The sequence below is a fragment of the Manis pentadactyla genome, chromosome 1, assembly GCF_030020395.1.
Source record: "Manis pentadactyla isolate mManPen7 chromosome 1, mManPen7.hap1, whole genome shotgun sequence".
In the NCBI taxonomy this organism is placed as follows: domain Eukaryota; kingdom Metazoa; phylum Chordata; class Mammalia; order Pholidota; family Manidae; genus Manis; species Manis pentadactyla.
The window spans coordinates 116,013,389-116,085,477 of NC_080019.1; the positions used below are offsets into that span (position 1 = coordinate 116,013,389).

The following is a 72,089-nucleotide window of genomic DNA, read 5'->3' on the forward strand; positions in this document are numbered from 1 at the left end:
CAACTTTAAGTTAATAATGTTAAAACAAAATCTTTGTAAACTGAGTTGTACCAGCCTTTTACTCTTTTCATTTGCTTTTATTTAAACAGTTCTCAAAACATTTTGAGTGAAATTGGGCCTCCTTTGGTAAGCAAAGGACTTGAAAATAGTATTTAAAAAATGAACAGGCAGTCTTCAGTTTGCACAGGTGTAGTGTTCCCTTCTTTTCCCCAACTCTGAAGCACCCAGTTTTTCATATACTCTAAAAGCTAGAAAAACAAGAGTACATTTGTGGTGGAATGTATTGTCACTTGCTGATAAGTACTTGAAATACTACCATCCCCTTTTAACAGCTGTAAGAAATTAGCCTTTTAAGGCATACATTGTGTAACTCTTTTTCTTATTCCCTGCTATATACGATACAGATTACATAAAGGCTGACAAATCCACATTTATATAAGCATTAAGCATTTGCTGTATTGAAAGATTTTGTTCTAAATACTAGCAGTACAGAGTTACAGAGCATAATTTTTAACATTTATTTGCAGGTATATTAAGTATGTATGTTTCATGGATGGAGAAAACGGACCTTTGTCTTGAAATTTACTACTGACAACCTAATCTTAACAGTTCTGCTAAGCACTGATATGTTAGAAAGAAAAGTAAAAACCAAACTTTATTGTTGCTTTTTACCATTTGGTAATATTTTTTTTACACACAGGCTTCGATCTTCAGAATACCCTGGATTCAGTAGAAAAACCTTTTAAATGAAGTTTTGTACAATAGAAACTTCTCAGCAGTCAAAATTTAGACTGTAAAAAAATACATGCAAAACATACTTTTCTGAAAACACTTAACTTTGAACAAAGCACCGAACTACACAAATGCAGAATGAAAACAGCATTTCAACTCCACCAAAAGTAGTCATCATAAAAGGTGTAAAAGTCACCTAACTTCACTAGGCACTGTTCACTTTTTAAACAGGAGACAATAAAAAATATTGTCCACAAACAATATCCCAACTCTAGGGCAGGTTTCAGAAAGTCTTCATCTTCATGCTTTAATAGCGACCTGGGGGAAAAGAAAGAAATAATATGTTTCAATACTGAGAGAACTGATTGTCCAGTATACTTTGATTTTGAGAATTTTAGACAACTCTTCCATAAAGAAATTTATGTTCCAGATTCTCTCCTGTGAAAATAGAGGAACACCTTCACACAAGGGTTACATAAGCAATGAGAGAACTAATGTTAAAGCAATAGAAATAACTGGAAGTATAATTTAATCTAAGACCCAAGGTTGTAAGTCACTCAGATGTTTCCAAACTATACAAAAATTCCAAGAACTCCTAAAAAGAAAAGCTACAAACAGTGAAAGGATATACTATACACTTACTGTTTTAACTAGCAAGAAAAACAAAGGGTTTTCATATACTTTCTTGACCCCAACACACAAAAATTGGGGGAGGGGGAAGGTAGGGCAATAAATATGGATGAACTACTTGAATGAACCCATCTGCAATGGTTTGGCAAGTTAGAGCAAGTTATACACTATTACGACATATAAACAAAACTGTATCACAATAAGAACTTACGAGGTGAGTATGAACGAGATCTGGAACGTGATCTGTATCCTCCACGACTATAGTAAGGAGAAGGTGACCGCCTTCTGTAAACAAATGGCAAGTCTAAGACTCTGTAGATCACAATGAGACTAAATGACACATAAAGATTATACACACAATCCCTTTTATCAGTTTCCAAAACTAACAGACCCTCACTGACCTTTAACAAATTTTACATAAGCCATGGGGTTTCAAGGTTTATCTCAGTCCTGAGAATGAAGCACATTATCTGCCTGGGTACCAAATAATCACTCAAACTATAAGAAGTCAAATACTCCTTGCTATGTATGATCCACTGGTAATCTGCTAACCCATTTTAAATGTGTTAAAGTATGTTAGGGGAAAAAGAAGTTATCACTAGTCAACACCCTCATGAACATACAGTATCACTAGTGCTTCACATATTCAGTTGCTCATTCTAAGATACTTATATAATACGAGAAGATAGCTGTCAGGAATAAATAGGCTAAAATTATGGGTTCATCTCAATGACCTTAATTTATACCATCATCTCATTAAGGTACAAAATTATACCACTGTGTAATTTACCTAGTATAAGCCTAATTAACTTCTATAAACACACAAAAACATGTACACATTGGTAAATCTGGTTTGTTAAAAATATTTTTTACAAATGTCATGCAACAATTTTGTGTGACACTTAGAATTTAACTACTCAAATACTAGTAATCAAGTGTCTTTATGTGAGCCATTCTATTGTACATATTTTAAATCCTCTGCTGGCATACCTGTAAATTTGATCCCTGTCTTGAGCAGCTCTCCATCCTCCTCCTCCTCCACCTCCTCCTCTGTGAAGACAGAAAAGCAGTATGTAACTTTTTAAAGCTGCAAGAATATACAGTTCAGGTAGTAAATAAAAATCCCACAAAGCTGAAGTGAAAGTTAGTTTCTTGTTAAATGATAAAGAGCTACTTTCATAATCTTTCTTACAAACCGGCATAGAGCTCTCTCTGGTGGCTAAAATGAGTATCATTAGAACAAAGAACATTTCTAACTGAACTTAGCTCAAGTGTTATTACAAAAACCCAAACCTAAAACATTACTTTTCTCAGCCTCCACAAATCAATCCAAAAATGCTTTAAAAAAAGAAAGTTGTTTCTTTTTTGTTGGGGATAAAGTTCTGGACAGGAAGTAATGTCAGGTGCACCCCTTAAGGACTCACTTCTATAGGCAATGATCCACCAACAATTGTCAACTTTTTAAAACAAAGTCAATAATGTGAGAGAGAAAAAAAGGGACATCCATATACCTTGACACCACACCAAAATAAGACGTATGTTGCTAACTATCGAAAAAGGAAGGTCTAAATTTGCTGCTTCTATTGAAAGAGAATTTTACTGAAATTTTTACCTTTTATAGTATGTTGGCCATTTTTCTGCCAACCCTCTAAAAATGTATCTTAACCATTATTGTCCCTAAATAATTCATTCTTTGGGCTCCTCCAAAAATCAGTTTTATCTCTTCCAGTGCCTGGTACATTAGATACACCAAAGAATTGCTTTGTAAAGCAATGACTTTCAAAATACAGCTTATGAAACTTGCTTTAAAAGTGAAACAAATACAAACAAGGGAAAAAAACTGAAGTACGGTCTCTAATTTTAGTTTCCACTGTCATGCTTGAATCCAGGGATCTTGGTTGCTATACAACTTGACGTTTAAGAATTAAACCAGAAAGACACATAACCTCAAAATCTGGTTTAAACTCTAGCTCTGGATTGTATAAAAGGCAGTGATTTTATTAAAAGCTAACTTAGGTATAGCAGTGCTGCTTTAAATTATGTTGCAACTGATTCAAAAGAGATGACGCTTCCTTCAATTGTTTTGGCAATTTAAACCTCATTACACAGTTAACTTACCTGTATGATCTGCTGTAATAGTCCCGATCATCATAGCCTCGATCATATCCTCTGTCATAGTAATCTCGACGGCGTGAGCTGCCACTATGAATAATAATGTATCTTTTAAAATAAAATATCAAGTGGTCTTACCTTCCTAAACATGGCTTTTGGGGTTAAAAACTTCACAGATTATTTATTAGTAGCAGCACACCTTGCAGTATGGCTCATTTGAGTCTTGGGGGCACCACCACCCACACAGCTACTGAGCAACTGATTCAAGTACAACCTCTATTCTTGTCCTGGGCAAAACCAGAAAGGTCTACTAACAACTTTAGTTCCGAGGCAGGCCTTTTCTGATAGATGTATTAACTAGAAAAAATGAGTATTATTCTCATACAAATTCTGAGTGACACTGGATAAGCACTGCCCTTTCTCTTTCCTATTTTAACAATGTACATTAAGACTATTTAAAAAACCTTTTGGTTAAGGGGCCACAAAGATTCTGCTAACTTGTTTTCAACTAAAATCAGTTTTCTGACTTATTCACAAATTTTATCAAGGAAAAAAACCCCGTATTTGTAAAATGCTGTTTCTGGAGTGAGAAAATGTTCAGCTTATTACAGAGAACAAGGTAATCATGGTACAATTCTCTACCTGATGTTAAGTGCATTATATTTATATTTAAAAAATCTATAGTTTTCTGCCATTAATACACACACTGGTGAGAATAATGACAAAGGGAAGAAGTATCCTGTCAGAGTACACTACAAAAACTGGTCTGTGTTCCACTCTGCTCAAGGAAACAAAAACTAAAAAATGTACTTGAGGAGTTGGATGAACTTTACTTTACCTAGAATGGTTAAGTTTCCAATGTGGGGAATATGGTCTGATCAGGAACAATTACTTAGTAAAGCCAAATACATGACATTTCTTTATGATAAGTGGGATCCATTCTATTTAATGGCATCAATCAGAATTTGTGCACAAATAGAGTGACTGAATATGTTCTATTGAATATAGTTCAGCCTGTTAAAAAACGACTTTTCCCCAGCACATGTAATTCTTGAAGGAAGTGGACAAACTGAACCATCTATCAAATTTTTACCTTGAAAATGAACTTACTAGGTAGGTCTCCCCATGTAAATCCCTGGTGTTGGGGTATGTGGTCTTTTTGTAATAGAGAAATCAACTCTAATCCTTCGTCCATCAAGCTCCATTCCATTGGCACGCTCTTTTGCCTTAGAAGACATGTAAGTCATATATACATCCTGGAGAAAGCCACAAACTATCCACCTGCTATTTAGGTCGGACTGGATGTTTCAGGCACACAAAATTCTTTTAAATGTTAGCTAGAACATTATGGCCTACAACTTAATAGGTTCTTCCCCCCTTAAAATACTCATTGTAAATAAGCTAGCCATAAAAACTCAAGTTTATCCAAAAAGCCACAATGACCAATCTAACCCTATGAAATACTTGGATAATTAATGTACCTAACTACAAATTTGATAATGCTTATATAGCTTTAGAGCAGTGCACAGTTGCCAAACTATGGCCACTGAATGAAGAATTTAAATGGCTGGGGGAGATGAAGGGAAATCAAAATAGTATTTCATAATACATGAAAATCACACAAAATTCTAATTTCAGTAGCCATAAATGTTTTATTCAAACACAGCCCAACCCGTTAATCTATATACTGCATACGACTTTTGAATCACGGCAGAGTCGCTAAGTTGTGACTGGGATGCAAAGCTTGCAAAGCCCTGAACAGTCACTATCTAATCTTTCAGAGCCGTTTGCTGATCCTGTTATGGAAGCAAAAGGCTGGGATGAGAAATGCTTATTAATTACATGTAGTTCCTTCATCTAGAATATACACTAACTAACAGTATATATATGAAGCAAAAAACCCAGTCCACTCCAAAAACTAAGCAGTTTGTTCAAAAATTACAGAAACATTCCTCTGTCTCAATAGAATTTAAGCTTCTGATTCCAATATGCTATTTTCTAACTTGAAAGTTTAAACCTCAGAAGACAGCTTCAGGCACTATGTAAATTATGCTATTTTTCAGAAAGCTAACTGTGATCCTATAGCAAAGCAAAACAAAGCAAAATTAGGGGAACTAGGAGGCCTATACTGTTAGTAACCTTGAGCAAATCTTGTTTTATACCTTTTGCCATCAATTACTACTACTAAAATGAACATGACTGACATCTTAAAGCATCCCTTTCAAATCTCTTCAATTCCATTAGGTCATCTATTACAATTACTTGCAATCAGTGTATAATTCTTCCTTTAGTAATCTGGTTACTCTGCTTCAAATTTATTGTTTTTAAAAATTAGTATAATCTTCACAAAGCATATGTTTTAATCTAGAGCACAATTACTAATCTCAACATTGACCTCAATGTTTCCCAAGCTTTTCCTCTTCCTTCCTCTGTCCCTATACTGGGGATGCTTTAGCTGACTTTCTTAAAGGTAGCCCAGATTCAAAGTTTTAGTCTACATATTAAAATTTCCTGCTTCCTATCCTATATTCAGCCTCAAGTCAAATTAACATCTAAATGTGAAAATCACTTTTGGTCAACATACACTCAAAACCAGTTCCATTCTCAGAGTCATCACTTTGTAATGTTCTTCTCCATTCTAGAAAATAGCTCAATGTGAACACTGATTAAAAATATTCTAAATGACAGCATTAACATTCTTAGGTTTTATGTATCTGTATCTAGGTATAAGATCTAGAACAGACAAGAAGTAATAGATGGCGATTTAGTTCTGTTCTCAAAAGAATGCAATTCTTTAACTTAAGCTACAGTCATACAACCTATTTACAATAAAGCAAAAACTGTCCTTATCCAAATACTTGGTCCTTAGTACTTAACAATAAACTAATATTTTCCAAAGGTACAGGTAGACTTTTACTTACTTCCTTGGCATCATCTACGTTTTCAAAATATACAAAGGCAAATCCTCTTGAACGTCTAGACTGCTGGTCATATACAATAGACACATCAGCAATAGGGCCATATTTAGAGAATACCTCTCTCAGATCTCTTTCTGTAGTGTATAAACTCAATCCAAACACCCCAAGACAACAGTTGGGATCAGGATTTGCCTAAAAATAGAAAAATGGATTTTATACTTTAAGAGTTGTCATAAATTGAGTTTAAAGAAACTATATACAAACTAGCCAGAAGTATCACCAACAGTTAAAGTAGGGAACAAGCAATTATACTGAGCACTATTTTTAAGTTACTTATGTTATAGCAAACACTGCAAGCATGTTTAAGAACAGGCAGAAAAGACTGCAGAGGGAATAACTTCAACTTGAATTAAATGGGGGAAAATAGGGCCTTATACCAATTAAAAGCAAATTGGCATTTTTCTGGGGAGAACAAAGGACAATTTGCCTGAGAAATTCACCTTCTAGGAATTTATGCTAAGAAATAGCTGCACATTCACAATATGCATACGTAAGGATAATCCAAGTAGCATTTGTTTTATAAACTGGAGAAAAAAAGGCAAATGATTTAAATATTAAGATACTACACATATGATGGGATACTCTGAATTACCACAAAGGTATACAGAAAGAAGGGCATGTCCCACTGTTTTTATAGAAACAAAATGTATGGTGTTTATATACACAGATAATTGAAGCTAAAGATGTTATAAAAGTTTGCAATCATAAAAGAGCACAGAAAAATAATGAACCACATGCTATTGACATTCCAGTTGCCATAATGAATTTACCTGAAGGTTTCATTTGTTTCACACATACACTACAAATTCCATTCTACTCTCAAAAACAAAGGCATACACACTCTACAAAACCACCTTGGGTAACACAATGAAATCACACTATATCCACACTGAAATGGCATTTGGAACCTCTCAGAGGACATAATAAAAGCCTTAATACCTGAAAAAAATCTGCTTAAAATTAAATGGGAAAGCCAGGAGTACATTCTCTACAAAGAGTTATTAAAACAAACCCAGAAAACTCGAGTTAACATTAGCAAGGACATGTAGACCCATTACATGATCTAATGAGCTAGTATTTTAACAGTAGCTTACAGATGGAGATTTTTTTTTTACTTTGATGGACTCAGCTATACTAATGTGACAGTATTTTACTTAAATGTGATGGCCCAAAGGTACACCATTACATGGGAGATACCTTAAAAAGACTCCGAAACACCAAAAGGCCTCTAGTTAACTCATGTAATTCACTGCTAATGCCCCACCGACAAAATCAGTTCTAACTAAAAACAAAACAAAAAACGAGAAAGGGGGACTGTATTATAAAGTGGCTTTCAACAGTTCATTCTCAAAGAGTTTTGTTCCCCATCTTACCCGATTCCCGACATGACGCCTGCGAGTAGACATGGGAGAATGACTGTGGCTATGCCGTCTTCGATAATCTCGACTGTAAGACCTGCTACGGGATCGTCTATGGGAGCGGGACCGAGATCTTGATCTTGTGTAATGCCTCCGGGAACTTCTTCTGGATCTAGACCTGAAAGAGAAAGGATTCAAGGTTATGACTAAGTAGCTGACAATAAGATATGGCTTTCAATTCTTTTAACACACTATTCTAGAGTTAAACCCCAAAAGATGGAACACAATCCAGACATATACTAACACGGTACCAGTTTTCTTTTGTATCAGTAGTTTTTCAAGTCTGCTAGAGGAGTTCCAAAACTACTACTAGCTCTCTTCCCAACATTTCTTAAAATAATTAAGAAAAATAGATCAACACATTCAATATACTTTGAAAATCATAAAACATGCATTTCATACTAGCTTGATTTATGCCCACCTTTCCCCCTCAAAATACCACCTTCTCTTTTTCTGTTTCTCCCATTATGGCCATCATTCACTTAAGATACAATCATCATCACAGTTTTCTCCAGCAGTGTTTAAAAAAAATAAAAAAATAAAAAAAAAATCAACCAGCTACTCTTGACTAGAGTAGATCATATGAATTGTCATCTAAACCAGGCAGGACACATAAGAGAGAAAAGGGGCGCATGCAGGTGATGTTAATTATGCCTTATAATAGGCATAAACTGGGGCTGTTCTGGGAAAACCAGGACATATAGCCTACTCTTGACCAACATAAAAAAAGTGCACTGTGTTTAGGTATTTTTTAATACACAGATACGTAATTCTTGACTACACCTATTTAATAAGAATTGTATTTACTGAAAGCCAATGTTCTGCAGTCTGTTTGCCATACTAATAAGCAGTTTACTTAAACTCATAGCGAATTCCTCACAACAATTCTGAAGAACTGCTACTATTAATAACTCGCCTTTTATAGGTAAGAAAGCTGAAGTTGAAAAAGGTTAAGTAATCTGCCCAAGTCAGAAAAAATAGAGGTAAGATTTGAACCCTAAACGAAAGCCCAGGCTCTTAACCACATAGTCTTCTGTCTCCCAGAACTTAGGACTTAAGTTCATTTCTAGTACCAATATTAAATAAGCCAACAAATGATCTAACCCTCTCTGTCTTCCTAGTTTACAAAAGCACACACCAATTTCAAAGCTAAGAGTAACAGAAGAAAATCCCAAGATAGTCTTTCTTACCTAGATTCAGATCTGGACCTGGACTTTGATCTGGAACGCCTGGAATCTTCCTTGGAGCGAGACCTTGCAGGGGTATGCCTTGCAGATTTCCCAGATCCATGAGCACTTCCACTTCTGGAAGCAGAACGGGATTCCTACACGTAGATGTCAAAAGTTTAATTTGTATACTTTCTGGGCAACTTTAAAAACAAATAAGCTGCTGTGAGATAAATGGTGAGGGAAAGCAATCCCCTTCCAAGATAAGAAAACATAGGTAAGGGCAGGAACTGAAAATACCTGGTATAATAGTTACACTGCTCCAATTGACATAAGTCAATTCTTCCACCTTTTTTTGGAGCAGGGACAATAGGAGTTAACTGACCCCACTCTCTTCAGGAAGGAGTGCCAAAGCCAAGCAGGAGAGGGAACTGTTCAAGGATTGTGTTTTGGGAATGTTACTCCATAATGACTAGGGTAAAAAAGAACCTCATTAACTATGACACCTACATCTTTTACCTATTTCAATCAAGCTGCCATCAATAAAACAAAACCCTACAAAATTCATAAAACTTTTGAAAAGCTTTTTTTGTAAGACCTCAACTTTTCAAGTTATATTTATTGTTGAGTGGGAAAATAGAGACAATCTGTTGTTGTAAGTCCTAGACGAAGGTAGAAAGCTAATGGAAAGCAAAGACCAGCCTGAAGGACACTACACCCTGGTTCCATGTAACCCAAAGAATCCCAAACAAAGCAACCAGATGGAGCTACAGCAGCAAGGCAGTGACTGTGCAGAGTTTAAGAATAGAAAGGGTATCAGAGATCTACAGTTTCCTCACATAAATGGAGAGAAGCCAGGGCAAACTGATGGGGAACTGGGAATAAGTAGCTAGGAAAGTTACACAGAAGATATATTAAAATCTGAATATTTTAAATTAAGGGTTCCTAATCTAGGCTGAGGAAGGGAGTGAGCTTAAGAACTGTACGTAAAAACCAAACTCTAGGTATATACTGCACAGAGCTTTCCCAATTAAAAGTAGCTGGTAGATAAAAGTGGCACCTAAAAAGGGAGGATCTCTAAAGAAACTAGCAAAGGCATGAATAAAGATTCCCTAGGTCATCAATGAACCAAAGGTGCAGATAGGGAGGGCCAAGTAACCAGCAGAAAGGCATACATATATATTAAGTACTGGAACCAGGAAATGTTCTGCCAAAGCACAACAGAAACAGTGGATGAGGCAAGAACCCACTCAGTTTGACAGCTAGCTAAGATATCACCAAGCACAGTTAACTCCTATTTCAGGTTATCTAGACAAATTAAAAAGCAAAGTATAGTGTAGTGAGTCTTTCCACCAAAGGCAGAGCAGAAAAAGCCAGACTCAAAAGGAACCAACATTTTTAAGTCACTGTATGGGTAAGAACACTAAAGCTACTGGATAAAGTTATCAAGAGACCACCCTGTGAGGTAACCTCCAGAATATTCTGACCATTCTTGAAAGGATAGAAGATACAGGATTATTTTAAGTTACAGCCCTCATCATTTTAGACTATGTTCTAAAATGGAGAAAATTTGGAAAATCCTCAGGGAAAAAATTTATATGCAACACAAGAGACAAATTAAAGCCTGAAGTTTAGAACACTGAAGAAAGAGTAACTTAGCTGGTAAAATTAGTTCTGGTCTCTAGGCCCAAAACAACTCTACAAACTTTTCAATAGGATTTCAAAGTCATATTAAATATAGTGTAAAGTGATATGAAATTTGACAGCCTCTTCTCCTTCACTCCACGAGTTATTGTAAAGAGTCAAAGAAAAAAATGGTACTCTTATTAGTGAAAACAGCTACCTTTATACACCAACGGCAAAAAAAATTACTGCAGCTTTGGGGACTCCAATTAAGTCCCTTGGCTTTCTCTTGCAAACATTCTGAACACTGAGACATTAAAAAAAACACAATTGGCCTCCCTTTTCTCCTTGGACAAAGAAAAGTTTTTTTTTAAATACAGGGGGTGTAGTTTTCTGCCATCTTTGCCATGCCACAGGCAAAAGCTAATCTAGACAAGGAGATGGAAGAAGGGACACAAAAGTTACTAAATTCTTTTGTTTATTCCAAAGCTAGAAAGATTTTTATGGAAATGATACTAACTTCTAATAGAAACCGAAGGAAAACATTTGCCATGGAAGGCAAAGCAATAACATGGCTGCCTCACACAAAGGAATCGAAAAAGTACCAATAAAGTTACAGTTAACAAAAATCAGCTGGGGTCTGAGTATATAGGCAGAGAGAGTGGAAAGTCAAGATCTCCCTTTAAGCATCTTGCTTCATTAAACAGAAAAGCTGTATTTCAAGCTGAGATGCTTTACCAGTCTGTCCAGTAAGAGGGAAGAGATGGCATTTCTACCCTAGGACATAGGCCTTAATGAGGTTTCCTCATGAAATTCTACTAGGTCAAGGATCAAAGATACAATATCTGCCAAATTATCTTAAGACTTTTCACGCATCCTCTAACTGGCCACATGCAGATATATATCATGAGCAATCATTTAAATCAGAAAATAGGGGAAACACCAGAATGTGTTATTCTTCCTTCTATCCTGACACTTGGATAGGCTAACACCTAAACAATGCCTCCGCATACCTTCCTTATCAAGGATATTCTTAAAGAAGCTAAATACCACTACAGTTCCGTTGGCCATTAGCTGGTTTGGAAATACAAGCAAGGAAGCTTTGCCTGTCTGTAAACATGAGACATTTTTAAATGGTGAGCTAAATCTAAAAGCAAAGTTAACTTTAAACCTTGATCCAGACAAATCTGCAAAACCAGCTGGGAAAGCCCCTGCACACAAGAGAAACTCAAAGTCTACTCTTAAGGCTGACAAAACTTTAAGAGTCAACACTTTAAAAACCTACCAAGAAGTACTCTCTAGACATCAGTATCTCAAGGAAAAAGACCAGGAACTTAAAGTTTGTATGAATAAGATAATGAAATGCCAAAACCCCCTGAAAAATTCCCAGGGAGTCAAGTTCTTACAGACTGGGTCTTAGTCATACTAATACACCAACTTATAAAGCACACATATCAGAAAAAAACAAATTCAGTCTTCCAATAAAATGCCTTAATCTGAATCTCCCTGAGAATGACAGGATCTTAGAAAAACTGAAAGAGATGATATAAGTAGGAATAGCCATTCAACTGCTAGTTTCTCTTGTATTGTTTTAAAAACTGGATGCAGATTTGATTATGAACAATGGCTCTTAAACAGAAATATGCAGAAAACCTATGTAACATTTAAAAATACAGGTCCCTAAACTGTTCATTTTAGTAGGTCTGGAGTTGGGTTTCTATGTTTCTTAAAAGCACAGCACATGTTTATTTATGGTACTAGTTAAGTCTCGCGAATTTACTCAATTACATAAATTTTATGATTCCTATCTGATTTTTCTTGGCAAAGGACACCTTCCTGGAATCTTGTTTCTGTTGGCATCTCTGCTCCAACTGCCCCTGGTAGTAATCAGCCCTCCTGAGACATGTTTCTTACTGCCTTCCCCAGGGCAAGAAGCCCCTTACCTCCCCAATGGCCAGGGTAGAGTGACTCAGAGATACTCTGGCCAAAGGAAAACATGGATGTGAGGGTCCACTAGAACCAATGTGTTTTTTTTTTTGCCTTACATCTATCCAGCTTGGGTCATATAATCAAATTTCAAACTGCTTTCTTAACCTCAGAGAATTAATAGGCCTTTTCTCTTTTGGACCCCAAGGACTTCTCAGGACTCCTGGTAACAGAACCCATGAGCTTTGAACAGAAATAGAATATCCACTCACATCACTTTTACCTCAACGCTCTATCTAAATTTGTAAGTAATTCAGAATACAAACCCAACATTACTTAGTAGTAGTAATTTGTACGTGGCAAGAAATTTTGCAAAGCAGCAATTGGGGCAACACAAATGATGGGAACCATTGTCTATAAATGGTAGTATTTTTCTGCTTGCAAGATATGGAAGTATCATAAAAAGCACAAATCTCACATTCACAAGAGGCTCATAAAGCCCCCAGAAAATGGATCCTTCCAGAAAAGTCATCTAAGCCATCTTTTCTAGGAGCTGTAAAGATCTGATGATTCTCAGAGAAAGTTTTTTCAGGTTGTCTTAATTTCAGGAAGAAGTGATACCCCAGGGTTTCCCTAGTGGGTACAAGACAGCTGTTGGTTGGCTCCTACTGGGTGTTAATTTAACATGTGTACTTGTCCCATCCGACCGAAGGTAAGTACATTATAAATCACCTGACTCCTCTTATTTAGCTCAAACAAAACATACACAGAAGGGGAAATGACAGAACTTCTGGGTTTATTTTCCCAGAAGTGGTGGGAGTGGGAATGAGAATAAAGCTGCTTTATTTTCTACACCTCACACATTTTAACAACTAAGTGTTAATAGCAGAATACAAGAAAAGGGAAAAAAGCATCTACTACTACTGCCACTTGGAGTTAGGTATTTTATTCACTGTGTGACCCACCTGATTCTAAGGAAAGCCACTACACTTTTAGTGGTTACCATAGCCATTCAGCTAGAGTAGGCATTAAACAGAAAAGAATTAAGAATCATCCTTGTGATTTAGTACACATGCATCTTAAAGATAAGGCCTAAGTGGTCATAGCTTTCCAGTACTGCCACCTGGAAAAAAATTAATAATTTCATAAATACCAAAAGGAACTATCCTCCAGGAAAAGATTCAATCCAATGCTTTGCTTGGATTTTGAGGGTTTGGTTCTATAACCATCTTGGTGACATTCTTTAGGAAAACTTTGACAAACTTAGAAAACATTCTACTGCACATTGCTCAGTACCGAAGGATAAGGGTCAGTGCACTGTAGGAGTCCAGGGAGGTGGCACAGAGCACAGTTCCAACTCTGGAGGTACTCATTCACACCCCAGGATCAGCAAGTGTTAAATGGAAAATCTAGACGGGACAACATGAAGCCAACTGTTACCACCCATGCTGAAGAGCTAATTCCTGCCTCATTACTTAACTAGAAAGTTTTTTTTTTAATTGCATCTCAATCATTTGACTGAAAAGTTAAAATTAGAATTACCTAATTTAAACGTTTCCCCTGGAAGGCACTTCTTTGCCCTGTATATATTTTCTTCTATTAAACAAATAATGCATGCATGTTTAGCAAAATATACAGGGACACATAAACAGACTAGTAATTACTTAGCGTAGTGCTTTCTGATTCCAGATTACTTCTTATCTTAACTTCATTTTTATTTCTTTTCTTCATTCTTCCGTTTCAAATTCTGACTTCTTTCATCTTCCCCACTTCTCACAAATTGCTCAATATTCTACAAGTGGGACTTCTGGTCTGATAATTAGCATGCATTCTTTTATTTTTTCAAATTTCAGCTTCACTTATTCCTGAGCTTCAAATACTCATTTATAAAACTTGTCAAATGACGACTTCCGCATTTTCCTTCTTCAACATTAACCTTAATAGAAAAAGAACAGGATGAAGAATAGTTTAAAACTCCAGGATAAAATCCAGTGCCAAAACTGAAACTAGAAAAAAAAATCCCTTTCTTGTTTTGGATTAAAAAAGAAAAACAAAAACCAAAACAAAAAACTAAAATATGCAGCTCAAAAAACTGTAACTAGTTGCCTGTTGGTTCTAAGATATCTAAGATAGTCAATCTCATTTGTCTACTCCAAATTATGCTTAAATTGCATGTGAAGTGCGTGACTGAACATTTACTGTTCATCTAACATTTTAACTCTAATTACATTTCACACTTCTTATTGTATTCATCAATGGAAAATATGCTGTGTCAAAAGCACATCTCTAGTCAAAAAGTGACACGGTAATATCAAAGTGCAAGAAGGGAAAGCACGGACAATTCATTTGTACAATGATGACAAGGCTCAGGGTTGAGGAGATTTACAAATTGTGACTGTCTAGACAAGGTCAAGAAAATTTAATGCCACACATTTTTGTACTGCATATATAAACAGCTCTGTAGAAAAACAATGTCAGGGAATCAAAATTTGGACTATAGTGTTCAACCCACCCTTACAGGCTGCTCTAGTCAGATTTTATAATATGGTCCAACTAATAAATTTAGAACTAAAATCGTTAAGACAAAATCAAATCAACCAACTCATGCAAGTAGCTATGAAGGAAAGCAGAACAAACTTGAATACAACAGTGATGTTTTCAAATAATTTTTTTGAAAATATCCCCCTTCAATGAACAAAAGTATTAAAATCTTCTGTGGGAAGAAAACCTACTTTTAAATTAAGGTGGCAATATTTGGAGAAATTATAGCTCACTTTCTGAAATTATTTAAAAAACTCAACATCACTTAACAGATCAATAAAGTATAATAGTGTCTGTTGAACACTTAGCAAAATAAATATTGCCCTCCTAAAACATCCTAGCTTTCCTGCATTTCACATTATCATCTTTAATTTCATTGTCAATAGTTTCTTTCCTCTCCTAGTTTTATTTTCTTAAGGGGAGGGAGGGTTGGGGGTGGGACATGGGTTTTAAGCTTTCTTAAAAAAAAAAAAAAAGCCTTTATACTTAGTAGGCATAAAGGCAACCATGGCTATGGGGATCATGGGAAGTATTATGATGTCCTGTCTTTTCTAAGAACTTAAGTATAATTTTCAGTCTAGTTTTTCAAACTGACTTATTTAATCTAAGAAAAATTTTAAATAGCTTTTTATTTAAGGGAATCACAGTAATTGGTTTTCTTTTTTATGTCCATCACTAAAATGTAATGGGCGATGTTTGCTGGCAGCACAAATGTAATCGTGGAATCAGAATGCCCAAGCAGGTTTCCTTTTAAGGCCTCCTAAAGATTATGTACAGATGCAGGGCTTAGATGCGTAAGATAACTGGAACGGAGGCCAAAACTCTAGATACCAATACTTTTCTATATGGACACCTTCCTGCTGTTATTTCATTACCCATTCCCAGCCTTTTTTCTTCTTTTACATTCAACAAAACACCCTGCTAGATAATGTAAATATCAGGCATAGTTCAATTCAGCTACTAAACTCAAGAGAGGCTACTTTATAAAACCAGAAGACCAACTATTGTGCTAATGTTATTACGCACATTTGGTTGAGAGCCTACGTAGAAATTTAGCACAAACTTGTCCCATCCTCAACATGGATTTTATTTAAAATGATTCTAGGGATTACAAATGGAGTTCACATAACGTTAAAAATATGCAAACTTTTTAGGTTGATTGACAAGGTATTTTAAAAATTGGGAGACAGGCAAAGAAAACTCACTGATCTTCTTATAAAGGTCAATGCTCACATCCATGTAAGGATTACTTTATTTTCCCTAGAGCTAAACTCTACTAGAACTTTGGGTAGATAGAAAATCCTCAAAAACTGACAATTCTCAAAAAACCCCTATCATCTGACATGCCTGAATCCGCTGTAACCCTACACTTTTAAGAGATCTCTTCCAAAACAGTACAGACTCTAAATTTACCTTCATAAAGCATTCAGTACTTTCTACCAAGATTACACATGCTTTTTGACTTTTTCGGAAGACTTGTTTAAGCACAAAAATCAATGCAAAAAAGGGGCCTCACCCATGCTGTCAATACTTGACAATCTATATTGATAAAAGTTAGCAGTCTGAAAATAACACCCAAAAGCAATTCAGAGCAAAGATTTTTGGGAAACCGAAGACTCTAACTTGCTATAGTGAAGAATTTTTTTTTTGGCTTGCATCTTTAAAAATAAGACTAAGTGATGAAAATACCTAATTCTATGCGACTCACACCCCCCAGAAACTAAACTGGGTGAAACACTTAAAATTCCCAAACAATCTCACCGCCGTATCTTCTAAGAAAATAGTATAATTGTGTGCAAAACCTGGTCAACATTAACATACAATGGTATTCCTCCAAAGAAAGACATATTTGCAGCTCTTTCCATCCTCTTGGGCAAAATGTGAATTCAACAATAAAAGTGTTAATATTTATCACATAAGTATTGGATTTTTTTGGAGACAAAGGGGGAAAATGCTGTACAAAGTGGATTCCATTTAACACCTCTCTCACCATCTGAATTCCTCTTTAATCTTTGACAAAACCGGAAGTACTTACCTTGTAGTCACTTGTAATTTCAGTTTGGAAATGTCACCTTCTAGTTCCAGACATTATCCACAATATTAGCATCCTTAGTTAAAACCAAGAAAAATTCTTCAACTTGGTTTCTTCAAGAGACTTGACCTAACCAGACTCGCCGTTAAACAAAACACTGCCAACTATTTCCTCCCATTAGACATTAATTCAATCATTTATTAAAGGTATTTGGTGTGATGGCTAAAATTCTTTAAAAGAAATTGATTGAGATGGTTGTTTTGGAAATTAGAATTCAGAGGTGGGGCCCAAAACAAAGAATATAAAAAGACAACCCAAGACTAAGCAGAAGAAGAGAAAAACTGCAGAATCTGAAAGGCAGTTTGATGGGATGTTATCCAGATGCTATTCACCCTCACAGAGAGTAAGAGTAAAGATTATGTGTTTGTATCGCAACATTTTACTTCAATAGCCAATATCCTGCCGAAGTATTTTCTTAAATTGCTTGCTACTGTAATCTGCACAGCAGGACAGAAATCAGTACCATTTGCTACTCACAATAGTGTTACCTTAGTTTTGGGATTCTCTAGGTAGACTAACTTGTGAAACTAAAGGAATTAAAATCATTAGGAGGGTAGAATTACAGCACTGCCAAAACCACACACACAAACCTTACAAACCCTAAATATGGAGGCCATTATTACGTTAAAGATTTATTACCAGGCATCTCTATATTTGCTACCAACTCTTTGTATCATGTTCTTAAGACTTCCAAATTGGGATTTAACGGCTAAGGACTTCTTTTTGCAAAGGGGCTAGCCAACTGCTTTGCAAATAATGTTTGCAAGCAACTTTTGGAAAATACTTAGACTTGAATTTGGAGATGAAAAACATTTTATTTTGCACGGGTTTGGCCAGGTCTGAAAGGTCTAATTAGTGACAGATTTTAATTGAAATCTATCAACTTGAACACAAAAAATTCTACAGATAAAGGTAAAAAGGTATACTCTTTGCCATAACTAAAAATGTGGTTAAGAACCACAAAAATTCAAGAATGCTACTTGGCCACACATTTAAGAGGTAAGAGGACACAATGAACCAGTTCTAAGTGTCAATATATTCACACAATAAGTAAATACTGTTGAGTGACCCAGCTGATAATTTATTGCACACACCAACCAATCTGTTTAGGAAAGGAACTAACTTCTAAAGTTAAATTGGGATCTACGGCTGTGGAAGGTGGGGTGGGTATGGGAGTGTCTGGTTAGAGTCAGGTAAAGGAGTGGGGAAGATGCCATCTGAATTTAAGAGATTTGTATTACAAGCGATTACATCAACAGACTGGACTTAGTGATTTACATGAACAGCTTGAAATGTCTGAGGGCCTATAGTGGAATTAAAAGTGTATTTTTCAGGCTCCAGAGAAGCTATTCATCCCAGGTATGTCCAAGATTATTACCCTGAATACAACTTTTTCACCACTTGCAAAAGAATTTATAGCCAATCAGACCTGTTTCAACCTAGTCTATTTAACATTATATTTAAATCTGTTCCACTGAGGTTTATGGTTTTGCCAAGCATTATTTAGGAGTCCAAATACTTGTCTGTTTTTATGTCTATTCTAACCACTTCAGGTTCCAATACACCAACCGGAAAGCAATCAACATACAAAACAAATGACAATCAAACCTAGGTGCAAGTATCCCACAACTTCAAAGTTCAGAAATCTCTCCCAGTATGTCCAGACCCTTACGTTAGAAAAATCCATCGATTTCTAACGCACAGCTTTACTTTAGAACTTTCTCTCCTACTTAGTTAATTCCTATTCTATGTTAACAGAATTGTGAAAAACGCTAGGACGTGTATTCTAGTAGAAAAAAATATCAATTCAAAAATTTCTAATTAACGGGATGACAATGTCTCGAGTGGTCTCAATCTAGGACCTGCTTCCAACGATTGTTTCTTCCCTTACACAAAATACACCGATTTATTCTTCTTTGGGCAATTTCTCATCTTCCCAAGCACAATACTGGGTATATTCAACCGAGAGCTCTTCTAGTTAGAAACCAGTCATTTTATATTCTCTCAACAGTGCAAAAGTACCCAATTTTTGTTTTAATAACTGAGAGCTTAAAAATTGCTTTCCAGTCCAATGACAATGAGTTCCAACAGTATATTCCACTGACAGAATCCTTAAGTCACAGCTTTAACTACTTGTGAGCTCAATCCAAACTTTCGACCCTAAAAAGAGCTTAAATAATAATCTCACCGGTTACACTAAAACAGCCATCCTAGGGAAAAACACCAATATTCATCTGAATAAAGGCCAGATCTAGTTAGTTCAAATCAAATCAATTTGACTTAAGTTACACAGTTAAGATCACTAGGGTTCCAGTAACTGATAGGAAACTTCTTTCTAAAAACGCCGTTCTAACAAAACTATCCAAAATCTGTTTTATATGGATTTACTCAGACATTTGAATGGACTTATCTGGCAATTCCTACTGAGATTGAAAGGTGGAAAACGAAAATCTAACAGGTAAACTGCAAAAACACCCGATTATATTTTTAAAAAAAACTCAAGCTTTAAGGTACTTTTACTATACTTGCAATGAACTCTCCTCAACCCCCAAATATGAACGATTCTGGCAAGCCTTGTATTTTTGCATCTCCATTACTACCCACATCCCCTCACCCAAACCCAAGCTTTACATGACGTTTGTTCAGCCGGGGAACTGTCTTATTCTTGCAATTTCATTAACTGCCACTGAACTCTACATTTAGGAGGTGGAGACTTTTAAAAAAGGTGTACTAATACAAGCCGTGGCTCACAGTATTAGAATACCTCAAAACAAAGGAAAGAACGGCGCCATCAACTGCTGCCCGCAATTTCTCCTACACAAGCACGTGGAAAAATCTACTCCGTAACTAAGAACAAAATCTCAGCAACCTCCTAGTCTATTTGGATACTGGTAACCATTTTCGGTTTTAAAGCCCTTTCGATATCAAGGAAAACCACTCCACTTAGGCTAAAACAAAGCCCGTGCGCTACCCCCTCAAACTAACGGAACCAGAACTTAGTCTACCTCAGGTTTTTTTCATATCCTAAAAGAAGCCCCAATAACTCTTCAGATTCCATCTTTTTGGGGGCCCATAAGACGATCCTCTCGTAACCTAAAAGCAGGGCTAAAGATCCCCGAGAACCTCGCCCCTCTCTTTTCACCCCCCACGCGGGCGATCAGGCCCGCCCGGACGCGCGACTCCTCCGCCATTTTGTGCCTTTGGCAGCACGCCGAGCCCGCCAGCCCAAGATGGCTGCGGTGAGGCTTCGCAGGCGAGCAACAGCGAAATATGATACTGCTCCCCTCCCCCAACACCGAGGGGACGCAGCGGCCATTTTTAATCTCCCGCCCCCCCCCACCTACCCCTCATAACGGAAAAAACCGCCATCTAGAGTACAGGGCCACAGAAACCCGCCGGTGGACTCCCACGCGACTAAACACACTACCCTAGGACTTTAAACCCGACTCCCCTCCTCCCGGCCTCGGACTCCAGAGCCTAAATCGCCCGTTTCCCGGTCAAGGCCGATAGGCCTGGAAAAAGAGGCAAGAAGCTGAAATCACACAACCGCCCCCTGCGCCACCTCTACGTACCCGCTCGCCGTAGTTCTGCTCGCCGCTGTCGCTCATGACTCCTAACAGCTGTCGTCTCCCGATGTGCTTCAATCGAAGCCGCCAACTTCCTGCGCCTTCTATAAAGAAGCTCCGCCGCGGCCTCACAGGACTCACTCGTTCTCAAGCCGCGAGAACCCGAGCGCTCCGCACCGCCTCCGCACGGGCTCTAAGTCTTCCGGACGTGACGCGGCGCTCCTTAACCTGGCTCCTCCCCCCCCAGAACGCGCGCTTTCTTGGCTCCGCCCCCTCGCGCCCGGCTTTCCCTTTCCAGCGGCGGCGCGTCCCTTACCGGACGTGATGTAAGCTCCGCCCCTGCGCAGCCCTCCCCACCCCCTATCTCTCAGTCTCTGTGAGGCGGTAAAGTGTGCGAGTAGAGGGTCCTTTGCAGTGGTAGCTGGGGGGCATAGTCATGTCATCAGCCACGTCTGAATTCCTTCTGGAACTTCAAAGTGAAACCGTCGTGGCGGAGGAAAGAAGTTGGCGATACGCTCCGTTTTCACCTTTCCAGATTCCTTTTCTCCGCTTTATTTCTGTTTTTGTGCCTGCCTCTGGTTGCAGAGGGCGGAGATCCGTATACTGAGTTCTGTGTTTTGCTTTTATTTGGCCTCGGTTGTACATCTTAAGTAACTGAATAACCTTCATTGGAACACCTATTAAATGCCAAAGCACTTTACCAGATCTTAATGCACTGGAATCAGACACAGTCTCTATTCGGAAGAAGTTATTGGTCTAATAAGGTAGAATCGTTATACACACATTTGCAAACTATAATTTTTAACTGCTAGAGGCATGTACAATTATGGTGTCACAAGCACCCAGCAGTATAATATAGTGGAAGGGGTCCAAACTTGGAAGTCCAGATTCTACCCTCTGCACCTGTTCTTTACCCATCTATTAAAAAAAAATGATGGTACCTGGCTGGTGAGGTACTTTGATACCTGTAAAGGGCCACTGATTTGTTAAAATAGCTTCATTGTGTATATCTCATACCATTGAATATTCACATGCCATGCAATACTCCTATTTAAAGTGTACAATTCAAATGGTTTTTATTATATTTACAGAATTGTGCAACTACCACCACAGTTTAAGAAGTTTCATCACCCCCCCCCAACAAAACACCCCTGTACTGATTAATAGTCATTGTCCATTTCCCTCTCCACCTCTCTCCCCTTGCAACCCTCCCTCATCTTAAGGAATCTCAAATCTAGTTTATTTCTATTTTTGTCTATTCTGAACATTTCATATAAATGAAATGATACAATATGAAGACCTTTATGACTGGCTTCTTTAACTCAGTGCAACATTTTCAAGGTTCATCCCTGTTGTAGCATGTATTCATATTCCATTCCTTTATATTGGTGAATAATATTCCATTGTATAGATATATCACATTTTATTTATCTGTTCATCAGTTACAGACTTTTGGGTGGTTTCCACTTTTTAGCTATTATGAATGCTGCTATGAGCATTGATGTGCAAATTTTTGTATGAACATACGCTTCCAATACTTTTGGAAATATACCTATCGGTGGAATTGCTGGGTTGTATGTTAACTATGTTTAACTTTTTGAGGAACTGCCATTTAATTTTTTTTTATTAAAGTATCATTGATATACAATCTTATGATGGTTTCAAATACGCAACACAGTGGTTCAACATTCACCCATATTATCAAGTCCTCACCCCCCTCCATTGTGACCGCTGTCTATTAATGTAGTAAGACATTAATTATAGAGTAATTAATTGTATTCTCCATGCTATACTACCGTCCTGTGACCTACCTATATTATGATTGCAAATTATTGTGTCCCTTAATCCCCTTCTCCCTCCCCCTTCCTCCAACCTCTCCCCTTTGGTAACCACTAGTCCCTTCTTCTTGTCTATGAGTCAGCTGCTACTTTGAGAAACTGACATTTAATTTTAACCCCCTAGTGGGTGTAAAGTGGCATCTCATTGTGGTTTTGATTTGCATTTTCCTAATAATGATGTTGAGCATCTTTTCATGTGTTCATTGACCATTTGTAGATCTCTTTTAGAGAAATGTCTATTCAGATATCTTGCCCATTTTTTTAGTTGGGTTATAATCTTTTTTATCATTGAGTTGTAAGAATTGGCAATTTGATTCTTGTTTTAAAATAGTCATCTGGGACAGCATCAGAATTTAAGGTACCTGAAACGCAGAGATTTGGTGATGATGAAAGGTGATAATTGTCCTCTTTTTACATACTCTCTAGAGCCAACTTCATCTGTTTTTATGGTTTCATTCGGGGACCCATATGCTTATGGTTTCCAAAGCTGTATTTACAGCTTTGAACATACTCCTCAGTTCTATGCTTAAATTTTAGTTGCCTACCAAAATATCTACCTAAATATTTCAGAGGCTTATAAAAATTTACATTTCCAAAATTAAAATAATCATCTTAATAATCTATTTCTCCTCTGTCCTCTAGATGTCTCTGTTAAAACTTTCTTCTCTCTTCCCCTCCTTATTTATTAGTTAACACATCGATTTTACTCCCTGCATATTTTTAAAACTTTTCTTTTCCATCCCCCCTTGCCACCATTTATCAGGGCCTCATCAACTCACCTGTCTGGAGAATTGTAAATTACCTTACAAACTAAATTAGTGTTTGTGGAGTTTTTACAGTTTAAAGCATCTTATTTCAAGTTTTAATAAGAGGAAATAGGATTATAAAAAGATTCAAACTACTACTGTGGAGGTGGAGTCATAGTTACAAAGATAAAATGGAATAGGGTGTATCTGATCTCTTGTTTATACACTCCGATAGGCACCCCCTATACCATTTATAACACTTGTAATTAAACAATAGTAATTATATAATTATTTCTGTAATTTTGGCTTTTATGTTGTTCTTCCTGACTAGAGTAAGTTCCTTGAAGCTGGGACCCATGCCTATTTTGTCCCTTGCTTTATACTTAGTACTAGTGCTAGTGCTAGTGCCTGGCATGTAATAAGCCTTCAGTAACACTTGTTGAGTGAATGAAAGAGAGTAAAGTATGAATTTAGAACTGATTGGACAGGCAGTAGGGTTCCTTTATAGGTTCCTGAGCAGGGGAATGACTTGCTGAAAGCAGGGAAGATTGTCCTGGCAAAGACATGAGGTCAGGCTGGAGGGCTTATATGTCATTCATGTCTGTATCTTCAGTACCTAGCACAGGGCTAGGCTATTTAATGAATGGCCATGTGGAATATGGTTCCTATACTGTAAATAGGAGATGAGGAGTACTGGACTCTTAGGGCAGCAGTAATGGAGAGTAAGCAATGAGTGGGTAGACCCTGAGAGGGTAGGCCTGACTGGTCTTGAGGAGATGGGAGTATGTGGATAAAAGGAAAAGAGATAGTAAAAAGTGACCATAAAAACTGTGTCATAGTAGAGGACATATATGCAGGAGGAAATAATGTGCCTGCTGGGGAGTACAGCTGAGCCTTGGACAACATGGGTTTGAACTGTGTGGGCCCATTTATACATGGATTTTTAAAAATAAGTATGATGGAAAAAGTTTTGGAGATATGCAAAAATTTGAAAAAACATTTTCTTTAGCTTACTTTATTGTAAGAATACAGCATATAATATATATATGCATACAATATATGTGTTAATCAACTGTTCATCTTATCAGTAAGTCTTCTGGTCAATAGTAGGTATTAATAGTTAAGTTTTGGGGGAGTTAAAAGTTATATATGGATTTTCAGCTGTGATCTGATTGTATCCCTTATCCCTGCATTGTTCAAGGGTCAACTGTACTTTCTGAGGCTCACTCCCACAGCTTAGAGGAAAGCCAGGGGCTGTCCCCAGATTTAATTAGTGTCTTCTTATAGAATCTAGACCCTCTCTTTTTTGATGTTCAACTTCTCTACTGGGATTTATTAGGTCATTCGTTATATTTCTGTTTTGCTCATTTAGTCATTCAATAAACTGGAGAAGAAAGCAAGAGTTAGATCATAGAGGACCTTGTATGTCTTTCTAAGGAGTTTAGATTTTATGCCCTATTTATTAGGCAATAGAGAGGTACTGAGGAGTTTAAAAGGTGAGTTACATTATTAATTTTAGGTCATAGAAAAGTGGTGGCAATGAGGAGCATGGATCTGAGGAGTGATGTGGGCAAGAAAGACTGAAGGTTGGGACAGATGAGGAAAAAGGCGGGCTGTGCAGGGTGTACCTGGCAAGGGTCCATGAGAACTAAGCCTCAGGTAATGTGCTTTGTGCACCCAGAGGAAGGCCCTCTTTTTGTAAATTCCCACAAAATCGTCTTCTGGACCAGTTGCAGCCAAACCAGGAGACCAGTTTCTAGACTCTTTCAATGGTCCAGATAAGGAATAAAAAGAGAGTGAGCAAGTGAATAAGCCGGAACTAAAGCAGTGGCAAATGGTATTAGGAGTGAATGGCCGTAACTCACTGTGCTAGTTGCTCCAAATTTATCCTTTCTGCCTGCTCTGTGAAAATAGATGTGGGCCCTTTACATACTTTTCTTTGCCAGCTGGCACTGAAGATTTGTCAGTATAGGGTACTGGACAGGCACTACAGAAGGAAGGGAAGGGTTTACTTCCTAGCTCTAATGGTAGTGTTCCATAGGATCCTGCAGCACATGAGGTCTCTCCAGGGACCAACTCTTGCGCAGAGAGCACAGCTTTCTCTAGCACTGAGCCTCTGCAGTGTGTTGGCAGCTTCATCAGATCCCTGCTCCGCAGTGCATGGCTGCAAGTGGCTCCGAGGGCCTGCAGCTTCCTTCACAGCGCTCACCGCCAACCCCAACCAGGTTTCCTATCAGAAGCCTCCGGCTCCTGCAGCATTTGCTGCTCCTCCAGTGCCCTACTCCTGAAGTGCACAGCCCTGCACAGCACCCTGCAGCAGTCAGCAACTGGCAGCTCCCCAGGAGCCACATCAGGTGATTGTGTAGGTGAGACACTGCCCCATGAACAGTTTTTCCTGGCACCCAGGGGAAAATTTCTGAAACATCCTAGAGGGCAGATTTCTATTAAGTTGTCCAGTCAGCGTGGCACTTCAGCACCTTTTCTGTCATCCAGTGAGCTATGCTCTCTCCAACACTCTCTGGACCTCAGCTCTGGAGCAGGGAGGGTTTTCTTGGGAACTCCATTACAGAACTAAAGGTAGGGCTTCTTATATCTGCTATTCCATGTTCCTCAGAGAGCTCTTTACTTCTTTCTCGTTAATCTCTCATTACACCTATCCCCAGTTATAGTTAACAATTCTTTGTATTAAACTTTCTCTGTTCATATTACTCTATAGTTTATCTCTCCTGATTGGACCCTAACTGATTAAGAATTGCTCTCAAGAGGGGTCCCCCAAGATACTGCTGGGGCATGGAAGTGAAGGAGAGAGAAAAGCTAAGCCAACTTCTAGGCTTGAGTGATCAGCTGGAAGGACAATGGTTCCGTTACCTAGGAAGGAAAATGAGGGTAGGTGGGGCAGAATGATGGGTTCAATTTGGACCATGTAGAATTTGAGGTATTGCTGGCACATCCAAAGTATGTCCATGAGTACTGGCTATAGTGACATGAGGCTCAGGAGAGATCTGGGTAGAATATACAGAGCTAGAATTACCAGTATAGAAATGGTCAAAGAAAGCTTATATTGAAAAAACAAGATCCATAAAGAGTGATGTGGGGTGTCCTCAGAGAACTGTTAGCAATAAAGTGACTGAACACCCATTCATTGCTTGGAAACATGAATGTGGAATTCAAAACTTAGAGACTTGGTTAAAGCAGACTTTCATAAACCAGCTTAGGACTGAGAGGAAATTAAGAATATATTTAATTAGTGTAATGACTGTCTGTATAATGTAAATAATTGTGGTGAAACAACCAATAACTTTGGAATGTCCTGAGCACAAAAAAAGAACTCAACTTAAAAAATAAAAATAAAATAATTAAATTAGTGACCTTCTCCAGCTATTGAGAGAAATCTGGGAAAGGAAAAGGTAGCAAAAATTAGAATAACCAAAGTAACAAAACTTAGAGCTCAGATATTTAACATATAAAGAAAATATTTGTATTAGAATTATTATATTATTACTATAGGCTGGGGATAAAAAATTCAAATAATAAGTATGAAATATAAAAAGTGAAAATCCTTTCCCTCATTTCCTTTCCTTCCCAGTCCCATTCCTCAGAGTTTACCCTAGTTAAATTTTAGTGTATAAACTTTGAGAACTTTGATAGAAAAATTAAAAATTAAAAAAAATTTTTTTTTTACAAAACATGGAATCATGCTATGCATATTTTATTTCAACATGCTGTTCTTGTGAATTGCTTTTTTCATACAGTAATCTAAAATATGTCAAATATTTTTCCTTGTTAGTATGCATAGATTTAACTCATATTTTAAAAATAGTTGCTGGTATTCTATTGTAAATATGTGCATGAACTATTTTACCATTTCTTTTTTACAAAGACGAGAAGCCAGTTGTCTAAAGAGCAGCAAAGACAGTATTCCTGGGAGGGAATCATCCAGGGCACAAAGGCACCAGGTGAGAACGTTTGTCAGAGTACAGGAGCCTAGAAGCCAGATCATGGAATCCCCGTGAGCATAGCTGAGTACTGGAGAGAGCCTGTGGTGCCAAATGCAGGGTCTGGACTGCTTGGGGTTGAACCCTGCCTCTCCCATGACTGGGATACCCTGGGCAAGTTTAACCTCTGTACCTCATTGTCTCATCTGTAAATTAAGAATTATAAGACTACTTACTTTATAGGCAATTGTTAGGATTCCAAGAGTTGGTAAATGTAAAGCATTTAAGAACAATTTTCTAGCTCCTCGTAAGTTAGCAATTATTATGTAGATCATAAAAAGATGTTGGATGTTATTTAAATACAGTGGGAAGCTATAGAAATGTTTTCAGCAGGCTCATGGCTAGATTCAATTTTTATTTCTATAAGGTCATACTCCTCATTGGATGGAGAATGGTTTGGAAGGAGGTGAAAACTAGACCAGATAGGAAGCTATTGCACTGGTCCAGGAGAGAGACAGCTGCAATAGGGTGGTGGCAAGTGAGACGGAGATCTACTTTGGAGACAGAATTGATTGGCCTCTAGGAGGGTGAGGGGTTAGAGATGTCAAGAAGGACTGAAGAAGGGCTGTGGTGCTCCAGACTGAGATGGAGAAGCCTGAAAGAGGAGTTTGGAGAGAGTAGGGGAAAGGGATAAGGGTTTGATTTTGAACTCAGTAAGTTTGAGATGCTATAAAACATTAAAGCAGAATTTGTCAAGTAGATTGTTAGATACACAAATACATAATTGCATATACATTAAAATCTTACTATACATCTGGAATTTACAAAATGTTTGTTTCAATCATGAATTTTTATTCAACATGTAGTAATTAAGCAACAAATTTTGTTTTGTATTGAACACTAAAATAATTTGGCAATGGACATTTTAATGGATTCTTTTCTCTGATTCTTTTCTATTGGCTGTGTAATATTTTACCATATGACTTTACATAGTTTATATAATAATTTTCTTTGTTTTTTCTAAATTTTCAACATTTCAAATAATGCTTAAATGAACATTTTTGTACATAAATCTATATCCGAGTTTTTAAATTTTTTGCTGAGGACATATTCCTGGGATGAGAAATACTTTGTCAACAAGTATGATCTTTTTTAGGACCTTAAAAAAATAGTATAATATTATTGTCTATATTCATTATATTGTACATTACATATCTCTTTTTTAGGACCTTTGAAACATACTGTCAACTTACTTTCCAGAGAAATTGTATTAATTTACACTCCTAGTTGCAATCCATGACTGTTCACCATGTAATAGGTGAAACGTGGCATCTGGTAGTTGTTTAATTGCATTTCATTAACAATCAGTGACCAGAATTGTCTCTGCTAATCTCCTGTTGCTCTTACCACTGATGAACAGCTATGGTTCTCCTGGCCTGTGATATTCTCCCCACTCCCACTAGCCCATTCACCTGGTTAATTCCCACCTAGTTCTTCACCTTTCATCTCTAGAGGACCTCCTGTCCCCTGCCCTGTACTGACTGCCCTTCTCCTGCCTCTAGTGTCTATTTTCTTTGGTATATGTTCTCATAGACCCATGTTCCTCTCCTTCAGAGAACTTATTTCTGCTCGTAACTATGTTTTTATTAGTGGGAATATTTGATAAATGCATATTTTCCCCAAAACTCTAAGCTTTAAGAGGGCAGGAACATTTTGCTCATCATTGAATCCCCACTCAATAAACAGTTGTGGAATGAATGAATAGATGCAAAAATGAACAGGAAGTTGGAGAGAGGTACTATGACTGGCTACCCCAGGTTATGCTGGAAGTCAGGTCTATTACTGGAAAAAGAAGTAGTGGCACAAATATGGTCAATGGGGAGTCATTGTGAGCTGGGCAGCTATCTCAATTTGTGGTGACCACAGGAAATTCTAAATTTTCATGTAGTCAGAGCTACAGATTTTCTTTGTTAGGAATTTCTTTATCACACTTAGGTTGAGAAAATCCTTTCTCACCCTGAGATAGGACAAATGTATCCTTATGTTTTCCTCTAAGTTTTTTCTTTTTATGGCTTCCTCTAAACATCTGACAGTAGTTAGACAGTTTTCATTATGAAAACAGAGGAGAAGCACCACAACCAGGATTTGGTTGCAGAAACAAATTTTTTGAACTGGACAGAAGTGAAATACAGAGTAAAACTCTCTTTGTCTTCTGATATTCTTCATATTAAACAAATTTGATATAAGATATTTTATTTTGCTGACTTGCTATGGGAACATGGAATGTCTTAATGTTAATATTGTCCTCACCAGAATATTTACATATTTAGATATTACATCACTAAAAGTAGACTCAAAGAGTGAGCTGAGTTTTTTTAAAAAATGCAACACAAATCTTCTCAGACCACATCAGCATGGCAAGATGAGAGGTCAAATAACCAGTTACAAAAAGTATTTGATGCTCAACCAGCTAAATCTCTGGAACCCTCCCTCCCAAACCCAGTCAGCCCCAGTCCCTCCCGGTTAGTCCAAGAAGTTCCTAGGGAGGTCTCTCACTTGCTCCCTCCTTGTGGCATTTTTCTACTATGCCCAGCCAGGACCATGGGACCTGGGGGCTCTGATCTTGACTGCATGGCTTACCTCTCAGTACCTTATGGAGACTGGTGTTATAACTTTTTTTGATACCCTCTCTATTACAAGGTCCTAAACAGGTCTTTTTGTTTATGAAAATTTTGTTTCTGAAGTTTTTACTTGCCCTTAAGTTACAAATACATTCCATACTCTCTTCTATTTACTATTTCCATCTATCTCATTTAGGTTAAGTTCTGTTTTTTATTGAAGGTTAAATTCCTTATGATATAGGTAATGTTATCCTTTCCTGTATAGATATCACCAGTTTCCCCAACACTGGATATTCAGTACCCAGCTTCTCTCTACATGATTAAGTGATTTTTCTCTTTTTCAGAACATCAATAATTCAGATAAAATTCACTATAATAATACTGAGAAATTATTGAACAGCTTCCATGTTCCTCTTATATAAAAAGGGAGGCAGTGTGCTCACTGGAAAAAGCACAGGTTTTGTAGCTAGATAGAAAGAAGAACTAGGTTCTAATCTTGGCTCCACCACTAACTACTTGTGTGGATTTAGATAAATCCATGTAATCTTTCTGTAAATCAGTTTCCTCATCTGAAAAATGAATGTGGTATACCTAAATTACAGGATTATGTAAGGAGTAGATATTTTGTTAAGCATCTAACACAGTGCCTGAGACAGAGCAGGCATGCCATCTGTGACAGCTCTGAAAGAAGAAGTTCATAGCCTCAGCAGAGCAGATCATGGTGGATACTTTACTCAAGTTAGGCCAATCAAACTCTCTCCCTGGGAGTCTGTCCCCATTCTCATGGTAGGAAACACACACACACACACACACACACACACACACAGTCACTGCTGCTCTGGAAAACGCAGGTAATCCAAGGCCCTGTCTACTCCAAAGGAAACCAGCATAATGAAGGATACCTGGGCCAGGCTATCCTTTTCCTGCAGAAAAGGTATTTGCTAATGTAAAAGAGTATTACACAATGTATTTTTTTTCTTTTTAACCAGAGAGAGCAGTGGCTCTCTTGGGTAAATCTCAGAATTTAGGATGCTCAGGTGTCTTGTGCTTGCTGGACTCAGCCTCACTTGCCTCACCCTAATCCTGGTGTTGCTGGATCCTGTCTTTATTTAAAATTTTGATAAATTTTTTATCATGGATTTTTGGAATTACTTTTGGTCAAAATATACTGCATTAAAATATTTATCTTCATCATTGATTTTTTTGGCAATCCCCTAGCTTTCGCACCAAGATGAGCATCTCACTCACCTCAGCCTAGTCCAGATCCCTAGGCTTCTCTGTTCCTTTGGGTGGTGTTATTGAGACTTGAGGAAAATGGTAGAATCAGGGTGCTATTCATCTGTCAAGGGAAACTGCTGGAGAGTGGAAGTACTTGAACTCTCAAACTGGGCTAACACTAAATCCTTTCCATGTGGATTAGAATGTGCTTCACATTTCCCCCTACCTCCAGGCAGATTTATTTTCACATTTCTCTTTTTTATAAGCTAATTGCTGTTCTTTGAGCACATGAACTTAGCACAGTGGAGAAGATGAATTGTGAGGTTAGGGGAGAGGCTGGGTTGGGGGAGGGGATGAGCCTGACAGTGAGAAATGTGTTGAGAAATAAGTTGATTCTTTTCAATGTACCACACAGATTAAGTGGTTTGATTTCATTTAATCCTCACTACCTATTTGATGTAGATATTATCATTATCTCCCATTTTATAGAGGAAGAGTTGAAATGTGGGGACTTTTAACATTTATGTAAGGTCACACAGCTAGTAAGGGGTAGAACTGGGTGTTAAACCTAGGATGGATATACTCCACAACTTTAATCATTCTGTTATATGGCCTCTTAGTTGAGAGTTGTCCGGGTTGAGTTAATGTGCTTGGAAGTAAGAGGCAAGCGCAGTAAGGGAGAACATAACTGAATGTTAGGAGTGGAGGATCAATGCATGGACCAAAAAACCAGGCTCATTTCATCAAGGGGACCCTAAATAAAAGTTATGACATTAGTTCAAGATGCCCTCAAACTACAAAGAAACAGAATCATTGTATTCTCCACGAGCACGTAGTCTGAATGGGTCGCTACTTGCTCTGAGAGGGATTAAGCTAGTTAAAAAGCTCTGGTGTTTTGTTTCCTTGCAGTATAAATGTTTATAGGCTAGTACCTGCCCATTTTAGCTTTTCCTGTTGGGTCGTTTTAAAGAATGAAGGATGAAGTATATGATACACATAGAAAATTGCACAAATCATATCGTGGAGTAAAGGTCCTCATAGACTTTTACTGTTTTTTCTTTTTTCAGTGAATTTTTACAATGTGCATATCATGGCACTATGCTGTGATCAAAGTGTGAGAACAATAACGTCGTGTAATGGCCAGTTCAGTCTACCTTAGACTATGCCTGGGTGTGTGCATGTGTGTGTGTGTGTATATAAATATTTTTCCTTATAACCCGGAATCACACTACATATGCAGTTTTCTATTCTGCTGATTTTGTTTAACTTTACATTGTAAGCATTTTCCCATATTATGAAAATGCTTATAAAATATTATTTTAATGGAACTATACCCTTATGGCTATCCATAATTGCTTTAACTAGTCCCTTGGTGGCAGACACTTAGATTGTCTCCAGTTCTTTTGCATATAAATAATGCTGTAGATAAACCATCTTGAATATAAATCTTGTCTCTTTTGCACATTTGCTTGGAATAGTACTGAGAATTCTCCATGTGGCTAGTGTAGGATCATGATAAGTTTAGAGTAGCAGAGGCACCATATATCTGTCTTATGGCATATCTGACTTTATTCCATCAGTATCTTTATCTTAGGAAAGAGAACATACAGCTTCCCCTTACTGGACCCTTTGGATTTGGCTCGTCCAGCTTAGCCTTGCACCTTTGCTTTCAAGAAATGGACCAATGGGCACAAGTGCATGACCAGCTCTTCCTACCTGCAATAGCTGCAGAGTTTACCTCTCAGCTTCGTTGTGGATTACACTAGAGAGGGGGTCAGTTAGGAAAATTGCTTCCTCTTGCAAGAATAATCAGGTGGGAGCAGGTGATATTAGTAGAAGAGTGGAGGGACAGGCAAGGGCAAATGCACTTTGGACCCCTGATCTGCCTCCTGTTTGGATCTATGTGGCAGAGGGTCTCTGGTATCCCTGTGGTACTATCTTCAGCACCCCTTCATCTATGCTGCAGAATCTGTGCCCTCCAGCTCCCTCAGGGACCTAACTCCACCAGTTATCCATTCATTCATTCAACAACTGTTAACTGTGTACCTACCGTGTGCAGATATAGATGTAGGCCTGGAGATGCAAGTGAACAAAATTAAATCACTGCCCTCCTGGAGCACACTGTCTATTTAGTGGGGGAGTGGGGGGCAGATAGAAACATATGAGCAAATAAACATATCTGTAATATGTTAAGTCATAAATGTTATGCAGAAAAATAAAGCAGAGTATGAGGGGTGGAGAGAGCCACCTTTAAGCCACAAACTTGTTCAAGTTTCCTATTGAAATACAGTCCCTCTGTCACCTCTCTTACAGCAAGGCTCTTTAAAGGAGGCATCTGCACTGGTTTTCTTAACTGCTTCTCCTCCCAACCACTCCACAGGCTGCTGCCTCACACCCAGGAGGTCCAGTTCTGAACTTGATTCCCCTGAGCCCTTCTCCTGCTCCTCTGTTGCCTTCCCAGTGGGAAGAGCCATGTTTCAGTGCTCTCTGTGCTTTGCTTTCCCTTTCCCCACATCCAGTGAGTCACAAACACCTTCTCAGTTTTCCTCCTCGGTGTCCTTCAGTTCACCCCCATTGTCACTGCCTGTACTGGTTGGTGAGGGCTGCCATAATGAAGTACCACTTAGTAGGTTGCTTAAACAACAGGAAATTATTGTCTCACAGGTCTGGAGGCCATAAGTCCCAAAATCCAGATGTTGGCAGGGTTGGTTCCTTCTGTGGGCTGTGAGGGAGGGATATGGTCCAGGCCTCCCTTTGGCTTTTAGATGGCCATCCTCATGTTCACATGGCATTCTTCTTATATATTCACAACAATCTTCCCTCTGTGTGTAGCTCTGTGTTCCAATTTCCCCTATTTATAAGGATACCAGTCATATTGGTATAAAGATATATCATAAGGGTACCAGTCCACTCTAATGATCTCATGCTACTGTGATTACCTCTGTAAAGGCCCTTTCTCCAAATGAGGTCACCTTCCAAGCTACTGGGGGTTAGGATGTCATCATATGAATTTGGGGGGGACACCATTCAACCCCAAACAATGCCTCTGTTTAAGCCTTTGTTATTTCTTATCTGTCGCATTTACTTAATCTCCTCATAAGCTTCCCTGCTTCCAGCATTGTCATTTCAATCCTGCCTCCATCTTGCTGTCAGAGGATCACATAAAACCTGCTGTGGCTATCAAAATAAATCCAAACTCCTTGCCATGCCTACCAGGCCCTTTGTATTCTGGCCTCTGCCATCCTCCTAGTCTTACTTCCTGTCTCTTACATAGCATTATTTCAGCCAGCATAAGCCCTCTGTCATGGTTGCCCTGCCTTTAAACTTGGCTACGTGTGGTTCCTCCTGCCTGGGAGGGTCTCTCTCCCTTCTCTCCCTGATTAAACAGCTCGTGGGGTCTTCAGGCCGCTCCAGCCTCATCTCCTTTGAAACACCTTCCTTAAAAACCCCCATCTGAGTTTTATGTCTTTTTTCCATGACCTGTGTCCCCTCCGCCATTACCTTTGACTGTACTTTCATTTACTAGTTTATCTTCCTTCCAAGATCCTGATCACCAGGGCCTCCATTTCAATGCATAGTACACCAAAGGCACTCACACACATTTGCTGAACACGAGAAACTGAATGAATGAATTCTTACTTAGAAAATCACAATGTCGGAGTGAGTGAGCTAGCATGTAATAACAATGAAAACTTTAAAGGGAAGGGGTAAAATAAGGGGAATAGTAATCAGACGTGGTTTACAATTCTCATATTCAAAGAGAAACTGCATTTCAGCTGCTGTCACTGCTCTGAGGAAAGTTCCACTAACATTTTCTGTGTCTAAGAACATGACCAGCAAGAAAGTAATTGCACTGTTTGGAGCAACAGGTGAAAAACATCTTAATTTTAAAGTGCATGTCAACTTTGATTGCTTTCCTGTATTCTTGTTTTCAACTCCAGAGACTACAAGCATGGGCTAAACAGAGACCTTCAGAGGAAATTAAGAAAAGCATCCTGTTGCTTGAGTTTCAGATGTAGTAAAGGGGCAGAGTCATTTGATTTGATGCATCAGAAATGATCTCAGTGGGACAAGGACAGCTGACATTTTCTTCCTATCTTGATAATGTGCTCACTTGGTCTAAGTTTCATTTCAACATAAGCTGTGTATGATCTGGAGACTTTTCTCCACTCACTTCCTGATAAACAAAAGGAGCAAGGATGGGGCCCCCATGGGTATAGAGAGGATATCCTCATGCCAGCCATTCTGAAAGGGTGGAGGGGGTGGGTGTTAGGGAATGCACTGACAGACTTCTCTCAGCTGGACCATTGCCTTAAACTTGGGTTGCTGCCTAGGTATCTGCTAGGCAGTTGAATAAGGGCCTCTGGAGTGACTCCTAAAGGAATCAGGCTAGATGTTGTCAGAGGTGAAGAAAGCTGACTCCTGGTTAGCTAACGGGGTGGGTCATTACTTTATTGCCTGGTTCTTGTCCTTAGTTCAGTAACCTTGGAATGCTGGGTGTGTTTGAATGTTTGAGGTAGGGTTGCCAGATTTAGCAAATAAAAATACACACTTAGCTAAATGAAAATACACATTTAGTCAAAATAAAAATAGACACTTAAATTTGACATGTATTATACCTTACTTGGGCATGTCAGACTCTGAGCAGTACCTCCAGTGCCATTCAAACACTACTTTATTATTATTTATTTATTATTAAGGTGTCATTGATATGCATTTTTATGAAGGTTTCACATGAAAAACAATATGGTGGAGGAGTCAAGGTGGCAGTGTGAGTAGGGCAGTGGAAATCTCCTCCCAAGACCATATATATTTTGAAAATACAACAAATACAACTATTCCTAAAAGAGAGACCAGTGGATACAGTACAACAGCCAGGCTACATCTACACCTGCGAGAACCCAGTGCCTCACAAAGGGGGTAAGATACAAGCTGCAAACCGGCAGGACCAGAGAATTACCCCCACCTCAGCCCACCAGCGGGAGGAAAGGAGCCATAGCTGGAAGGGAGTGGGAGCCCAGGATTGCTACATAACCAGCTCTAGTAATCTGCACTGGGAGTGCAGACACACATTGCATGGTGTGCTGGATATTAGAGAAACGGAAAAGCAAAATCTGCAAGCAGGTCCCCACAGCCCGCTCCCTTGGGACAAAAGAAAAGTGAGTACTTTTTGAAAGTCTTAAAGGGACAGGGGCCTCACAGCTGGACGGAAGCGTCCCGGCACACCCAACCCAGCAGGTTGGGAATTCTGAGGAACTTCGGGTCCCCCAGCCCCTCGGGTGGCAATACACCCCTGAAGCCCCTCACAGTGATTGGCAGCCTTCCAGTCATTCCCTCAGCCAGCACGGCCCCAACACAGCAGCCGAGCAGCTTGAGAGCAGCTGTGCATGCCCGCGGCAGTGGAACAGTTGAAGAGCGGCCGCACCAGCCCACATAGGTGGAGCAGCCAGAGAGCAGCCGCACCCACAGCAACTGCCCAGAATCTCCTCCCAGCATTCAGCCTCCTGGGCCAGACCCAGAGGCTGCTGCCAGCGTGCAGCTGCCTGGCGCAGGCAGAGAAAACCGGGGCAAGGCGCGAAGGGGCACCATTCTTGCAGGAGAGCACACCTGGTGTGCCTGACACTCCCCGCAGGGCTCTGGGTTACCCTGATGGCAACCCCACCCACAGCAGCTTAGGGGATTAATCCAGAGGCTGCTCCAGGTGTGCAGGGAACTGACACAGGCAGCGGAGAAGGGCAAGGTGGCCAAGAAGCAGGAAAGGACTTTGTTCTCCCAGATGACACATGTGCTACCTGCCTACAGCTACATGTATCACCATGAAAAAGCAGAAGAATTTGGTCCAGTCCAGAATTACCCAGAGAACCTCTGAGAGAGGGCCTGGGAGATAGATTTAACCAATCTTCCTGAAAAAGAATTCAAAATTAAGGTCATAACCATGCTGATGGACTTGAAGAGAAATATGCAAGAGCTAAAGGATCAAGTTGGGAGGGGGAATACAGAAATAAAACAATCTCTGGAAGGACTTCAGAGCAGACTGGATGAGGTGCAAGAGGCCATTAATGAAATAGAAATCAGAGAACAGGAACACAGAGAAGCTGAAACAGAGAGATAAAAGGATCTCAAGGAATGAAAGAATATTAAAAGAACTGTGTGACCAATCCAAATGGAACAATATTTGCATTATAGGAGTACCAGAAGAAGAAGAGAGAGAAAAAGGGATAGAAAGTGTCTTTGAAGAAATAATTGCTGAAAACTTCCCCAAACTGGGGGAGGAAATAGTTGCTCAGACCATGGAAGCCCCGAAAGGGTGGACACATGGAACATTTTCCAGAATAGACCACAGACTAGGCCACAAAAAGAGCCTCAGTAAATTCAAAAGGATTGAAATTCTACCAACCAACTTCTCAGACCACAAAGGCATAAAACTAGAAATAAATTGTACAAAGAAAACAAAAGGCTCACAAACACATGGAGGTTTAACAACATGCCCCTAAATAATCAATGGATCAATGACCAAATTAAAATAGAGATCAAGAAATACAAATATATGGGGACAAATGACAATAACAGCACAAAGCCCCAATTTCTGTGGGATGCAGCGAATGCAGTTCTAAGAGGAAAGTGTATAGAAATTCAGGCCTATTTAAGGAAGGAAGAACAATCCCAAATGAATAGTCTAAAGTCACAATTATTGAAACTGGAAAAAGAAGAACAAATGAGGCCCAAAGTCAGCAGAAGGAGGGACCTAATAAAGATCAGAGAATAAATAAATAAAATTGAGAATAAAACAATAGAAAAAGTTAATGAAACCAAGAGCTGGTTGTTTGAGAAAATAAACAAAATAAATAAACCCCCAGCCAGACTTATTAATAGAAAAAGAGAATCTACACACATAAACAGAATCAGAAATGAGAAAGGAAAAATCACGACAGACCCCACAGAAATATAAAACATTATTGGAGAATACTATGAAAATCTATATGCTAACAAGCTGGAAAACCTAGAAGAAATGGACAATTTCCTAGAAAAATAAACCTTCCAAGACTGATCAAGGAAGAAACAGAAAGCCTAAACAGACCAATAACCAGCAAAGAAATTGAATTGGTAATCAAAAAACTACCCAAGAAAAAAACCACTGGGCCAGACGGATTCACCACTGAATTTTTATCAGACATATAGAGAAGACATAATACCCATTCTACTGAAAGTTTTCCAAGAAATAGAAGAGGAGAGAATACTTTCAAACTCATTCTATGAGGCCAGTATCACTCTAATACCAAAACCAGGCAAAGACCCCACCAAAAAAGAAAATCACAGACCAATATCCCTGATGAACATAGATGCAAAAATACTCAACAAAATATTAGCAAACCGAATTCAAAGATACATCAAGAAGATCATGCACCATGATCAAGTGGGATTCATCTCAGGGATGCAAGGATGGTAAAACATTTGAAAATCCATCAACATCATCTACCACATCAACAAAAAGAAGGACAAAAACCACGCAATCATCTCCATAGACACTGAAAAAGCAGTCGACAAAATTCAACATCCATTCATGATAAAAACTCTCAACAAAATGGGTATAGAGGGCAAGTACCTCAACATAATAAAGGCCATATACGACAAACCCACAGCCAACATCATACTTAACAGCAAGAAGCCAAAAGCTTTTTCTCTAAGATTGGGAACAAGACAGGGATGCCCACTCTCCCCACTGTTATTCAACATAGTACTGGAGGTCCTGGCCGCAGCAATCAGACAAAATGAAGAAAGACAAGGCATCCAGATTGGTAAAGAAGAAGTCAAACTGTCACTATTTGCAGATGACATGATATTGTACCTAAAAAACCCTAAAGACTCCACTCCAAAACTTCTAGAACTAATATCTAAATTCAGCAAAGCTGCAGGATACAAAATTAATACACAGAAATCTGTGGCTTTCCTATACACTAACAATGAACCAATAGAAAGACAAATCAGGAAAACAATTCCATTCACATTGCATCAAAAAGAATAAAATACCTAGGAATAAACCTAACCAAGGAAGTGAAAAATCTGTACCCTGCAAACTACAACACACTCTTAAGAGAAATTAAAGAGGACACTAACAAATGGAAACTCATCCCATGCTCTTGGCTAGGAAGAATTAATATTTTCAAAATGGCCATGCTGCCTAAAGCAATCTACAGATTCAGTGTAATCCATATCAAATTACCAACAGCATTCTTCAACGAACTGGAACAAATAGTTTTAAAATTCATATGGAACCACCAAAGACCCCGAATAGCCAAAGCAATCCTGAGAAGGAAGAATAAAGCAGGGGGGATCTCGCTACCAAACTTCAAGCTCTACTACAAAGCCACAGTAATCAAGACAATTTGGTACTGGCACAAGAACAGACCCACAGACCAGTGGAACAGAATAGAGAGTCCAGATATTAACCCAACATATATGGTCAATTAATATATGATAAAGAAGCCATGGACATACAATGGGGAAATGACAGCCTCTTCAACAGCTGGTATTGGCAAAACTGGCAACTGCATGTAAGAGAATGAAACTGGATCATTGTCTAACACCATACACAAAAGTAAATTCAAAATGGACCAAAAACCTGAATGTAAGTCATGAAACCATAAAACTCTTAGAAAAAAACATAGGCAAAAATCTCTTGGACATAAACATGACCGACTTCTTCATGAACATATCTCCCTGGGCAAGGGAAACAAAAGCAAAAATGAACAAGTGGGACTACATCAAACTGAAAAGCTTCTGTACAGCAAAGGACACCACCAATAGAACAGAAAGGCATCCTACAGTATGGGAGAATATATTTATAAATGACAGATCCGATAAAGGGTTGACATCCAAAATATATAAAGAGCTCATGCACCTCAACACACAAAAAGCAAATAATCCAATCAAAAAATGGTCAGAGGAGCTGAACAGACAGTTAACCAAAGAAGAATTTCAGATGGCCAACAGACACATGAAAGGATTCTCCACATCACTAGTCATCAGAGAAATGCAAATTAAAACCACAATGAGATATCACCTCACACCAGTGAGGATCGCCACCATCCAATAGACAAACAACAAGTGTTGGCGAGGATGTGGAGAAAGGGGAACCCTCCTACACTGCTGGTGGGAATGTAAATAAGTTCAACCATTGTGGAAAGCAATATGGAGTTTCCTCAAAAAACTAAAAATAGAAATACCATTTGACCCAGGAATTCCACTCCTAGGAATTTACCCTAAGAATGCAGCAGCCCAGTTCAAAAAAGACATATGCACCCCTATGTTTATCGCAACACTATTTACAATAGCGAAGAAATGGAAGCAACCTAAGTGTCCATCAGTAGATGAATGGATAAAGAAGATGTGGTACATATACACAATAGAATATTATTCAGCCATAAGAAGAAAACAAATCCTACCATTTGCAACAACATGGATGGAGCTGGAGGGTATTCTGCTCAGTGAAATAAGCCAGGCAGAGAAAGACAAGTATCAAATGATTTCACTCATCTGTGGAGTATAAGAACAAAGAAAAAACTGAAGAAGCAAAACAGCAGAAAACTCACAGAACCCAAGAATGGACTAACAGTTACCAAAGGGAAAGGGACTGGGGAGGAGGGGTGGGAAAGGAGGGATAATGGGGGGGGAAGAAAGGGGGCGTTATGATTAGCATGTATAATGTGTGTGGGGGCACAGGGAAGGCTGTACAACACAGAGAAGACAAGAAGTGATTCTACAGCATCTTATTATGCTGATGGACAGTGATTGTAATGGGGTATGTAGGGGGAACTTGGTGATGGGGGAAGTCTAGTAAACATAATGTCCCTCATGTAATTGTAGATTAATGATACCAAAATAAAAGAAAAAACAAAAAAAACACAATATGGTTACTACATTCACCCATATTATCAAGTCCCTCCCAATACCCCTTTTAGTCACTGTCCATCAGTAGTAAGATGCCACAGTCACTACTTGTCTTCTCTGTGCTACACTGTCTTCCCCATGATCTCCCCCAACACCATGTATACTAATCACGATAGCTCTCAATCCCCTTCTCCCTCCATCCCCACCCACTCTCCCCCACCCCTCCCCTTTGGTGGCCATTAGTGCCTTCTTGGAGTCTGTGAGTCTGCTGCTATCAAACACTACTTTTAACCTGGAATCACCTGGAAGAGAACTGGATACAATAGGGCACAAACCAGAATAAATGAGGATGATCTGGGACAACTGAATATGACAACAATGGATGCTTTGGGACTACTTTTCTGAGCTGATAGGTGTTTATGGGTGTGTCCTGCAAATTTAAGGGAACAGGGCCAAGATGGATGAATCTCTTTCCTGGTTTGAGTCAAAGTGGCAGTGGTTAGGAGAGCCAGTCCTGGTGTGTTGGTCCAGCTCCTCTTATTTTTTTCACACTGGTCCCATCATTTGCTTCTCCATCTCACTCTGTCTGCATCCAGAACTGTCTACCTCCAAAGCTGAGAACCAAGAGCATAGCTTTCATTTTTTCTACTTCATTCAATCAGCAAATAGATATTGAAAGCTTACAATGTGCCAGGTTCTAGTCTCAGAACATGGTTGGGAAGCAGGAATAAAGAATTATCAGTTTCTGTTCCCAAGGAGAACTCTGTTTAGTAGGGTTATAAATAAACAGTTATAATAATCAATGTGTGGCTGAATTGTGTCTACATGAAGACATTGTATGTTGTAGCCTAAACCCTTAGTTTCTCTGACTGTGACAGTAGATAGGACCTTTAAAGAGGTAATTAAGTTAAAGTGAGGCCATAAGAGTGGGCCCTAATCTGATATGACCGCTATCCTTATAGGAAGAGGAAATTTTGACACACATGCACACACTCATACACACACAAGGCACTAGTGTACACAGAGGAAAGACCACGTGAGGGCAGTGAGAAGGCATCCATCTGCAATCCAAGGAGAGATGTTTCAAGAGAGACCAAGCCTGCTGGCAGCTTGATCTTGGACTTCTAGGCTCCAGAATTGTGAGAAGATATATTTTGGTTGTTCAAGCCACTACTCTGTGCTATGCTATTTTGTCATAGTAGCCCAAACAAACTGATAAAGTAAACAACCACTTTTTATTGAATTTTTACTTAAATAGAAGTGCATATAATAGTTTCAAGAGTCTAGTAGTCTTATAAGGCTTATACAGAAACCCAGAAGACTCTGCCCTACCTTATTCCACATTTAATTCTTCTGTTTCTACTGGTATTTGTCTCCGTATTTCTAAATAATGTAATAATATATTATTTCTTGTGTTTTCACTTTAGATGTTATCCATTGTCTTTAGCTCTTCTGCACCCCCAGACCCATGTACTACTTCGTTTTCCTCATCCTCCCTGTCTAGTTAATCACAATTTCATTTTCCATGTGGACAATGGACTAATATGGACCCTTGTTATGACCATGTGATTATTGTTCATCCTTGAGCCACAGAGTGTGCACTTTCTTTTCTTACATAATTTGTTTTCCCCAAATTAAAAATCACATTTATTTCCTATTTGCTTAGGTTTCTTTGTACCTATCACTCATTTTTCTCTAATCTCTCCATAAAACTGGGTGATTTCTTTCAAAATAAGCAAACATGTCGATTAATCTGTTGGTTCTGTCTCTCCCACTCCCTCCTGGAGTGCTCCCTTTTCTATTTCAGTCCTCTTAGGATTCCTCGTTCTCATTATTCTAATCATTCTCTTGGACTTTCTTCTGGGTTTGGTTCCTGTTTCCTGGGTTCCCCTTGCTCACTTTATTCTCTCATTTGGTGGGAGCATATCCTCCAGCAGCCTGAAGGGAAATAACACATGGGAGATAAAATTTTCAGACCCTGATTCACTCTGAAAATGTCTTTATGTAGAATTGTTAGAGTTAACAGACATTTTGGCTAGGTTTAAAATTCTAGATAGAAATTAATATTTACTGTAAATAATATTAGTCCATTGCTTCTGATATTATAAAGAAATCCAGTGTTATTTTTATCCCCCTGACCCCTTCTCTCCCCTTGCCACCAGAAGTATATAAGACTTTTTATCCTCAGTGTTCTAAAATTTCATAATGATATGTACATAATTTGGGCCTTTATTTATTCATTGTGCTGCACACTCAGTGGACCCTCAGAGAATCTGGAAGCTCAGAGAATATCCTTAGATTCTGGGAATTTATTATCTTCTTTGGTAATTTCTGAATCTTATTTTCTCTGTTCTCTAAGAATTCCCTTAGCTTGATCCTCCATTTTCTCCCTGCTATTTTCTATTTCTTGTTTTTTTTTTTTTCCTTCAAATTCTGGGAGATTTCTCCAAATTTTTTCTACTGATAATTTATTTCTGTTATAGCAATTTAAAATTTTGAGAGCTTCTTGATTTCTGAATGCTCTTTTTTCTCCTGCTGCCTCCTCCCCTTTTATTGACACAGTATGCTGATGTAGTGTTCTGAATGTAAGATCTTGTCCAATTTCTGAGGATATTAATGCTTTTTGGTTTTTCTTCTCTTCCCTCCATCATTTCTGTTTCTTTTCATTACTTTGTTTATTTTGGTTTTGCCTTTCTTGTTGAAGGCTTTCCTCAAATATCTGGTGAACCTTGGCTATCCGTTCATATATACAACTAGAGCACTAAACTTTGGCTAACGGTTCATGTGTATGCAGAGGCGGAATTCACTGAATGGCACATCGATAGGGTTACCAGTTGGGTATTGGGGTACCACAAAAAACAAGTGCCACAGTCTTTCAGGGAAGCTGAGGAAAATTTAATAAAGGTGGACAGGGAAGAGAGCAATAAAGAGTAAGTAAGCAACAGGAGGAAGGAGCAAAGGGCAAGAGAGATGGTTTAAATCCGGGAGAGTAGCAGTGTGGGGAGGATCACCTCTCCTTCCATTATCCAGATCCGGTCTGAGGGGAAGAGAACTCATTGATGGACTCCATTAGGTCAGCCTCCCAGGGCACTAAGCAGGGTGGAGGAGGTGAAGGTGGATCTGGACATACAAAAATATATATTCAGGGCAGGTATCCAACTAATTTGATGGAGGACTCCAAATGTCAGTAACCCAGCACAGCACCTTGGCATATATCATGAGACTTATAGTAACTATTCAGTCAGTGGACAAATTATGCCAGTAACACCATATCATGAATGGCTTTAAATGCCATAAAAAGAAACATCTGCAAGTTTTCAACCTTTTAAAAAAGAATATAGAATAGGAGCCTTTTTGAAAATAAAGTTGTATGAAAAACCTCAAAATAAAATCTAAACCAGATTATAATAGGATTGCCAAATTGAATCTGGGGTAGAGGGTCTGGCGCCCTGCTTGTTTGGCATCCTTGTTGCTTCAAGATTTTTCCATTCCTCCTTTTCCCCATGAAGAGGCTGCAAGAAACCTAGTTTGAAAACCATTGTTGCAAACCACAGCGATATCTCCTGAGGCAGTTACTAGGGCAGCTTTACTCTGACTAGCAGGACTTCTTGACTACCTTCTTTTAGTGAACATTCTTTCTGACTCTTTCTGGCTTTCTCCTTCAGGAGAAGTTGGTCACCAACTTCTGGGGGTAGCTCTGTGGCCAGGATCATTTTCAGACAGCTAAATTTTTGCTATGAGAGCTCTGACCAGGGATGGGACTCAGCCAAATGCATGGGTGCTCAGGACCTTGGTGCCAAGGTGGAAAGAGGAGACTTAAATGATGACACATCGATGGGGCCCACCTTAAAAGGTGCCTGCGGGGCCTTTGCAGTGACCAACTTCTGGGACCATCCCAGCAAACAGAAAGGAGTGTGTCAGATGGGAACCACCCTTGAGCCCTTTCCTTGAATCCTTCTTGGCTGCTCTGCCCTCCCTGGAAAGGGGTAGGTCTTCAGTCTGGGCAAAAACATAAGCCTCATTCCACAACATCTCTCTGGTGTTTATGAAATACACATACTTCAGGTACTTGTCAGAGGTGGTGTCCATGGGGGATCAATGTTATGTGGCACTTGTGCGAATCTCAAGACCTTGGATATTTGAGAGTGACCATATAATGGAGCTGGTTCTTAGATTCTCTAATACTCTCCATTTGCTTGTAGAGGGGTGGCAGTAAGGACACCCCACACATTAAGGTTACTCTGAGAGTGAAATGGGAAGAACACACGTATATTGAGTATAGTACACTTCTGGCAGGGAGTTTGGGGATTAATTAATTTGTACTGGGTGCAAAGAAAAAGAAAGAAACAAGCAAATAAACCTAATGATTAACTCCAGGGAAAACAAAAGTTTGTAGAAAAAGTAAATATAACCATAGACTCCTACATGGCTCAGCTTCAGCTGTGTGTAAGCACTGATTATTGATCTAGATCAAAAATATGATATTGGAGGATAAAAAAGGGGATAGTATACATGTGTGATGGTGAAGGGGGTGCTGAACTGTGTGTGTGTGAGAGACAGAGAGCAAAGGAGAGGAAACACTCAAGATGAGAGCTCATCTTTCATAGTGGGAATTTAGGAGATGATATTTTAAACTGAAAAAATTGAGAATTAGCAGTATAAATGTTGTTTAGAAATAAACAGCTAAAAGAGATGAAATCCATGACCAGAAAATAATATTTTATGTACATACATGTGGCAGTTAATTACCAAGACACTGAAGCCCAGAGGAAGGGGCCAGATGTTCCTGGCTGTTCCCACCAGGTCACCTCTCGGCTTCCATGGGTCCCTGGAATTCCCTTCTTCTCTGCTCCCCTTCCCTCTTCCCTGTTCTACCTTAACAAGGACTCTTGGTAATTCCAAAGCTGCTGGCCCTCTGGCCAGCATTCCCCTGCCCTTTGGGGACCTTGTTTTTGCCCAGAGCCCGAGGTGGCTGTGTGGGGTGGAGGGAATATGGAAGCATCAGGGGCAGCAGTTCAGTCTTTCTCCCGTGGCACGTAATTAAGACTCAACAGGGCATAAAGAGTGGCAGTCAAGTTGGACCTGAGCTAGTGAGGAACACCTGTCACACATCACAGCCAGCTTGGGTAATTGGTCAACAAATGACTCAATAGATGTATAAATGTATAAATGTGCTACATCTCTTCACCCACTTTTCTTCCTCTGCCCCTCCCAGGTTTTAGAAGCAGCTCACCTGACATTTCCCAGGTCCTGACCCAGACCACTGTAATCTGTGGATTAGGTTGGCCCTGGGGGAAGAGATGACGCTTTGAACTTCTGCTGGTACCCAGTCCTGCTTGGGGCCCCACAGTCTGTGAACCCAACCTGAGATTTGTCCTCCGCTGCAGGAAGAGCTAACAGTTACTAAGCCCTTACTAGGCACCTGGCTCTGTGCTGACTGCCCCCGCTTTACAGATGAGAAAACTGAGGGTCAAGTAGATTAAGTAACTTTCCTAAGATCACTAATAAAGCAGATGACCTGAACCCAGGCAGTCTGGCTCCAGAGCCATGTTCTTTATCATTATCCCACAGCTTCTTTTAAACTCAGCCTGAGAACCTCAATCCTCAATGAAAAACAAACCTCAAGGTCAGTACAAGCTTAACTCTGAGTGCCTCAAAAGGCTCAAACTGCTTTCCAAGTATAAAATACAATTACAGTTTAATCTGAGGAATGAACAGATATTTTACCTATCACAAAATTGAGGCAGGAAGCTAATTTTGCTACAATATGTAAAATATGGTATTTAGTTCCTGGCCACTAAACCTGCAGTTGCTTTTACACTGGATTAAAATTCAGAGACCTTGATTCTTGTCCTGGCCTGTTGCTTTCTAGCTGTGAGGCACTGGGCAAGCCAGTAACCTTAGTTCTTCACTTAAAAAATGAGAGTAGATCATGTTCATATCAGATTACAGCTGATGATTCTGGGATTCTGGGAATCTATGAGAAGCAGTATCACACCGCAGGAAGGACACAGGCTTTGGAAGGATGGATAGGTTTGAATCTATTTCTGCTGCTTGCTGGCTGAATAACCTTGTTTCAAGGTTGTTTTGAGGATTAAACCAGCCAGTATGTTCATTTGTTCCTTCCTTCTTTCCTTCAATAAATATTTGAGGGCCTACTATGTGCCCATCACTTACTGGGGAATCAGTAATGAACAGTTCAAAACAGACAAAACTCTGCACTCATAAAGCCCATATTCTGGAGGAGGAGACAGATAAAAAATATAATAGGTATGTGGAAATAAGACAAAGCAAAATGAATCCCATAGCCCCCAAATCCAGCTATGCCAGAAAACAAGATGGATTCCGCCAGGCTAATAACTGGTCCTAAAACAAAGTAGAGGTGGGTGGCCATGCGTTGACAGGAGATTACACAATTATTCTGTGTTCTCTGAAGGACCACCACATGAGGTCTATTCTCCAAAGCAGAACCAGTTCCTGATGTGTTCCTGTGGCTGCCTCCAGAACAGGCAGCTGCTGGGAAATGAACCAACCAGCTTCGCCTCAAATCAGCCACTCAGGACTTAACATTCACACAATGAGGACCTGAATGGGAACCCACACGGGGACTTTAACTATAAAAAATGACCCCCTCTCTTTGTGTCCTCTGATCATACTTTCATACTTTCTGTTCATAGCTGAAGACTATGCCTTGCAGGCTTGCAAACTATTTTCTTTTGTAATGAAGTTGTCCTTCATTGTATTTCCTGTTTTACAGAGAAATTTGTTGACAGATAAGTAAAATACATTGTATGTTAAGAAGTGATAAGTGCTATATAAACAATAGGGCAGGGTAAGTTACATGTGGAGTGCTAGCGGTAAGGGGTGGTGTGCGACCTTTCAACAAGATGATGCGTGGGCCTCTTTGAGGTGACAGCTGAGCCCCTCCTGATGGAGATTAGTAATGGGCTGTGTGAGTGCTCAGCAGAAGAGCTTTCTGTGCAGAAGGAATAGCCAGTGTGGCCAGAGGAGAGCAGGTGAGAGCAGCAGGACGTGAGGCCAGAGCTCACAGAGGGTCTGTTCCTGTAAGCCACTGGCTTTTCTTCTGTGAGACACAGAGAGTGATCAGAGCATATGGGCAGACATTACATGAGCTGGTTTTAGGTTTTACAGAATCATTCTGACTTTTGTGTTGAGAAGAGACTATGGAAGGGTAAGAGTAGAAGCAAGGAGACTCACTCTGCAATGATCCAAGCCAAAGTCAATGGTGGCTTGGACCAGCATGGTAGCAGTGAAGGTGGTGAGAAGTGGTCAGATTCTGGACATGCTATGAATAGGACTTCCAAAAAATCAGCATTTGGGGTGTGAGAGAAGTGTCAAACTACCTCCAAGATTTTTGACTTAAGAAACTGAAATGACAGTATTGCCATTAACTGAGATGGGGAGGTCTGTAGGTTGTGGGGGATGTAGGAATTCCTTTTGGGGGCTCATTAAGTTTAAAATGTCTATTAAAGTCAAGTAAGGATGTTGAGTAGGAAGTTGGCCATATAATTCTGGAATTCAACAGAGATCAGGGTTGGAGATATAATTAATCATATGTTGCACATGGAAGGTGCTTAGTAAGTGCTGATTCTTTTTTTTCTTTAGTCAGTACCCCAACATTTTGCTGTTTTCTCAAACAAAACATTACAGCTGTGCATAGGTTATGGCTACTCAGTGTTACATTGCACTCCCATGCTTTCTGTTCAACTGGCTGATTAATCCAGGTAGGTGGGGCCTACCAAGGATGTGATATAATCAGCTATTTTTTCCACCAGCACTCCTATGGGGGACATAGTGATGGATGATGCCTCTGTTGCTGATACTGGAGCAGTTGTCTCTAGAATTTTAAAGCTCCAGAGAAGTTTGTTTTTAGGCAAGGCTGTGGGTCTTGGCACAGAAGTGCTAACAATATAGCAATATGCTGATGTTTTGTCCAAGAGTTTGAAGAAACAAGTCTGAGAATGCAAAGTTGACTTCTTAGGAGACATAAATGTGAACCCAAGAGGCCACCTTGGGTCACATCCCACAAACTTACAATTTCTGGTAGACTTTGGATGGATTTAGGTAGGGTTGCATGTGGGCTACCAAAGAAAATGAGGAGGATTCCAGTTCTACAAATGAATCTTCATCTGTTGGTGCATCTGAATTCCACCCTTACAGCTTAATTTTTTTGGCTTCAGGTTGATTGGCTTGTTAAAGTAAAATTACTTTTGGATGGAATGAACTTGGAATCTGAAGACCGAGGTAGAGGTTTCTCATGTACACTCTCCCAACTCTCTCTCCCAAGCACTCATTGCTGATTACTCCAGTCTGCTAGAGCTCACTGGTGAGGGCAGGGCACTTAGCTTCTCTGAGCCTCAGCTTCCTCATTCACAGTGGGATGATAGCATCTATCTAGGGGTGTTCTTGTGAAAATCAGAATCTATTTAAGGGGCTTAGCAAAGTGGTTGGCACATACTATCTCAAACCATAATGTATATCCCGTGTACCTGGTGCCATCTTGGAGCTCACAGCACAGTCAGGGTGAAAGCCTTAACACACGTGACATCGCAGTAATCCACACCATACAGAACACACTGGGGGCTTCCTTGTGCTGGCCACGCTGTCTGCTGCAGGTGACCAGAGAAGGCAGGGGAAAGTGTTATAGAGGAAGCACCCTTGAGGTGGTCCTTGAGGGTTGGCAAGACTGTGCACAGGTGGAGGGAGTGATAGGGCCGGCGTGGCTAAATTCTAGTATCAGCATGAATGAAACAGGGGCAGTCTGGGGAATTTAGCAAATCCTGGCTCTGCCCTTATCTATCCATGGAATCTTGGCAGATTACTTAACCTCTCTAGCCTTAGTTTACTCACATGTTAAGAAAGGTTATTACATCTCTCTCCTAGGATTGTTGTGGGGATGAAATGAGGTGCATATGGGAGGTGCCTGGCACTGGGTCTGTCTGGAACATAGGAGCCCTAAGAAGCTGATCAGGCTGGAATGGCCTGGACTGAAGTGTGGCTAGCATGGACCTGTTACAGAAAAGTGAGAGGAATTGATAACATTGAGCATTACCAGCCGTTTCTCCAAGCAGGTGTTGAGAAGATGAAGGAGAATGAGAACAGGGTTTCTAAAGAGGGAGAGTGTGCCTCAAAGAGACACTATCAGAGTTGAAAGAAAGACTCACACCACCTCTCAGGCTGGCCGCATTAACTACAACAGCTCCTTGCCTCTTTTGGTGGCAGTTCTCCCGCTATGAAATGAATGTATTGTTTAGATGATTTCTAAGGTCTTGCCCAGCTCTAGCATCTTTTAAGAGTAGTGTCTCTTCTTCCTTACAGAGTTCAAGCCTGCTTTTGTTAATAAAGATTTATTAGAACACAGCCACCCCATTGTTTATGCATTGTCTTTGGCTGTTTTCATGACACAGCAATAGAATTGAGTAGTTGTGACAGAGACCCTATGGCCTGCAAAAGCCTAAAATACCTATCTAAAGTATCTAGCTCTTTAAGAATAAGTTTGTTGATCCCCTGCTCTAGAATGTGTTCTAGAGTTAGGGATAGAAAATTGCGTTTTGTTTTCATCTGCTACTCTTGGTATAGTCAGCCTTGAGGAGGTATCTAATTCCTAATTCAGCCTCAGTTATTTGAGCTGTGAGGAGGCCAACAGATCTTTTTTTTTAAAACTATTGTAAACTATTGTAGGTGTCAATCCAGCCACAAAACCACATCACGAGATCTCATTCAAAACCACATAAAATTTCATGGAGAAAGTAAATTACTCCAAGACTCAAGAAGGTAGCCACCCACTCAAAAGATGGAGTATAAGATCTGCAAAGTCACTTGAACCATTTACTTCTCAGTGACTGACCCCAGGGTCTTACATTCATTTTGTCTTGTGGGGTTTCAACTCTGTAAGGAAGAAGGAGAGAAAGCAAAGGGTGTGGGTATATGGTGTGTGTGTGTTCATTCTCAGACGACCAGGTACACATTGATTTGGATGGCTCAGGACCTTCCAAAGCATCTCTTAACTACATATTTGGTCCTTGACTATTCTTGATACATCAAGTTGTTTCACATTGCAGCAGAAATTTCTTTGGCACCAAAAGTTCTAGGGCATTAAAGGCTGGAAAATATACAGTATGGTTAATGCTGTTCTTAGTAAGCCATCTGACAAAAGATGCTGCCCACTGGTCTAAAAATGGGAAAATGCTTCGGCACAGTGCTACTCGGGGAAAGGACGCGTGTGGCCATAAGATGGCGCTCCATCCTCGGCAGTCTGACTACCTAGGTCTGTTTGCTTTATTACTTCAAGGAAAGCATGCCCCAGAACAAATTCCCATCAGGAACTCTGATTGGCCTGAAACTGTCTAACCCCAAAAGCAACGTGGTTCTTTCAGAAAGTAAAAGACACAGAACAAATCCCTTTTCTTAAAAAATTTGCAGAAAACATCCCTTGCTTTATTGAGAGATATTAGTTACCAAAGTTACAGGATGAGAGAGTGACTCAAGGAGACACCCATGTTAGAAGTTATTTTCCTTGCTTCTCATATAGTTTTCTACTTGAAAACACACTAAAATTTTTAGGATTTTTTTTTTCAATTTCAAAAATAACAAGTCCTATTGCAGAAAACAGAAAATACAGAGAATTATAGAAAATAAAATAAAAACCATGTAGTTCAGTCGATTAGAGATAGCAACTGCTAAGATTTGGCACATTTTCTTCCAGTCTTCTCCAATATAGATATGTAATAAAATTAAAATAACACTGTATGTGCCATTTTGTATCTGGCTTTTTCACTGAACATTGTATTATGAGCATTTTTCTATACTTCTTCAAAAACATTAATTGTAATAACTGTATAATATTCTTAGAGTACATGTACCACAATTGTTATTGCCATTCCTCTGTGTTTGGTCATGTAGATTGTTCTTTACTATACATTGCATATGATCATCATTGTTTTATACAAGTTGTTTGTGACTGTCACATTTTTAAAGGCCAAGTGGAACAGCAAGGTTAGAGTTTATCTCTGGGGGCTGAAGACAGATTGCATTGGATCTCCTGGTTAGGAATGGTTTCTGCTGATTCAGGTGGGGGAACCATTGATCTGGCTAGTGCTGGAAGGAACTCAAGGGTTGGAGTTTGTGGAAGGTGACAGGAAGTGGTTCAGTAGGTGTGTGTAGGCAGCACTTCTGTTTGGCTCTGGCCCTAGCAGAGGTTGAAGTCAAAATGTTAATTTCTAATCAAGGAAGGTAGTGCTGATGAAAGGGACATCAACCAGTTGGGATTATAGAGAGCCCAGTGCCAGAGTGAGGGGGGCCTTGATGCTGCATAGAGGGCTACTGGGCAAACCCCATGGTCAGATGAAGTAGGTACAAATCCGTAGTATTTTATCCAAAGTGTGTGGGGCCAGAAACAAGTCAGCTTTTACAATCTTTCTGATTTTAGGTAGGTAATGGTCTACATGTATTTTGTGGCATCACAAGCAGGGGCTAGGGCAGACTTGGTATCAACACATCAATATCTCTATTTCCACTAAATGGGATATGTGAACACCATAAATAGCCTCACATAGGTTCATATCAGGTTTTGCCATCAAACTAACTCAGAAAAGTCAGTTTGCTGACAAACTGCTTCTGAAAAAAACTTCAGAGTTTTTTGGTTTTTGGAGTTAGGCTAAAAAATTTTGGAGCTGTACCATGATTAAGTTGAATAATTTCTTTTCAAACTATTTTAAATGTGGGTTGTAATATTTCCTATTTTTCCACTTGTTCTAAAGAGATCACCCTGAAAGCCTATGATAAGCTGTGATTTCTTGCAACAGAAGAAATGGCCAACATGTGTTGTTTCTATCAAATGAAGCCAGATCATGATGCCAATCTCACCCACCAACTAAACCCCAAAGCCCAAGCTTCAGCCAGTTGATCTCAAAGAACCAGGGAGCCTTGAAGGCATTTAAGCTTTTCAGGTGGGCCCCTGACACAGACCCTCCGTCATCACTGTTCCTGGTCCTCTTTCCAGTATGAATCTACATTTACAGAAGAGAGGTTAGAATGCAATTGTTTGCAACACCTCAAGCTTCTCTGCAGCTGAGTAGGAACACTGCAGTGGTGATTTGACATAGAATTTGACTCATATATAACTTACCCAGCTAACTAAGGGTGGTACACTGTGTAGTTAAGTCAGAAGTCCCAAGCCTATCACCTTTGTAGCTCTTTTTCCCCAATAGCCAAGTCACCTCAAAAGACTATGGCCAGAGAAACCTGGAGATTCCAAACGCGATGGTTACTCAGCTTTGGCCTGCATAAGGGATCTTCAGCCCTGGCTCTGAAAATCGCTGAGGCAGCCCCAGTTTTTTCAAGTGCATTGTCATATTCTCAGCAAACTTTTAAATAATGTTAATTTCTTAAAATAAAAATCATTATAGAGGACTTTCTGGGGAACATGGTGTTCAAGGAATGTTGGATACTCCAAAATTCAGTTTGCTGGAAGGTTGGAAGTTCCTTCTCTGATTCATTCATTAAATCATCTATTGTATCAGCATTCAGTTATTCATCTATCCTTCACCTATCCATTCCACAAAGTTTATTTTTAGCTGCACTGATGGCACACTTGTGGCCTTCTCGCTCTTTCTATGTGATTTTAATTGGAGTGGTCCACCCTCCAAAGGCCTCCATGGCTTCTTTTCAGTTTGCGTTTGGGTCTGTGTCATGCCAGGGCAAGTGCATTGGAGGACCACTCTCCTTTCCAAAGGGCTTTGTCCTTATCCCCCAAGCAATAAACTCCATCTAACCATCTAGCTACAAGTGAAACCCAGGGACTCTGCAGTGGCTGAAGGCTGGGAGTTTGAGGCAAGGGCTGGGGAAAGGTAGAGAAGTGGAAAGACAAGGTACCCATTGCATCTTTATATATTTCTGGCTTGGCATTTTCTATACCTTATTGTAATGTCTTGTTTACTAGTCTTCCTCTTGCCTGGAGAGACTTGTACTTCTATTTATGCTTGTGCCTGGCACATGCTAGGTGACTGATAAATGTTGATTGACTAAATGAGTGAATAAAGTTAATTGCATGTCATTACAAGAAAAGGGAAACAAATAGGAGAATAAGTTAGAGAGTGGTACAGCCAGCAGCTGGTACATCCGGGGTGAGAGGCTGTCTACTTCTGGGAGGGGAGGTGAGTCCCTCCTATTCCGAGGGAGGTGTTGGATGATGCTGGGAGCAGCTGAGCAAGGAGGGGACGGTGGTGCCTGTGTGAGGGGACATAGCGGCCTTGGCTCTAACTCAGAGGAGAAGGAGCCTTAGCAATGCCAGACATCAGCCTTCTTCTTCTTCCTTTTTTTTTTTTTTTTTGCCTCTTAAGTGGTAAGTATTTGTTGAATGAATAATATTGAAGTTACTGAAGACAAATTTTGATTCTTGAGGGGAAATCACGAGTGCATCTGAGGACCCCTGTCCCTCTCAAAGGGCACTCTCCTTATTCCCTGAGCAGTAAAGTTGATACAGCTCAACCTCTCAACCCTGGGAAATGGGTCTGGATAAATTTCTAAAAAGGGAAAAGAAAAACAAAACCCTAAACTAAAAATAGATAGTTTATTACTCATCTGGGTGGGCCAGGCAGGAAAAATGGCTGCTATTTCCTAAATAAACCTCAATGTTCCCTAAACGGGGAGTGTCTGCCAGCCAGCGGGTTTCCTGGACTGCTGTGTGTTCACTGGGGCGGGGATGGTTCTTTGGTTCAAGGCTGGGGTAGCCCCGGGCCAGCCCCACCATTGTTCCTGGAAAGCACAAGATGCCCTTTCTGGGTTTAGAAGCAAACTTTAAGCTGGCTGATCTGAAGGACTGCCTTTTAGGGACCTAGTTTGTGTCTCCATCTCATCAACCAGTAAGGGGAAAGAACTGTGATGGTTAGTCTGAAAGATTTTAATTGTTGACAGTAAACAAGGGACTCCACCACCACCTTCACCCCACAGCCCCCACGCCATAACAATCTCCAGGCTTGAGGAGAGATAAGTTTCCTTTGCAGTTGCTCAGAGTAGAGACTTGGGGACCCAAGAGAGGCTGGGCAGTGGAAACAGGGTTGTGGAGGGCAGTGCAAACCACCCTTTGTCATCCAGGGAATGGGCTGGGGTGGGGTGAGGATGGGGGAACAGAAGGGATGCAGAAGGAGATATCTCTGTGATTCTAGAAGTATTCCTAGAAACCCAAGCTATGAAATCAGGTAATGCTGGATTTGAGTCCTGCCTCTGCCGCTGACCAGTTTTGTAGACTTGGCAAGTCCTTGGCTTCTCTGGGCTTCACTCTCCCTGCCCTCACTAGGGTGCTGGGAGGACTAAAAGGTGGGAAGTGTGACAAGCACTTCGGACAGTCTTTGGCAGAGGATAAGTGCTCAGTAAACAGTAGCTGTAATTGCTATTGAGACAATTCCTGCCCTTGCCGTCTCCATGTGGAACCCTGAGTTCTGAGGTGCCTGCAGGCTGCTCCGGGCCTCCGGCCAACCTGCTTCCCCACCAGTAGCCTCTCCCTAACTGTGGATTCCTGGTACCCTGACCGCCCTCTGCCAGGGTCTGGTGCCTGCCCATTCCCCTTTATCCACCACTAGGTGGCAGGGCGAGCCTAGAATGAGAGAGGCTCAAGCCAACCTGGTCCCTAGGTGGATTCCCTTAGGGGCCTTTGGGAACACGGCTTCGGGAGGAGGCAGTTGCATTGTGCCTATTACAGCCCTTCAGGTTCTCTCTTTCCCGTCTCAGTCCCCCTCCATGGTCACTTCCCAAAGACGTGCCAGGCACCTTCCCTATGCCTGGCACTGTGGGATTAAGTGCCTTCTCTGTGCCTGATTTGGATTTGAGGAAAGGAAGAGACAGGGTATTTATTTTGCAAAGGCTCTAGCATGGGGCTCCACCCACCACAGAGGGAGGCCCTCAGACCCAGGGAAGGCTTCTGTGGAAAGAGGGTGCCCAGGCCCTGGCCCCAGGAGCACAGAGCACTGCTCTTAACAGGCAGCGAGGGGCAGAGCCTGGGGAAGGGTGCTCGTGCTCCAGCAGCTGACTTTAGCACCATCGTGTGCCATCCTGTCTGGGATGCTTCCAACTCTGACACCCACCAAAACTGTACGAGGGGCAGAGATGTTATCCCAAAAGGGATTCAGGGCACTGTTAGGAAAAGGAGGAGCATGCTGGGCAGCCCCCAGCAAACACTGCGTGCTCTCCACAGAAGCTGATCTCAGGCAGTGGAGCCGATGCCTGGACTTTTTGCTGAAGTGAATAGGAAGGCAATAGCATGAATTTTCAAACATCCCAGAGTATAGTTAATGGCATTTCTGAAGGGCTACTTAGCTGACTGTTGCAAGAGGATTAAAAATGTGTGTAACTCTGGGGGGAAAATATTTTCCCAGCCTGGGGCAAAATACCTGTTGATATGGAGATGCACTAAGGCAAGGCAGGAGATTCTGGAAATATTGCCATTTTACCCACAACCCATCCCTCCAGAAATCTCACCTCATAATCTACATGTTCCCCATCTTCTGCAATGGCCCCTGCGCAAGAAAACTGGAGCATTGTAACCAGACTAATAACATACAGTAGCAACAGCAATAAAATTATGATAATCTTCAAGCCAGAGGATTCAGCTAGGTTCAAAGTTCCATGCAGATTAAGTCTTTAGCTCACTCATTCTACAGGCAGTCAGTAGCTGAACAGGTAGTGAGTTCAGAGCAATCATCACACAGCAGCTGCAGCCGGGGGGTGGGTCCAGACCACAGGGACTGTAGAAGAAAATAACCTTAAGGGTGATAAGATATATGTTTTAATGACACCAACACAGGCAAATCTTGTCCATCAGGTAGGATTCATGCAAGAGAGTGGTCCTGTGATAGGACAGTGGCAGGAATGGGATATTCTCCTGGTCTAGTATACCAGACTTTCACCCGCCTCCCTGTGGGAGTTACAGATGGGTCAATATATAGGGCTATGGAAGGTACATGCACTGGCCATAAAGATAAAACAAAACTTCCCTGTAAGATGCTCCCACCTTCCAGCCATTTAGGGTACAGTACTGTGATCTATGGTGGCCACTCTGCCATTACTCTGGGAATACACAGGAGGCTGATCTTGGGTAAAAAGCCTGGTAAAGGTATAGTATACTAGACCTAGATGGGGCCCCCTCCTTGCCATGTTCTTTTCACAGGACCACTCACTTGCATGCATCCTACCTGATGGACAAGATTTGCCTATGTTGGTGTCATTAAAACATGTGTCTTACTGCCCTTAAGGTTAATCTCCTCTAATGTTTTCATGGATTGGGCCCACACCCTAGCAAAAAGTGCTGCTTGCTGGGGTGCATGGAGCTCCCTATCAGTACTGCGATTGGCCTCCTGTGTTAAGTGCAAGTTGTGAACTCATCTGAGTGGAACTGGTTTTAACAGGGCTGGAATGACCACTTGGTGGCAATTGTTCTCCTTTCTGTTGTTATTTGTATCCTAGTTGTAGCTTCTATTGCTCTTGTAGAATCTAATTACAATGTTCCAGCTTTCTCCAACAGGGGCCATTGCAGAAGATTCAGGTCATGTAGATTGTGAGGTGAGAATCCTGGAGAGGTGGAATGTAGGGAAAATGGAAGTTCCCATGGCCAGGATGCTCACCTGACCCTAATCTACTTGCCCACTGTGCATGTGCAGTGCTCACAGGCATATGCTTGCACGTGTGTTAGCAATGAACCATTATTAACTATGTTGCTATATAAAGACCTCTGCCCAGTGCTCTGCACAGAGGCAGAGATGGGGGCCAATCATGGAATGTGGACTTGCTGCATGTAGATGTGATTCTAGCATTCAACCTGCCACTGTGAGATTAAAGCTTGGTATAAGACCTTTTACCCCCAACATTCTGTTGTTGTTATTTGGTCTTAGCAAATCCAGAGTGAACTTGCCCAGAGCTGGATTCTCCAGCGCTACACTCACCTACCCTCAAATCTGACGGGTGCCTCCAAAGTGCAACTCAGTGGGAAGAAAGGGAGTAAGGGGGGATGGAATGAAATCACAAGATCTCCCTCTAAAATGATTTGTAGAGGGAAATACAAAGGCAGCTTCCAGGCCTTTTTGCTGAGAGCCAGGTGGGAGGTGGGGCTGCGGCCGAGCAGAGTGAGGCCTGACAATCCTGGGGAAGCTTTTTGATTCCCAGTACCACTCTTGCTTGGTCCCCTTGTTCATTAGCATCTGTGTCCCTCCAATTTGGCTCTGGTTTGAACTCTGTGAACTGCTCAAAGAGGCTCTTTGCTACCTCTTTGTTCAAACAGACAATGGTTGCAATAACAGAGGAAAATCAGATGCAGGTGAAAGTTTATTTTTAAAATTTCCGAGGCCAAATGGGGATTTAACATGAAAATCAGAGTGCTCACTTCCGCCTGCTCTTTCCAAAAATGGCTGGGGTGCTTTGGGCTGGCCAGGGCTCTAACATGCTTGGATCCCTTCCAAGCCTGTGCACCACTGATGAGGTAGACGGTTCAGTCTTTCTGGGGCCTTCTTATGGCCAGAAATAGTCATTTTGTTTGGAAATGGTGTTAAACTTGGGCCCCCAGAGTGTGCTAAGCTTAGGAAGGTATGCTGTTCTGGCCATGCCAAATACATAATGTTTCTTTACATTTTAATCAAATCAGACTGAAGACTGAAAAAATGTGTGATCAAGTGAAAATTTTTGGACATTATTAGGTGGAAAGCTCCCTTGGGGGTGGGCCTGTAGCCTGTCCCTCCTCTGTGGATCTCCTAGAGGCCCACAGATAGCTGGCAGGTTCATGCGAGAACCGCCAGGGAACACCAAGAGTGGGTCTTCATGGGGCACCTATGTTGTGACTCTATTATTTTGTCATCCGGTAGTTAAGGGCCATTATCAGCTGTGTTTGATCAATGAGGGAACCAACTCTGAAAGATAATGAGTCAGCCCATTAGTTGCAGAGTACACCTAAGATTATGTGACTCCAAAGTTGATTTTTTCCCTTTGTCCCATAGTATGGATGAACATTAGTCTTCTTCTCCCTGATTTTCCACCTACTCAGGGATGCAGAAACGTGCAGAAATGGCTCTGTGCTTTCTTTCTTTTGAGAAACCCCAGCAGCTGCAGTCTTCCCACCCAAATGAAGAAATGAGAAGTGGGTTTACAGTAGCCGTGATTGTAATAAAATGTTTCAAGAAAACAAAACAAAAAAAACTGAAGTGGCTTTTCTTTTTGTGCTTCACTCTCAGCTAAATTTGCTTTCTTGTATAAAATGGATTTCTTTTCTGATTCAGTTCTTGCATTGGCAGGTCTTGGGCAAAGTGTCTCAAAGATTTAGGAAGAAAGGAAGAGGAGAGTAAGTGATTCCAAGAATTAAGAGCTGACTTTCTTCTTTTAGGACACTTGGTGAATGTGCTGTCTTCTTGCTTTTATTTATTTATTTGGGGCAAAGGAAAAAGATGGGGTAACCACTGAAGGGAAGGGAAGAGCAGGGAAGGGCAGGGTGATGAGGTAGAGTGAAAGAAGCTGTTTGGGCAGTGCCAGGGGTGGGCTTTAAAACCAGCTCCACCAGATGAATCAGGCTGCCTGAGGCAAAACTGACAGGCTGGGAATGAAGGTCTTACTACTACATCCAAGTCTCCTTCTTGCCAGCCACCTGTTTCCTCTCTGCTCTAAGCCTCCTCAGACTGATCAGTCCCACCCTGGGAGTTTTCCGCTTTTCCAGAAGAAGAGGCATTCACTGAGGGTTACTAAGTGAGTTCTTCCCAGATCCCCATTTTTAGCCAGTACCTCTTGCCCCACACTGTCTTGTATTACTCCATTTTTATCACAAGGTACTTCTCTGAAGCTCAACAAGAGCAAAGTCAGAGCCAAATCTTCTCTCACAAATCCACTTCTCTTTTCTTTCTTCCCAAGTTTAAAGGGCCATTGCCAGCATGCAGGAGCCCAGGGTTGGAATAAATACTGACCCTTCCTTTCCCATGAACTCCCATAGCCTGTCATATGCAAAGCCTAGTCTGTCCTCTCTTTCACATGCCTCTTGCATTTCCTACTTTTTCCTAACTCCCTCTGTCCCCATCCTAACCCAGAGTCTTGCATCTGCCTCTTGGCTGGTCTCTCCATAGATACTCATCTCCAACTATCATTTCACTCCATCTGCTTATTATATATTCATCAGAAGGATATTTATTGAGTACTCACTAAGTGCCAGACAGTACACCAGATGCAACAGTAAGACAGACCTGGTCCAGTTGGGGAGGCAGGGAATTATCAGGCAACTGCAGTACTTTGTGAGGAGTGTGGTGATGGAAGCAACACAGGCTGCCAGGGAAGCCCTCTTGTGGGGCCCTAGTTCAGATAGGAAGACGTGCTGGGGGAGGCCTGCATACCCCTGCTAGACTCATCGTCATAAAATAAAACTTTGTCTTGCCAGTGGGTTTCAGTTCTGGGCAAGTTCACTATGGATTCAGTGAGACCAAGGAATGACAATGGAACGTTCTATGGGTGAAAGGGTTTATTACCTGCTTGTTCTCCTGGCGATAGGTCAAGCACTAGAATTACATCTGCATCCAACAGTCTGCAGGTCTGTAATCCTCCTTCATGTCTGCCTCTGCCAAGAGCACTGGGCAGAGCTCTGTATATAGTGACTCAGTTAATAATGGCTTATTGCTTAGGGTATGGAAACGGCAGCCCAGTGATAGGCCAGTTACATCATCAAGTAGTTCAGGTCCAGGTAAGGATCCTGGCCATAGGAACCTTCACTTTATCCACACTCCACCCCTCCAGGATTCTTGCCTCACCATCTACATGCTCTCAATCTTCCACAATGGTCCCTGTGCAAGAAAGCTGGAGCATTGTAACCAGATTCCACAACAGCAACAGAAGATAACAACAACATAGAGATAATAACAAAAATTAAGATACAACAAAATTTTGATACAGGTATCAAAAATTATAATAATCCTCAAGCCTGAGGAGGTTATTTTAGCTATATTCAAAACCAGTTCTACTCAGATGAGTTTATGACTCACACTTAGCAGTGGTATGGATAGAGAGTTCCATGCACCCCAGTGAGTAGCATTTCTTTTTTTTTTTGCTAAGGTGTGTGCCCAATCCACAAAGACTTTAAGGGTGATAAGACACATGTTTTAATGACACCAACATAGGCAAATCTTGTCCATCAGGTAGGATGCATGCAAAAGAGTGGTCCTGCTCTAGGACTGTAGCAGGAAGGGGGTCCCGTCCAGGTCTAGTATACCATACCTTTACTCCTCTCCCCATGGAGGTTATTTGAGGGGTCTATATATAGTGCTACTGGAGATGCATGCACTGGCCATAGTGATATAACAAAACTTCTGGTAAGATGCTCCTATCTTCTGGCTGTTCAGGATATACAACTTTGATCTTTGGGGGCCACTCTTCTGTTATTCCAGGAATGCACAGGAGGTCAGCTTCCAGGCCTTGTCCCCAAGGTGCCAGGAGGGCAAGCCATCATGTGTGAAAATGTCTAAGGCCATGTCCACTCAATGGAATCTTCAGGGCTTAGTGCAGTAGGTGCTGGCAGCAAGATATTATTCTGGTAACTAAACCTCGGCTTCAGCAATTCTTCCTTGGTTTGTACTTGCAGTTGTATAGGGGAGGCAGTAATCTGTGTTAGCATGTCTGCAGGGCTCAGGGATCCCTTTCAGGGTTTCTTGTTCAAACACTGTAGCACTGTCCATAAGCAGACTGACCATCCCTGCAGACTACTGGTGTCTGACTTCAGTCTAGATTTTAACAAACCATTGTACCTCTCTATCATGTCTGTCACAGTAGAATTGTATGGCATATGAAACTTCCATTTGATTCCCAATTGTTGCACCCATTCTTGTAGTGCATGTCGAGTTAAGTGGGTGCCTTAATCACTCTCAATTACCTGTGGTCAGCCATAGGTTGCAAAGAGAGGCTCCAGGCCTATTTTGGTCATCTGTTGATCTGCATAACATGTAGGAAAAGCAATCCGAATTCCAGTAGCTATGTCCACACAAGTCATGATATACTGGTACCCTTCTGATGTGGGCAGAGGCCAATATAGTTTGTCTATCTGCTACTTGAGAAGGGGTATTGGCCCCATAGCTATTGTCCCATGTTGCTGTGGAACTCTGTGTAAGTCTGTTTTAGAGCATATGATGCACTCCTGCCAGGCTTTGCTGACTTCTTCAAAAGTCAAAGGAAAGCCCCACCTGTGGGTTATAGCCCACATTGTCTTTTGCCCCATGTGCAACAAATGCTGATGTTATCATTGGGCTACATCAGAGGCAGGCTTTCCTTCTAGCCAACATACCTGGGCCAATTTATTTGCTTCACCATTTCCTGGGGATACCAGTGGCAAATGACCTGTCACATGATATACTGTAACTGTTTTATACTGACCACAGGCCCATAAGTCTTGCCACAATTCTTGCCCCCAAGGGGTTGGTGATCAACCAGCCAGTTGGAATGGTACCAGGTTGGTGGTAGCCACAGGATCAAGCCCCAATAGACAGCCCAGCTGTCAGTGTAGACAACTACTGGGGAGGGCTCCTGGGTGATCACAAGCCACACTGCCCGCAACTCTGCCCATTGAATACTCTTCCCCTCACCATCTTCCATCCATATTGTGTCAGTTTTACGATGGAAAGCTACAGCCCTCCATTTTGGGGACTGCCCATGGCTGGAGCCATCTGTGCACCATGCATTTTTGGGTATAGAGGCTCTTCCCTTCTGATAAGGACTCTCTGCTACTAATGGTTCTAAAGCAAATCCTTCCTGCTTTTCACTACTATATGTCACTGGCCCCAATAAATGTTGGAGTTCTTCACTCAAGGGACTACTAGAGAGGGTGCTACGCTGCTGTAGGTATGCACCCCACTTGGTCAGTGTAGGTGTTTGTGCCATACCACTCCTCTTACCCACCCCAAGATGGAATAGGTAGTTATTACCTTTATCAGGGCCATTTCAGTGATGGGTTCTGTAGTTAGTAAGTCATTATACATGGCAGTCAACTGTTTTTCTATCAAGGTGTATCATACCTCTGCTCCTTTCCAGAGTTGTGACCAATCCAGTAGGTTGGGGAGTTCATTCAAGCTGCTGCCAGAGATCCCAGCCATAACCATCTTTAGTCACATGAACATCCAGCCCGCAGGGCCTTGATGGGTCTATCACACTCAGGGCCTGCACTGCCTTGACTGCCGGTTTTGCTGTAGTAAAGGCAGATGCACATGTTTCATCCCAGTCCCACCTGATGCCCTTTTGTACCAACTGGTGTAAGAGCTTCAGAATTTGTGCCAAGTATGGGATAAACACTCTCCAATAGTCTTGAAGACCCAAAAACTCCTGTAACAATTCTACAATTGTAGGGGTAGGAAAGGCCTGGATTTATCTATGACTGCTTCTCGTATGACTTTAGTTTAATCTGACCAGACAACTCCCAAGAATTCGACTGACAAACCAGGTCCCTGAATCCTGGTGCTGTTAACAGCCCATTGTTTCTCCTGTAGATGTTGCAGCAGTCTAGGTGCTACACCTTCTATATCTGAAAGATAATCAGATGTGAGCATGATATCATCAATATAATGGTACAGACAGACTGTTGATGGTTTCTCCCATGCTGCCAAGTCCTGGGCCACAAATCCATCACAGATGGTGGGGCTGTGTAGGTATCCCTGTGGCAGGAAGGTGAAAGTCCATTGCCATCCTTCCCACGTGAAGGAAAACTGTTCCTGACTTTCCTGCTCAATGTCAATGGGAAAGAAGGCATTAGCAAGATCTACCATGTAATGGTACATTTATGGTTCATGTCTGAGGGTATCCATCAAGTCTGCAATAGAGGGGACAGCAGCATGCATAGGGGGGTATGACTTTATTCAATTCTCTGTAATCCATGGTCATATGCCAGGAGCCATCAGCTTTTTTACTGGCTGTACTGGGAAATTGAAAGGACTATGGGTGGGCTTTATAATACCCACATTTTCCAGTTCCTTGAGGGTTTCTCCAATTTCTTTATGCCCTCCAGGCAATTTGTATTGTTTGGTATAAGCCACCCGCCAAGGCACAGGCAAAGCTTTCAACGGGTGCTTAGCATGTCCCCTCAGAACTACCTTTACCATACCACACGTATTCTCAGTACGAACTCACCTGCAGTAGTTTGCAACCATAGACACTGCAGGATATCAAACCCCAAAATATATTCGGGGATGGGAGAGATATACACAGTATACTCCTTTGGAGGTAGATGCCCTATTCCTAAAGGGATTTGGGCCTGTTTCACTCTGAAAGCTTTACCCTTATATCCATCTATAATAGTGGGGGTCCTGGGAAACTGCTCAGGGTTGCCATAAATCAGTAAACATTCAGCTCCTGTGTCCACCAGAGCCAGGACACATTGCATGTTCACTGTGACTAATGGATAGATATTTCAACATGTGTGTTCTCATCCCACCCTGGCCCCTCAGGGCAGGTACCTTGACCTTCCCCTCAATCAAACTATGTTTCCCAATCATCTTCCTGTGTGGGTTCAAGTGAGATTGGCTCACTCTCCAGCAGGAAGTCTTGCAAACACACAGGCTGAACTTGTGGCTCTGTCCCTGGCCTCTGCTTCTTTGTTCTTAATGGTTGGAACTGCTGCTCCAGTTTCGGTTGTTGCCACAGCTCCAGTATGATCCTATTTGACTTCCCATCTAATTTACTTCTGTCTGTTCCTGCTTGAATTAAATCAACCTTGTAACCTTCATGGGGCACATTAAATTCTTTCTCTGAGTAGCAAACCTTATTTCTTTCTGTGCTCTCATTGCTTCAGCCTCTCCTAAGTCTGCTACTTTATGGTAACCTCATTTATGGACTGCCCTAAGTGAGGGGCAAGAATGGCCACTATAAAGCAAAGAGGAATGTGGAAGACATTTGAAGCACAACATTTCTCATCCCTGCAGTAAATGGCTCCTTATTGGGCCATAATTCCCTGGACTATAGATGGCATTTTTTATGCCTAGCTCCCATAACACCTGTTGGAGTTCAGCATACATCTGCCATCTAGCAGGGGAGGTTGGTAAATCAGCCTGATTGGGCCACATGGCATGAAGAGCAGCCATAGCCAATCAAGGGGGAAGTAATTTCCTGGGGTCTGATGTGCATTTTGTAATCACTGTCTTAAGGCAGGATGAAGTGTCACAGAAGCCAGTTTTCCCATCTCTCATCCAGACAGAACAATTCCATCCATCCCTAAATCCCACAGACGCAGGAGCCAAGGTGATACTGACTCTGAAGGCTTCAATTGGGAGCCCAAATCCACCAGCTCAGCCTGAGTATAGTGGTAAAACACAGAGTGCTCCACGACCTGGGGAGGGGGCTGCACGTCTCCTGGAGAAACCCTCAGTTGCTGTGTCTTTATTTTCTTTACAACCACTGGATGTACTTTCAATAGAGGAGGGGTTGGTGCCTCCAGCACACCCCTTCATCCCATCATCAGTTCCTCCATTTTCAGGGATGATGGTGCCCTTCTCTCCACTCCCCTGAGTGCCTCCTCTGCTACATCCTTTACCTTTTCTACAGTGCCTCTCAGCAATGCTAGGTCTGTCTTCAGTAGTTCTCTTACCTTCACCTCAATGTCTCACAGCTGGTGTTCTCGTGCTGCCCCTTCCTGTGCTTCCCTCAGGAGTATGTCCTTTTCCTCCATGGCCTTTTCCTCCTTCAGAGCACCTGGCAGCACTAATGTCTCATACCATAAGGAATCTTTTACCTACATCACTGGACCTTGCAGCTCATGTTCTTACACTGCCTCTTCTTGTGGTTTTTGCAGGGGCCATCCTTTTCCTTCATGGTTGTCTTGCCAATGAGTTTTAGGCCCTAGCAAGTTTGCTATGGATTCAGTGTGACCAAAGAAATGACAGTAGAATGTTTCTTTGGGACGAAAGGTTTATTACCCAGCTTGTTCTCCTAGCAGTAAGTTGAGCACTAGCATCTCTGCCTCCACCCAGAGCATTGGGCTGAGTTTGCTATATAGTGGAATAATAGTTTATTGCCTAAAGGTGTGGAAGTGGTAGCTTAGCAACAGGCCAGTTACTTCATCAGGTGGTTTAAGTTCAGTGAGGGTCCTGGCCATAAGAACCCCAACTTACCCACAATGGTCTTTACCTCTTCTGCAGTACCTTGTAGTGATGCCATTTTAGTCACCAACAAATTTTTTACCTTCTCCATGGCACCTCACAGTTGGCGTTCTTGTGCTGCCTCCTCTCGTATCAATGCCATTTCATTCTTCAGTGAATCCACAGCAGTTCACAGCTTGCATTCTTGTGCTGCCATTTCTTGTGCCTCTTTCAGGAGCATGTTCTTCTCATCTGTAGACTTTTTAATACTGTGAGAAGCAGCCAACCCACTTTATTCACAACCCTTTTCTGGATTGCAGACTGCTGTCTTTTCATTGTGTGTTCATATGGCAGAAAGCATACAAGAGAGCTCTCTGGGGTCCTTTAAATTAGGGCACTAATCCCATTCCTGAGGGCTGCACCTTCATGACCTAATCACCTTGTAAAGGCTTCACTTCCTGATACCATCATGTTATGGGGTAGGGTTTTGATATATGAATTTGGGGGGACATGTTCAACTCACTGTAAATCTGAAGATACAAAAATAATAGGAGGTCTATTTTAATTAAACCAGGATAGAAATGTGTGGATAAAGTGAAGGTTCCTATGACCAGGATCCTCACCTGAACCTAAACTACCTGATGCAACTGGCCTGCTACAAGGTTACTGCTGCCACACTTGTAGCCAATGAGCTATTATTGACTGAGTCACTATATAAAGAGCTCTGCCCAGTGCTCTGGGCAGAGACAGAGATGAAAGAGCATTACGGACCTGCAGGCTGTTGGATGCAGATGTAATTCTAGTGCTTGACCTATCTCCAGGAGAAGAAGCCAGGTAATAAACTCTTTCACCCCAAGAATGTTCCATTGTCATTCCTCTGTCTCACTGAATCCATAGTGAACTTGCCCAGGGCTGAGACCATTGGCAAGGCAAGGGTTCTTGCAAGATCTGACAATGCTGGCACCCTGATCTTAGACTTCTAGCCTCCAGAACTGTGAGAAATAAGTTTCTGTTTTTACAAGCCACCCAGCCTGTGGTACTTTGCTACAGCAGCCCAAACAGACTAAGACAAAGTTCAAACTTTGCAACCTGAGATTTCAAGCCCTCCTTCTTCAGCCCAGTCTCATCCAGGATTCTCTGATGATAGAAACAGTAGTGGCAATAATGACGATAGTAATAATAGTGAAACTTCATTAAGATCATATGTACCCCAGGCCCTCTTCTAAGTGTTTCTCCTATGTTCGCTCTTCACAGTGTTATCTATGAAAGAGGTGCTATTACTATCAAACTTATGATTAGGAAACTGAGACACAAATAACCTAAATGGCAGAATGTGGGTTAAAATTCCAGTGGTGGGACTTCAGGCCTGGCACATGACCACAACACCATTGCAAATTGATGAGACCCAGCCATGAGGATCTCAGACTCTCTACCATGCACCCTAAATCTCCCTGAGAGCTTTTTTCCTGGTCCTCTTTCTCCCAAGAGTACCCTTCTTTTTCTTCTCAAACCCTGTGTCTTTTATAGAGCTTCCCTCTATGGGAAAAGAGCTGGATCTGGACTCAGTTCTATGGTCAAGTCTCAGTGCCCAGCTATCAAATCCCTTCTTCTCCCTGACTCTGTTCCCCATCTCTACAATGGGAATATTATTGTCCTCCTCACAGGGCTTTTCTGAATATGATGTGTGAATAACAGATGTCAGTGTGCTTTGCAAACTCTAGAGTCCCATACAAATATAAGGGAAGCAACATACTTTTTTCCTCTTGTTCCCCAAATTAAGAACATTTCTATACAATCTGTACTTCAGTGTAACAAAGTTTGCTTACATACTCCCTTGGGCACATGATTTCATCTTTTTAAACCTCAGCTCCTTCATCTGTGAAATGGGAATAGTATCATCTGCTTTACATTGTGGGAATTAAATGCAATAGCATTTTTTAAAGGTTAGACATATGATAGACACTCAAGAATGTGCATTGCGTGCCTCCAAATCTTGACTTTTCTCAAGCTGCTAGGGATAAACCATTTTGTCTCTTGCTAGAAGAAAGCAGTCCAGAATTATGTCCAGTCTCTCCCTTCACTCTTCCTTGTGTTAAAGGAATGGCACCTGTCTGCTTGGAGCTTCTGATTTGATTCAGCATCGACAGTGGAATATTTATTTACTGAAGTAAAATGCTTTGCGTGCTCCTTTGGCCTGTGTCACTCCCATGCCCCGCCACCAGCCGCCCAAAGCCTGTTCTGAATCGGCCGAATGTTCCGTGTGCACAGCAGCACACCCTGTGGCCCTCGGAGCACTTGCTCAGCTGAAATTACTGGTGTCTGGCACAGAATTCCTCTTTTGATTTTGGCAGAACTTCAGGGAGTGAAAAAGCTGGGTGAGTGTGAGGGTTGGGATTAGAATTTGAGACTCAACAGATCATACTGTTAACACTTCTTCTCTTTGCTAACTTCATGAAGTTCAAGAAAAGCTTTCTGGGGAACGGCACCAATTTATTTGCGAAAAGCTGGAATGGGCCAAGGAAATGTAGTCAGCATTTGGAATCTCCTCGCCTTAGAATTTAACAGCCAAGGAGGGAAGAAGGACATGCTGGGGAGCTGGGGAGTGGGGGGCGGTGGGGGTAAGTGTGTAAAAAGGATTTGGAAGGATTCAGGATGCTGAACAGGCTTGCCTCCTTGTGATTCCACCCCCACAGCATCTCTCAAGCCATCCCTTCCTGTCCTTTTCTAGCACAGCTCCCTGTCCACCAACAACAGCGGTTATTTTCTGATGTGCCTCCTTGTCCCTCTTATTCATCCTAAACACTGCTGCTAGTTACTGTAACTCTGCTTAAAAACATTCAAGGCTCCCCAGTGCTTATAAAATAAGAGCCTCACCTTTAACAGAGTGCTCAAGGTCCCCCATAAGCAGAGTCCAAGACACCCTCTGTCCTCATCTCATCCCTCACCCTCCACAATGCCCCTAACACCAGCCAGGTAGGTGTGTGCTATCCAGCAGTACATGCCAGACTGTGAGACTGTGCCAGGGTGGGGCCCTCTGCCTGGATTGCTCTCCACTATTTCCCACCTTTGCCTGGTGGATTTCTCCTCATCCTGTAAGACGCAGGTCAAATATGGCTTCTCTGCAAAGCCTGTGTCAACTCCTCCTTGCAAAGCTGATGCCATGTCACTTCTACTCCATGGGACTGTTTATTGCACTTGTTTGTGTCACTAGGTGACCTTGATTTAGTCACAGGGCTAAATCTTATGCATTTCTCTCCACCCCCACCTGGTGACTTGTTCAGCATATATTACTTTATTGGAAGCTTTAAAAGTTAACAGGGCAAACTCCCATGATGCCAGGGAGGAGCCAGAGCAGTAGCCTGAGATTTTGGCTGTCTCAGGCTCAGTGGTGCTGCCTTCCCTAATCTCCAGAGATGTGCAGCATACTGGGTAAATGCCTCCTTGTTTTTCATAGGCAACTGCTCAGTGAGAATGTGTCTGTCTCTAAGAAGGTGTCCCAACTGGCAGGCACTTCAGCCCAGTTAAACTCCCCAAAGTGATCCCCATTATGTGGCAGACCCTGGTAGGACTCTGGGGACATGCACATGACTGGGACTCTGTCTCTGCTACAGGGGTCCTCAGAATTCAGTTGGGGAGAGACACACATTATTTTAAGACAAGGCATGAAGGTTGATGGGGTGCTCAGTGCAGCCTAGGAGCATCAGGATACATTTCTTGGGGGAGATGATACCTGAATATTTAAGGATGTATGTTAGAAGGCTAGAAAGACTAGTGAGTCTAACCAATACAGCCTCAAGCTACCCTGAGAATTCAGGGCTGAAAGATTATTGGTGGGATGGGGAAGTGGGTGAGATGAAGAAAGATAGAGATATCCATAGATAAGATGATGACATTTGGGCTGGGCTTTGAAAGATGAGGGAGTTTTTGATGGATAGAGATCAGAATAGGCTAGAGGCTGAAGGACAATATGGGATGAGGAACAGCATGAACCAAGGACGGGGTGATGTGGCTTGCTTTAAGTAGTCAGCTCCAAGAAGGTTACCACTGGAGTATTAGTTAAGGGGTGGGTCTCGTGTGAGATGGGGCTGGAGAGAGGCAGGCAGGGGTCCAAGGAGGTCTCAGTGGTGAGGTTTGTATATCCTGATCTTTTATGATTCCTACCAGCAGTGGGCTCTGCAGAACTGGGAGACAGGGGCCTGGGGCTCAGTCTGCTCTGATACCAACTAGCAAAACTGCAGCAGTTTTATCACTTCTCAGTACCACATTGATGTGATCAAGCTGACACATCTTCTAGCAGCAGACATAGGAATTAAAGCAACCCAGAGCCCACAGTGCTGAGATGCTACAGACAAAGCATACATCTCTCTCCGGAAAACCACCACCTAAACATCCCTCCCCTGAAAGAAGAACCTGAGCACTCCCTTCTATGCTCATGTGTTTGTAAAAAATTAAGCTCTCTGCACTGATGGGCAGTGACTGCATTGGGGTATGGGTGGGGACTTGATAATAGGGGTAAATGTAGTAACCACATTGTTTTTTCATGTGAAACCTTCATAAGAGTGTGTATCAATCATATCTTAATAAAAAATTTAAAAAAAAAAAAGTAAAAATCAAGCTCTCAAGGTGTTGGGCATTTCAGATGGAGTAGGGACATGCTAGCGATTGGGAGGCCCCTAGACTTCTGGTTGGAGTCTTAGGTCAGAGCCCAAAGGAGAGGGCTATGAGATTGTTCATCAGTGTCCAAGAGAGATCAAGCTTGTTCTAATAATTATCTCTTTGCTCTTAGCTCCAGGCTTTGCCAGAATGTGAGCCTGTTGGAAAGTGGGAATCCTACCAAGTTCTGGGAAACAATGGGCATCTGGCTAAAAGGAAGAAACTACTTTCTTTAGGTGTATGGCAGTCTTGGGGTCCTTCACCTCAGGTTTAATCTTTGGCTTTCATGCAAAATACATAAGAATGTCCTCCTGCTTAACTGCCATATAAACAGCTCTTGTGAAAACTGCTGCATTTCAAGGCCTATTTTGGGTGCGAGTGGGCAATGAAATGGGTGAACTTTGTCTCCATAGTTCCAGCTGGAAGCTTCAAGTTGACCATCGGTTGTGACCCACACTGAACCTTTCCTCATGACTGAGACCTATGTGCATCTCTGCTGGTGACCCACGAAGGGCCTGGCCTTGCATTAGTAATTGTCCCCAGGGAAGGGACAAAGACTCTTCTAGCTATCTGGATCCTGGGGACACTGTCAAAAATGTCTTGTGAAGGCAGCCACAAGCCCATCCAAGATCAGGCACTGGTATGGCTGCTAGGGACACAATTGCAGACAAGGTCCAGTCTCTGCTTTCACACTATCTAATTGCAGCCAGAGAAGTGGGGAGTGGAGTTTATCAGTTAGGATGGTTTTGTTTTAAGTAATGAAAATGTTTCCATATGATTTAAGCAGAGAAAGAATAGGCACCCAGGGACCAAGAACCAGGGGCTCAGGATCCAGTGTGTCACTTTCTGGGCTGACTCCATTCTCTGCAGACTTCACTCCTGTGATTGCAAGACGGTTTCTAACATCTACTGAGGCAACCTATCTGGCTCATGTCTAATGGGAAATAGAAGTTTCTCTACCACGATTATTAGCAAAAATCTCATAATGCCTATCTGGCTGTAAATAGGCCATATGCCCATTTCTCAGTCCTAGTAGGTAGGGGAGAGGAGATGATGGGCTGATGAGCTTAGGTCTAGGTTGCATGCTCCATCTTTGAGCCAAGGGTAGGACTCCAGCTGAAGCCAAAGGCTGAAGGTTGGAAAGGGGAATCAGGTTCCTGAAGGGTGAGTGGAAATTGGTGACAAAAATGGAGATATTCCAAGGTAGACTAAGATAATAGTTAGGGCTCTGACTGCAATGAACAACAAGTAAGGAAAAAAGAATTGGAAGTATCCTGGTGTAGGCACTGCAGGGTCAAATGAAGAGTTGAACAATACCTTTACA

General features: G+C 41.1%; 1 protein-coding gene across 3 annotated transcripts; it reads right to left on the minus strand.

Annotated features, from left to right (window-relative positions):
• Window positions 1–636: 636 nt before the first annotated feature.
• TRA2B (transformer 2 beta homolog) lies at window positions 637–20,993 on the minus strand. 3 transcript variants are annotated; one of them, XM_036933204.2, is made up of 9 exons: window positions 20,791–20,993; window positions 9,061–9,194; window positions 7,826–7,988; window positions 6,396–6,584; window positions 4,585–4,700; window positions 3,481–3,564; window positions 2,353–2,412; window positions 1,574–1,644; window positions 637–1,050 (listed from the first exon to the last, which is right to left on the minus strand). In XM_036933204.2, exons 1-9 carry the CDS (start codon window positions 20,824–20,826, stop codon window positions 1,040–1,042), a joined length of 864 nt encoding a protein of 287 aa, XP_036789099.1. In that variant the 5' UTR covers window positions 20,827–20,993; the 3' UTR covers window positions 637–1,039. The 3 variants fall into 3 exon arrangements, with proteins under 3 accessions (XP_036789099.1, XP_036789097.1, XP_036789098.1); XM_036933202.2 differs by having other exon boundaries at window positions 1,574–1,674; XM_036933203.2 differs by having other exon boundaries at window positions 1,574–1,647; window positions 20,791–20,992.
• Between the last annotated feature and the right edge of the window lie 51,096 nt (window positions 20,994–72,089).

Coding starts and splice junctions, on each gene's coding strand:
- TRA2B (XM_036933202.2), bottom strand. CDS start 20,826: ATGAGCGACAGCGGCGAGCAGAACTACGGCGAGCGG. Junction 6,585..7,825: donor GGCGTCATGTCGGGAATCGG/GTAAGATGGGGA, acceptor TTCTATTTTTAG/GCAAATCCTGATCCCAACTG. Junction 4,701..6,395: donor ACGTAGATGATGCCAAGGAA/GTAAGTAAAAGT, acceptor ATGTCTTCTAAG/GCAAAAGAGCGTGCCAATGG.